This window comes from Podarcis melisellensis (genome assembly GCF_964234715.1).
Source record: "Podarcis melisellensis genome assembly, chromosome: 4".
NCBI classification, from domain to species: Eukaryota; Metazoa; Chordata; class Lepidosauria; order Squamata; family Lacertidae; genus Podarcis; species Podarcis melisellensis.
Window position 1 is genome coordinate 63314718 of NC_138531.1, and position 72089 is coordinate 63386806.

The following is a 72089-nucleotide window of genomic DNA, read 5'->3' on the forward strand; positions in this document are numbered from 1 at the left end:
TCAAACCTTTGGTTTTAGAAACATTAAATTATATTCCCCTCCAGACCAGATAATAAAATTTATTTGAATTGCCACAATTTCCCCCCTGATACTGGTTCTCTACCTTTAAAAGCAGCCTAACAAGCTAAAATTCTAACAACAAACTGCAGTGACAGGGGAAAGAGTGACATGTAAAGTCACACCTGTTGAATTTCTGCCCACCTGTTAAAGCCACAGGAGCCTACAAGAAAATAATTTGGACATCTTAATTTCATTATTTAAAAGGTTGTACGCTAGATTTTCAAGTAGTTGAATAGCAACCTCTCCATCGACGCTGAGCTAATCAAGTGTGTTGGCAATGGTTCAAGACTCCAACAGGACATGGGAGAATGTGGTGCTAACACCTAATACCAAGATGAAGGTCTATCAGCCTTATGTGTTGAGCATGCTGCTTTATGGAAATGAGTCATGGGCAAATTTCAGCCACCATGAGCAATGGCTCAATGCCTTCCACATGCAATGCATCAAGACAATTTTGGACATCATGTGGCAGGACAGAGCCTCAAACAAAGATGTGCTCTCCCAAACTCATGTTCTCAGCATGTTCACTGTCCTGTCTCAGCGATGTCTATGCAGGCTTGGCCAAGTCCACAGAGTGGAAGATGACAGGATGTCCAAAACATGCTCTATGGGGAGCTGTGTGTTACAAAGATCTCTTCAAACATGACATGAAGGTTGGCAATCATGTGGGAATCCCTTGCAGACGACCACAGTGCCTGGAGACACGTAGTCAGATCATGTATCCATAGCATTGACCAGAGGAGGAATGACTGCTGGAAGGAACTCATAAAGAAGAAATGCTATGGTACACCTGCATCCACACAATCAGATGCTGTCATCTGCCCCAGCTGCAACAAGACATGTCTCTCCCATGTTGGTTTCTACAGCCACAGCAGGCACTGTATCTGTCAAATGGTTTGCCTTCACCCCTGAAGTCACACCCTTCCATTGTCTTCTGAGACAGACTGATGCCAGCCTCAGTAAGAATGGCTTGGGCAAGAAAGTCAAATTCTGAAAAACAAAACGAAAGGAATTTATTTTAAAAGTGTTAAGAGGTAAATCAGTGAGTTACTATTCTGAGCTATAATGAAATGTATTATATACATATCACTCTTGCACACACTCTGTAGAGAATCTTGAATAATGAGCCTTCATGATATGAGAAGATAAAAGACAAAAGGAAATCTAATTTATCTCTCAATTATTTTTTCTTCCAGTTGTTGACCAATAAAAGTGCAATAAAAATGGCTCTGATGAGATCTGCCTGTGGTTTACAGAAGTGGTTGGCAGCATTCCTTGTGAGTCTGATATATTTTATGACATTTTGAGTTCTTTTGCACTTCACAGAAAGACATAAAAATGAATTGTACACTGCAGAAAGAAACCAAATAAGCAAAGTGAGATTATGGATAGATAGACATATGCGAGCGCACAACATTTCTGCCTCTTTCACAGCCACAATTTTGTTTCATCAAACAAATTATGCTGCCTTTGACTTTCAAGATCTGGATTCCTCTCCACAGAGAAAGATGTGATTTCTTTTTGCAAGTCCTACTGGCCATCCAGAAGGACATATCAAACTAGACTTTCAAGTTCAGTTCAAATTTTACATTGTAGATAGATTTGAAGATGCTTTCATCAAAAAACACAAAAGTTTAACAAGAGAGGCATGTCCCTAAACACAAGGCGACACATGGAGGTTATGAAGGAAGAGAGTGCTGGTCTATGGCAGTGCTTTTTGAATTGTGTGATGTGGTGCACTGGGAATTTATTTCCCATAATGTGCTAGGGATCAGTACCATATTTGGTCACTGAAGTATCCCACCCAACTTGGGCTGTGGACGAGCACTAGAGCTAGAGCCAATGGTTGGATGATCAACATCAATGCACCTGCTTACTATATGTCACCACACTTCATACTTCAGTGGTTGCCTGACATTTGCCTCTGTCCTGAGAACAGATTTAAGAACATAAGGTGAGCCTGGTGGATCAGGCCAATGGCCCATCTAGTCCAGTATCCTGTTTTCTCAGTGGCCAACCAGATTCCTGCGGGATCTGAGCACAAGAACACTCTCCTCACATGTAGTTTCCAGCAACTGGTATTCAAAAGCATTACATGGAGGCAGAGTAGTAGTAGTAGTAGTAGTAGTAGTAGTAGTAGTAGCCTTCTCTGTGAATTAGTCTAATATCTTTGAAAGTCATCAAAGTTGGTGGCTATCACGGCCTTTTGTGGGAGCTGTGATGAGCTGTGTGAATAAGTTCCTCCCCCCCTTCTATGTGTCCTGAATCTTCCAACATTCAGCTTCACTAGATATCCACAAGTTATAGTGTTTGAAAGTCAGAATATGAATTTCTACATCAAAAGAAACGAACTTCCACTTGCCCCTCTCCACAAGTCCACTGTCCTCAGTACACTGACCCCGAAAGGCCTTCAGGAATGAACACCTGAAGTGCAGAGACCATTGCGGGGAACAGATGACCTAGTCCTGCAAGAAAAATGAAGAGAAAGCAATCAGAACATCACAACATTTGGTCATTCACTGCTGTGTCATTCTTTCCCCAGCTTGTGTCATTGTGATAGGGTATCTCCCCACCTACCAGCACAAATTTTGGGTCACTTATCCTTGCCCTACTTCTCGACCAAGCACAGCATCTTTCAGATTAGTACGGCACAGCATGTGCTTTTGACAGGTCTTTGAAACATTGTTTTGGAAACAGATGTCAGGCAAAAAGGACTTTATCTCCTTTACAGGCTAGGTCAGGTTGAAGAAAGAATGAGCAGAACAAGTTCACTCCTTCGTGCTGTTCTGTGAACTGTTACACACACAGACTAGGAGTGGAAGACTTTGCACTGCTAAGTATGTAGAACTTCATCACAGCATGCAAAGGTATCTCAAGCCTGTATGCCTGTTCATAGTTCCTCGCAGGAAAGCAGTCCCTAATGGCTAAAGTGCCAAACCGCTGCCCGCTGCAAGGCAAAGCCTGCTGTGCAGAGGGACTTGAGAATTTCAAATGGCCATACCGGCAAGCTCTTTCCACTGGGAAAGTCTGCATGCTGCCCACAGGGCTTGCATGGCAGCACAGAACTGCATGCACTCCCACCCCCAAATTAAGGCTTGTTTTGTGCACATGGAAGGGACCTCAGGTATAAACAGTTTAAAATATTGAATATTTGTTATGTATTAGGATAAGCTCAGTTGCTGATAAAATCAAGATTGCACGTTCAATCCCCATATAGGACAGCTGCATATTCCTGCATTAAAGGGGGCTGGACTAGATGATACTTAGGGTCCCTTCCAACTTTACAATTCTATAATAAGAATTTTTTTAAATGTCTGCCAGAATAGTCATCCCAAATTCTTTCTTTTCTCAGTGCCAAGTTTAATTAGAATCCACACATCCACAAATGCAGGTTTTCTATGTGTTCCAATGCAACTTCATGTATTGATGGATGTGTGCGTATGTGTGTGTTTATTGTGGGGTAAGGACATCAAAAATGTGTTTTTCTAGGTCTGAAATGAGTTGAAATGCACAGTAATTCAATTCTTTGTGTTCTGGATGACTACCAGAAAAGCACACTATTGATATAGATAAAATTAACACATCCTACTTACACTATAGGTTTTTTTGTCATGTGAAGTTTTGATGTCCTTTCCCCACAGTAAACACACACACACACACAAATTTTAAAGGAAGTTCAGTTAAGAAATAAACTTTAAATATGGAATAAATTAAGAGCTAAATTGTAACAAGCTAAGTCTTCTAAACCAAAGCAAAGTCTTTGGAGAAGAACTCTTCCTAATGGAAATTTGAGATACTTCTCTATCCTCTTTGCAGTTATTAGACAAAGCCAATATAGCTTCACTGAGCTGCAAATTAACTGTGTCAACAAACTATTGCACTTCAAAGAGTTGGAAATTACTTTTCCCCCCTATCAGTCTTTTTGCAAATTGAACCCAGAGATGAATACAAAAAAGAAGAAGCTCACTAAAGAAAAACGAATTGCTGCTATCCTTTTTCTGAGTCCATTTACATGCCTCACTCAACCCGGGCAAACCATGAATTTTGTTAGCCCACTCTGACTTTCAGTTAAGCTGTCACAGAGTGTGGTTGTCCAGTGGGCCGAGGGCCGCTGTGTGAGGTGAGCCAGAAGCTGGGAGATAAGCCAGTAGTCAGGAGCAAGAATAAGTCTTGGTGGCTGAGCAACATGCTTTGCTTGCTGAATCTCCAAGGTCCAATCTCTTGTACCTCCAGATAGGGATGGGGAAAAATCAGAGAACCCAGTGCCAGCCAATACAGGCAGCACTAAGATAGGTGAATCAGTGGTCTGAATCAATGAAAGGCAGTCTCTTATGTTACTAAGTATGCAACAAAGGACAAACCAGAAGGTAGGGCTGAGAAGAAAGCCAGGTCCAAAGATCTCCTTCTTTGGAGTCTCCTTCTTTGGAGGTCTTTAAGCAGAGGCTTGACAACCATATGTCAGGAGTGCTCTGATGGTGTTTCCTGCTTGGCAGGGGTTTGGACTCGATGGCACTTGTGGTCTCTTCCAACTCTATGATTCTATGATTCTATTATCTACTGAAGGCCGAAGGACAAAGTCAAGGGGAGGAAAGATTTGGGAGAATCCAAGAATATAGGAAGACTCTAGGAAAATTCTAGTGGAGGGGGAAATGTTTCTTACTATGGTTATTTTCTTCTTATAGATGCTAGATTAACCTTGTTGCATCATTTAGCTCTGTACACCCATTGCATTACTTACCTGCACTGGATAGCTGTGTCTTACCTGTACACATCATATGGGAAAGAAATTAAAAGGTTTCAAAACAATTGAAACAGTAAGCTCTTTGTGAAGTATTATGAGGAATTGTGTTTTTAATCCCACCAGGCCTTTCAACCAGGCTCATTAAACAATCTATGGCTTCTTATTTATTTTATTTTATTTATTTTATTATTTATTTATTTTATTTTAAAAATGTGAGGGTGATCTGGCTGCAACATCTGCCACCCCATTGATCGCCAGGGTTGATTTGGCTGATGTGGCTGGATAGGAAGGTGTCCTCTTCCTCCCTTAAGCTCCATGTGCTTCCCTCCTGAAGTTGCGAGCTCGGTGGAAGAGGACGACTATCCCAGGTAAAAAGAGTGTACCATTCTGCTTCGGTCAAGGATATACGATAGCTGTGCTCCTCTGCTAGAACCTTCAAACAAGCTCAAGGTCCATTTGTAGGAGAATGTAGGGTAGTCAAGCTTCCAAGACTCCAGATGTAGCACCCTGCTTGTGGTTAACGCTTAGCTGGAATGAAATATTCAACGCAGCAATAGAGAAATTAAAATAATAATTTATTTGTCAGACAAATAAATGAGAGGCACAGTGGTATATGGTTACCAAGCTCTGGCCTGCCTCCTGCCATTCTGGCCAGCACTTATATTTCCTTAATCCAGCCCCCTTGCTCCTCCTGTGGCTGCCTCTGTCCAATCAGCCTGGTTGAAATTCCTATTGGCTGTTTGCTAGAACCAATCACAAAAGATACACCCATTTCCTTTTGCCCTTTTATGGGACACAAAGAGCTATATATTCTTATATCTATAAATGACAAATAAGTAGTAATATATCTTACATGTGTCTCAACAAGGAATCTTAATTACCAGCTCACCTCTTGCCCTCCTTGCCCTATTGCCTTCCAAAACAGATGGTTAATCTTAAATTTTTATCTTAAACATATGTCAAGGATCTTGAGTTCACATCCTCATGCATCATCAATGAAAGTAAGGTTCTGAATGTAGCGATTTGCCATTTTTAAAAAATAAAAATATATTTTGTGGTTTAATTTGTGTTTTTATGTTGTAAACTGCCTGGCGGTCTTCAGATGAAGAGTGGTATATGCATTTAATAAATAATAATGGTAATAGTAATAACCAATCCAAACTTCTTGGAATTTTACTCAACCAATGCCTTAATTATGCTATCAATTCTACATTAGCTGCTTTTTTAATGGACACTTGGAGGGCTTAAATTTCCCAAGCCAAAGAGGAGATAAGACGGCATGATCAGCAGAAGCTTAATCTTCTTGCATAGCTTTGAAAATCTTATACTTATTTTTCCATGCAAAATGTTTTTAAATGTATGCATTACTACAAAGCAGACCCTGAACGTTGCCCATCACTAAAAATCTCCCACCCTAACCTGCCCCATGACCCAGAAAAATAAAGTAATTGCCAATTAAAAAGGGAATGCATCTCATTAAAAACACTTTGGTTATGTTAACTGGTCTCCCATGAGAACCTTTGTTTAAATTAACACTTTTTTTCTGTTTCATCTTATGAGGATGCAAGTTTAAAAAATAACAGCTTTAGACTTTAGAATCACAGTGTTATTAATAGTTTTTTTTTCAATTTTAGGTCAATTTTTTATTTGTCCAAACAAACCCTTTATGGTTTTGCACAAAAAGTGGGAAATCTAAGGCCATATCCTAATGGGGAACCTAATGCTTTATGCATATAGACTCTATACAAACACACAATTAGGTTTGACTTTATAATAAAAGTAGTGGAAATCTATTTTTTCACCTGCAGATGGCATCATAAACAAGGAACACAGATTTTAAACCAGCAAAATCATGAATAAACCATGAGTTATCTTGGAAAGTTTAAAAATGCTATTTGTATTTTATTTTAAAAAACTGTATTCTCCCCCCCAAAAATACCACAATTGTATTTACACACACACACACACACACACACACACACACACACACAAACTATGAGCATCAATACATCTCCAGAGGGGATTCTTTGCCTCAACCTCAAAAACCATTTAGCCCTATGCATATCCACTCTTTTCACCCCATCCCTGACACCTTGTTTACTTCCTCTTTCAACCATACTTTTTTATAAGGGGACTCCATCACAGAGGTCAGCAAGGTTTATCTTGCCTGAGCCAGATCGCACATGCACAGACCCAATTTCCGGCGCTGTGGAAGCAAGTCCCTGTACCGCGCTGCGCCAGTTTAGCGCAGCGCGCGAGTGGGCAACTTGGTTCAGGGGCAGCTCGGTGGCTGGTCAAATGACCTCTGTGGGCTGCTTCCAGCCCATGAGCCTTAGGTTGCTGACCCCTGCTCCATCACATGAGCTCCTGCTTGCATGTAGGGGCTCTGAGCAACTGAGGTATATGGGTGCCCTGACACATGGATTTTCTTTACAGATCACCCATGTGCAATGTGTGGTTGGAAGAGGAAGCAGATGTGATGTCGTGGGCAGGAAAATGCAAATTGTCCTGCAAATTGTCCAATTTCTTTGTCCCAGGACAGAAAAGAAGGCCATGGGTTTGTTGGCAACCCATGTGATAATCATGAAGATCTTTAGAAGTCTATGCTCCTAGATGAAGATGGGAGATGCAGGGCTGCAGTTTGCAAGCGAGAGCAGCAAGGGGGGTTCCTCCACTTTGCTGCTTTCGCTTGCAAAACAGAGCTTTGTGTCACCTCTCCCCAATGCTTGATGGGGATGAGAGAAACAAGACAATTGGTTTTGGGTGTAGCAGAGAGCTACCAAACCCTCCTGCTTAGTTTGGCTGCACCACAGGGCCCCCTGCAGGAGTGCAAAATCAATGTGTAAAAATTATGGGATAGGGTGCGGAATCAATTGCTATTTCAAGCTTTTAATTTGCTAACTGCCTCAGTTTCCTCATCTCTTGACAGGAGGACAGAGAGGTACTCCAGGTTTTTATCTGAGTTCAGCGATAAGCAGGGAAATATATATTTCTGCTGCTTCTCCCACATCCCTGAATGCCAGCTTCACTGTATGTAAGGTGATTCCTTATCAAGATTCCTGGGTTACGCTATAATTAAATGTATAAATTTCAGAATCAATCGTATCTTCGCTATCAGAAGTCACACTTTATCTGTCCTGGGAGCCCTTGGGAACAGAAGGGTGGCAAAGATCAATAATCAGTCCTGTGTAGGATTAAAAGCAATAGGAAGCCTGTGTTTTAGTGCCAGTGGCAAAGACTCCAACGTCAAACAGACATTGCCTCTACATCTGCCTGGCGACCACTCAAAAGATAAGTGGGTGCTCCTAACCAAATGTGTGCGAACAGATGTGCTTCTGATCTGATAGAATACATGGGAAGTTTTCAAAGCCACTTTAATTGCACACTTCCAAGGACCACAAGCGGAATCATGTATGGAAATCTCATTGCTCTGTGCTATAAATGTACCGCTGAACAGAAGCTCTATTAAAATCCTGCATTTTCTCTGCTGTAATATGGAGCTTTGCTGATATAGCGGTTGCTATTTCCATTCCACTCTTTCTAAAGGAAAACAGCTTAAAAAAAATATGTTGGCATTTCAAAATTCCAGCAGCTGAAAAGAAATGAGCACCTGTCAGGAGCAGGAACATTTCATAATTGTTTAGAAGAAGCTCTCATACATCTATATGAAATAATCTTAAATCATTTTCTTTTAACGTACCGCTAGCCATTTAAAACCAACCACTACTAATTCTTGCAAAAACCCTATAAACAGGACAGTATGTGAGAGCAGACAAGTCACAGGAAGAATGAATTGGCAGCTTTTAATTATAACATCAATATTTTCTTTTTAAGATTGATGTATATGATGCTTTGAAATGGATGGAGAGATTGTTTTTTTAAAAAAAAACACATTTGTAATTATTTCCTTTGTTCTACAATCCTGTTAAATGGTGCCTTCCGTTGCTCTGTGCTAGTTCAGTTATTTAATTCTTGTGTTCTTAATTTTGAAATATAATTGGAATTATCTTTGGCAATTTGTATCTCATATTGCCGTCAGTGCTGATTCAGCTCTGTGGTTAGACATAGCTACCTGCTGCTAGCTGCTTAAGGCTGCACTCCTATGTACCTGGGGTAGCACACCTGGTGATCTCCAGTTGTTGCTAGGCAATGACTTCCCTCATTCTATCCATTGGTTATGCTGACCAAGGCTGATGGGAACTGGATAGGGATGGAAAATCTGTCAATTCTGGTTTCTCTCCATTTTTCATTTTCCAATCTTAAATTCAGTCCTCCACATTTCTGTATCAGTTTGGGGATTTTTTTTTAAAAAAGTCTTCATGGAAATTCTTAAGAATTTCTCCTAATATTTATTTATCCATTTTCTGTTTTACAGATTACATCCATTCATGTCTTATATAGACTTCCTGGCTTATCTTCCATTGGCATCTATTTCATATTCTTAGTTTGCTACATCTCCTTATGTTTCCTCCCCCACCCCTTTATTATTTCCCTTTTCCATTCCTTTGTCTTGTCTTTTGCTGCTCACAGGCTTATCCCACTTGCCAGTTAACCTTAATACCACTCTTTTCAAAGCATTCTTCAAAATGCTCCCACTCGCCTCTTGTTTTCTTTTCATCATAATTTCTTATTTTGGCTGTCAGGCTCACTAACTCAACAAACTCTATTAACTTGTATGCGAGTTTGTTTAATATACACATTTTTTGCAAAGCAGCTCTGTCTAATATAACACATCTTTGCATGCTGCGTCCATGAGTATATGCATGATTGTGCACACTTCAGCCTAGCATTTGCATTTTCGTATACACTACTTGGCTAGTGAACTGTACCTCAAAATTCAGAGACGTGCGAATTTTGAAAGACAGATGTGTTTTTCATTTGTGCATTGCTTTCAAAAGTGTGAATTAGGGTGCTTCCCCTTTAAATGCAAACTGACTATAATTTCTTTCCGATCCTTAGAGTTAGAGAACAACACTATCTGGCTACCCCTGCTTTGCATTCTTTCCCCGGGAGAAAGTCCCCATTAGCACAGTTAGTGTTGGCAAGCAGCCATTAAGTGAGGAAAAAGACAGAGGTCTCCATGTTCCTCAACTCCTTAGCACCTGAGTACAGTAGCATTTCATATCTGTAGATGTGAAATGTCAACATTGTTTTGGTTATGCCCCAGGAAAGATAGGTGACTCTTGCATTTTATGCCTTTTCATGGGACAGTGCTATCAAGTTGGTCCCCCTTGGTGGAATGGATCCTTACTCATTTGTGGAATGCCCTCCCTGGTAAAATGAGTCTATATCCTTCATTCTGCCTGTGGAATTTAAAACCTTCCTAGCTGAAAGATACTAGCTGTGAGGATATGTGACTGCTTTTAGATGTTTCCTCTTGGTTGTTTCACTACCCTCAGAAGCTCAGTGGGGTGACCTAGACAACATCCTCCCTGGTAACCCTTAGGCTGTAGATTTTCCTCCTCACAGAGGTGCACCTGACACCTTCATGACGCCACTTTCAGTCAATGCTGAAGACACACATCTCTGTCTTGGCTTTTGGTGCTTCAGATGTATATTTTTAGGACTGCCTCCCATTTCTATTATTTAAGATTATTTGTTTTTCATATTGTGTTTTAATTGCTGTAACCAACTCTTGGACCTTATGGTGCAGGAAGGGATAATATAATATAATATAATATAATATAATATAATATAATATAATATAATATAATATAATATAATATAATATAATATAATATAATATAATATTATAACATAACATAACATAACTAACATAACATAACATAACATAACATAACATAACATAACATAACATAACATAACATAACATAATATAATATAATATAATATAATATATAATAGCTTTGTGGTTTGCCTTCCTGGGATACTTTGGGAGGAACAGCAGGATATAAATTTAAATAGCAGACTGTATTGGTTTTAGATATGTTAGGCTTAGGCCTGGTCTCCTTATCTAGCAGAATCCTGAGATATTACCACAGACTACACCACCTCAACCTACAGGTAGGAAATTCCATCTTGGCATTCTCCCCAAATTTGATTTGATCTGCCATCAAAAAGAACCAATCACCTGCATTTAAATTGTTGCTACAAATTTGTCATAATGACCATTTGTGAGCTACTGTATTTCATCTCTAGTTTAAATCGTTAACACCTGCAGCTGTTCTAAATAAGACCTATTGGAGCGTGGCCTTCTTCGAGGATGACTGCTGACCATCCAACAATGAAAATAGGGACATCCCATTCCATCACGATAATTTTACTCTTTATACCCCACACATCTTACTGCGTTGCCCCAACCACTCTGGGCAGCTTCCAACATATATAAAAACATAATAAAACATTAAACATTGTTTTAAAAAAACTTCCCTATACAGGATTGCCTTCAGAGAGCTCGGGTGTTGGATAACTCCTAAGGAAAAGTGGGACATTCCACAATCAAATCAGAAACCAGGATGACTTCTCTAAATCAGGGATGGAAAATAGGGACACTTAGAGGGTCTGTGACTGCTGGGTCTTTTTCTTGTTGTTTTGCTGAGTGTGGAAAATAATTAAATCTCTTAATGACGTAAAACATGCAGCAAGAAAGGGGTTACGGCTGAGGCTACAGAGAAGCAATAAGAAGACAGAGCAGCTCCCAGGATAGAAGGGACCATAGACAGTGGGAGAGAAGAGGCTGCCTGGTAGCTGCCTGTCAGCTCCTACTAGAATATCTAAATGGCCAAGTATTAAAGTTGACGGGGAGGTCACATAAATTCAGAAATATTGTCTCACCTCTGCCAAATGCCACAAGGAAGTCATCCAAAATGTTGGCTACAGCTGTCTTAGTTTCGCGGCTGGCTCATAGCCAGACTGAAGCAAGCAAGAAGCCAGATGCTACTGGGAACACCTTTCAGTCTTTTAAAGTTTTTGCTCAATTTACACCTGCTTAGTTAATTTTCCACAGTGAAGAATTCTTGAACCATAAAACAATTTAATCTTCAGAGAGAAAGGATGGGGAGAATGAGGCTAAGACAATTAGAGACGCAGGTTCATTTAGAACATAAATCATAGAAGTGGAGCATTTCCAAGCAGTTCTCAGCCATGCAGGTCCCCAGGATTACAGTTTCTAAAGTGCAAAAGGTCTATCATTGAACTGAAAATGCTTCCTCTCACAGCTCCATTCACAAGTGGCAAAAGCGGAGAAGCATCTTAAGCCATTTTGGGGTGGGGAGGGAAATTCATAAAATTTGCAGGAATCAAGGAACTTACCTAGTGAAAAGCAGCAGTTCCTCTTCCACTTACATTTTTAAATTTAATTGCTCTGTTGCTGCTTGAAATGACAGAACAATGAAGTTTATAATTAGAAGGAAAAAATCAAAAAGTTGCTGCCGCCACATCTTGTCTTGCCTCTCTTATGATAAACACACATATAAAAGCTCCCAGTACAGGGAATTATTATGCAGAGATAAAGGAATTGAGGTATCACTTGTTCAGCTTGGGGGACTGTCTCTGCCAAGGAAAGACTAAGAAACCCTGTGGTCATGAGTAGCCTATTGTCCTGGACGCACCCAGCCAAGGAAAGCAAATGGCAGGTAGCTAATCCTTTACTTTCTGAAAGGTACAGCTTTGTCCTGGATCTTAGGCAGGCCAATCAAAAAATCATGTTTTTTTGGTGTTTTATTTTAAAAAAGCTCAAGAACTTTGGGATTTGAAATATGGCAACCCCAGTGCTTTTTTCAGGGGTGGTACGCAGGAGTACACATACCCCTAAACATTTTGTGAATCTTTGTATTTTGTCCATTTACTGTATTTATTTTCCCTGATTTGAACTATAAAAAGGTGATTTTCTGGGGTCAAAATGAGAGTACCACTAAACATTTTTTTAAGAAAAAAAAAGCACTGGGCAACCCTATCCTAAGGTGCACATCACACACCCACACCCACACCCACACCCCTACTTAGTTGGCACAAACATTTCCAGGTTTGTGCTCAGCAGAGCTGTTGTAGCAAAAGCCGTACAGTGCCCACCAGACTTACGTACCATCATCCGATGGAGTGTGTGCACGCAACCTGAGACTTCTCCTGCACTGAAGTTAACATTGTGCTTCCATCTTCAAGCCCCTCCTGGTTCTAAGAACCAGTAGGTAAGGTGATGGTAGGGATTTGACCAGCCTGGCCCTTGCCTGAACAGCCTCTTCCTCCACATCTGACCTGTCCTGCACCCTCACCTCCATCTTTCACTGCTGAGACCTTCCCCCCCCAACTCCTCCCTTGCGGGTGGCACTAAACCCCATAAATTGGTGGCTCTCTCTCAAGGCCCACCACCATCTCCCCTGCCTCTATCACACACTCGCCATAGCCCTGCCAGAGCCCATGCACCCTAGGGTGCTCAGTATGGAGAGAGGGAGGTCCAGAAGTGCAACAGTATCATGATGCATACATTCACTTTGCATGTGCAACTTAGTGTACAAGGGAGATTTGGGTGGGATCCTATTGCATCCAGCAGGCAAAAGGACAGGATTCTATGGAAGCCCTTCATGTAGATTATCCTTCAGATTTCAGTTATATTTTTCTATGGATTCTGAACTTAGTTGACAACTTCCAGAGTTCACAGATTTCACTGGGGGTCTCCCCCCACCCAGACAATAAGAGCAGCAAAAGGGGGGGGAAGGGTAAATTCAGCTTCCTGTCATCCCTATCTGATTTTTATTTGCCAATGTTACTCTTTAAAGAGGAAATGATTCGTGAAAACTGTTTGTGCACGCACACCTGTGTCTGCGTAGACATGGAGATGTCTACTTCCTAATGTTTATTTCCTATTTAGAAGTGCACTGGAGCATAATTTGTGTTGCTAATGACATCTGTAGATGTCTTGGGTACTGTTGGGGGACAAAGCCATAGGAGCCCCTGAGAAAGATTCTGTGATTCTTGCAAGCTCATAAAAATCCAAGACTGAGCCACTGAAAGTTTTGCTTTTGACACCAACAGAATTGGAAGCTGTTATTTTACTAAGTAGAGGGAGATTTTATATGGGTTTATGGGAGCTGCATGTGTACAAGGTGATTATCTTAGAGGCATAATGCAAAGTAATCCCCAAGGAAGAGATTAATTTCAATATATTCATACCATGGAATTTATTCAAAGCCTTTTCTTTCAACCTGTTTGAGGTCAACATTAAGTAATTAATTCCAACTACCTCTGCTGAAGTGTTAATACGTTTGTTTGCCTTTATTCAAATGTTTCACAGTCCTGTGTCACTGTGGCTAGAAAACATGGAGGTAAATAATGAAATACAATAGTTTAACTTCCATTCATAATCAATGTATGATAAAGATAATTGGTGCACACAGTTCAGGAATTTCACAGCTTTCTCTCTGCATAGCTCCACGTGGACAAGGAGTATCGTCCATTGAGTAGTCTATGTGTTCCTTGGATGGAACCAGAAAACAAGTAGCACCTCTACCATTAGGAAACATGAGGCTAGTCATTCCTCATGGAAGCAGTTTTTGTGTTAAAGAACAGCAAATTGTCAATTTCTTTCACTTAGTGATGTGAAAGATTCCTCCAGCTTGCCCTGAAATTCCATTGCGGTTTTCAAGCATTCCTGAGGAAAAGCAGCAAGGGTCCCCACCCCACCCAATAATCCAGTAGGAATGCTTACAAAAAAAGGGGGGGTTGTGAGCATGGTTTCTGTCTCCTCTCTGCCAGTTAGTTACCTAAGCAATATTTTCAAGTTGATGATTTGGGGGGAGGGGAAAGGAGCAGTGCTTTTTTTTCCCTAATAAAAAATGTTTAGGGGTACTTTCATTTTGACTTAAGAAAACCACCATTTTATAGTTCAAATCTGGAAAAATAAATACAGTAAATGGACAAAAGTACAGAGATTCACAACATGGTTAGGGGTATTTGTACCCCTGCATTGAATGGTTGGCATCCATCTGTCTCAGGAGATAATGGAAGAGTAAGCCTTTGGAGATAAAGTCAAACCATTGGAGAGTGACAGTACCTGCTGTGGTTGTGGAGACCGATACAGGAGAAACATGTTTTGTTGCAGCTGGGGCAGATGACAGCATCCAATTGTGCTGATGCAGGTTGTACCATGGCATTGCTAATTTTACCATGTTTTTTACCACCAGCACTGTGTGATTTGGACAGTCTGCTTCAGACACTAAATATCTTATTGGGACTATATTATTTTATTTTTCTCTTAATGACAAGCAGATAAATGTCTTAACAATTTAAGAAATTAAACTTTTTTGTTAGAGGATCAATTAATTATCTTTTTAAACCACATTTGCTTCACTCCTCCATGCCAGCATCCATTATAACTTTGTCCTTGTTTTTTATGTAGCAATGATCTAGCTCAACTTTCTACAACTCTAGCTGATGCCCTCCAGATGTTTGGTGCTAAAATAGTACTGGTACTGACAGAAGTACCATGCTAGCTGGGGCTAATAAAGTTCTAATTCAAAACATCTGAAGGGCACCAGTTTAGAAAATGCCAGTCCAAATCTGAATATTCAGGGTGCCTTATCGCAAATGTATCAACAAAAATAATTCACATGCATGATTTACAAACAATTGCTCATAGGAAAATCCATTGTTCCTCTGTCTGTTTGAAGTTCCTACTTAAATGTTCATTGGAACGAAAGTGGGTGGCTGACTAACAGTGCATTTAATCACTTCTTTCTTTCTATCGGCCCAATTTAAATCTTCAAAGACTTAGGCACATTCATCTTCCCCCTGACATTTAACATTCTATAACAGCATAATTTCTTCCTCCAGGCCACTGTCACCATCATTCAAAAATTTCACTTTCTCAGAAATGTATTCCTTCATTGTTTATGCAGGCAGCAAGCTTAAAACAACTGCTGGAGATAACCCAAGGAACACTGTGAAACAGTTTGCATTTTATTATTTGCAGTGTGAATCCTGTTGCAGTCAAGGTTCTGATGATCTGAAACACGCGTGACTAGCAAAAATGGTCTAATTTGTGACATTATTGGAAAATAGTTATAATCACCCGCCATGTTGTTGTCATGTAACTTGTATCTTGATCCAACATGGAAAATATGGGAAGGCAGTTGATGAATTTCTTATTAGCATCTGTAAACATTTGGAAATGTATCTGTAAGGATATCAGGGGGTTCCTCGAGAGCAATCAGGCAAATGCCTCCCTGGTCAGCTGTAAAGCCTCATTATTGGTGCCAAAAACCTTTCACCATGCAGAGCGCCACTATTCCGTGGCTCGCTCATTCACTGGCAGAATCTGTGAGTGGGCGGTCCTTAAACCTTCCCCAGCAGAGAAGTTTCTTGACGCCCAATCTGTGTCTCCCCTCTTGGCGCGGAAGCCTACTGCGCAGGGAGGGCGTGGGTAACGGAAGACCTCCTTCCTCCCTGCTTTGCTCAGGCAAGGTGTCCTGGCACCGCCTCGCCTCCTTCTGAGCCCTGAAGCTCCTCTCCACTGGAGGCGTGGTTACTCTCCTCCGCTGAGGAGGTTCTGCTTCCCACGATCTTTGGGGGCTCTCTGTAATCCATCCGGCTTTTCCCCTCTTGCCCCTGAGCCGATGGCAGTTCCCTGACAGTATCAATAAAGAAAACTTCCACAATTGAATGGGATCTATATCCTCAATACACAAGTTTCCTACACGGTGAATGAAACTGCTAAGCAACCAGTATTTAATTTCTGACACGTGTGTCTCTACCATATTGCTGTTAATATGCCAAACAGTAGCAGATTTCCACGGCCTTCAAGGACAACTTTACAGCTAAGGAGAAATCTGTGATGCAGAACCTATGCATAATTACTATGCCATTTAAAAAAATAAAAAATACAGACAAACACTAATTGGCCTGTAATCAACATTCAGGAGTCCCTTCATTCAGGAGTATTGGCCCATTATCAAAGCTTTCCTTGCATGGAAGTCTTTTATCTGAACCATCAGTGTTGCACATAAACTAAAGTAATGCAAGCTTGTATGTATGTGGTCAGCTCAATCTATAACTCTTGTCACCGCAGTGTAGCAGCAGATCTCATGGGCACTGCCTTGGTTATCCCACAGTCAAATCCTGCAGTATTCACAAGCACGAATGGGAAATATATGTGCACAGAAAAGTTCAAGAGCAGAAGAAGAAAGTAGAAGGATGGAAAGGTAGCAGGAGAGGAAGAAGAGTCATATATCAGCAGGAGATCCAAGAAGATGCTGCAGGATAAGTTATAAACTGATACAACAGTTGACTAAGCTGCAGGATGGCATTCTGGGCTCATTGAGGCATTTTGGTACCACAAATGGAGTTCTCAAGCTAGATGTTGAAGATAATGCAATCCTCATCTGGCCCTAGAGCTCACAGCCAGTGCAAGCAGACCAAGCCACCAATGCTGACCATGCCACTCTTCCAATTTTCCTCTTAGCAGAGCCCTATTCTGCAACTGAAGGTTAGATGGATGGGGGCCTTCCCAGTCACTGCATTCCCATCTATGGAGTTCTCATCCCATGAAGGAAAAAAAAAACCTTTCACCTGTCTCCTACTCTGGTGACTTTAAGGCAGCAGGAAATTCTTTTTTTAAAAATCTCAGCCCCGCTTTAAATTATTTCAATAGATTTCACTGTTCTGCTGTTTTAATGACTGTAAATTGTCTTATTATGTACTTTGGTTTTTTTTATTTTATTGTTTTAATGCAAGTGAGCCTGGCAACACTAAAGGGCAGAGCACAAGTAATTCAAATGAATAGCTGGTATGTACCTAACATCCAAAAATCTACTTCATTGTGGTAGGTGGGGATGGATGACAATGAATTATGTGGTGTGAAACCAAACAGAAGAACAAAGGTGACTGTGGTACCTTAAGTTCTTAACCCGAGGTACCACTGTAACTAAAACGTAGAATTTGTTTAATCTCATCCTACAACCTCTCTCTCCTGTTTCTATAGTCCATTGCTCCCCTCATGCTTCTCCTTTTTCCCCCTTCAATAACTTACAGAAGGAAAGATCACATACCCAGGAACTAAACATTCTTATACAGTGGTACCTCAGGTTACATACGCTTCAGGTTACATATGCTTCAGGTTACAGACTCCACTAACCCAGAAATAGTGCTTCAGGTTAAGAACTTTGCTTCAGGATAAGAACAGAAATTGTGCTCTGGCGGCATGGCGGCAGCAGGAGGCCCCATTGGCTAAAGTGGCGCTTCAGGTTAAGAACAATTTCAGGTTACGTATGGACCTCCGGAACGAAATAAGTACTTAACCTGAGGTACCACCGTAATCCCATTCTTACAGAGACAGTTAGTATATACAGTCCTAACAGAAAATCTAATCAATAACTGAATGGTAATATTTCATTTCTGCACTCATAAACGGCCTAAACAAAACCCACACAATTACCAGAAATCTTAATTAACTTAGTCAAATGCTACTTAAAATGCCACAACATATGTATAATCAGGCAATTAAGCTGTCAAAAACAATAATTGTTTCAGAGCTACGAAATGGTGGCAGCGGTGAATTAAGCAGCTACCCAGATTACAATCAGCCACATTTAATTCCATGAGATGAGGCATGGAAGAATTAAAATATTAGCGAGACATTGTAGCCAATCAGCTGGGGGCAGGAAAGCTAACAGTGCATTATTGAATATGCAGGTGATTTATCTGTGTGTCTTTGGGTAGAACACTACTTTCAAGAACTGGAAGGTGAGAGTCTAAGTAATGAAGACTCTGTGTGTTTTAAAAAGGAAGCTTTGAGACTCAAGAAGAAATTCTTATTAGTAAGTATACCTAATAATTCATATCGCATGATGAAAAAAATAGGTTCTAATTTTTTAAAAAATGGCTGTACACGTATGGAATTAAAATTAGGCCACAACTTTATTAAACTTCCAAATGTAGGAAGACCTTGGCTTAGGCCTTGGGCATGTATCATTCCCAGCCCTCAGCCAGGGGAACTGTGGCACATCAGGGTAAACGGGATATGGGGGTGCTCTGTGAGATGTAAGTGTAGCAGGTAGCCCAGTCCATATTCCCACACTCAGGGTAGTTCACTGACAACCTTTCGGTGTATGGCCAGAGACACCCATATGTATAACCCTTTTAGGAGGGGACCCTGGAATCACCACTGCAGGGGGGTGAGTCACTACTTCACGCCCCTTCCCCTTATAGGGAAGAAAAGATTAAAGGATTTCACCCAAGGCCATAACCACCAAGGTTGTGAGGAATTGCTATGGGGAAGTCAAAGCCTGCCAATGCAGGAAAATTTCTTCTCAGTCCTTCAACAGCAACCAGTCATAGACCATAGCAGCGTCTGCTAAACAGAAAGAAAAAAGTTAACCTACAAACAAGAAAACATTAAACTAAGGGAGGGGAGGGTGGGTGAATCTCCTAAGCTGACTGCCTGGCTACTGTCGGCTCCACCCCCTTATATATATGGGACCGGCCCACCTTCCAGCAATGAAACTTGACTACTGAGGCTGGGTGTGAACCTCCAAAAATTAACACTGAGAGGCAGGCCAGTCCCTGTTTGCCAGTAAGTTCCCTGGGAACTGTAGCACCGTGCAATCCTGCAAAGGGCACCCACAATGTAAAGTGTTGTCTAAACTGGTATTGTTTCCCATTCATCCAGTTGCACACTAAGGCACCGTTACAGGTATTTTATCCCATCTCAGCATTTGCTACTAGGTGCAAGGGTTGCATTACTCATCAACATGAACATACTCTGACACTGACTGTAAGCAAGAACAGCCATGTGTTATAAATTTGCTGCTTAATCTTTTGTATTGAGGAATGCATAGATCATGTAGCTGTGAGTTTGCTTTGAAACGAGGACCACTGAAATCAATGGGACATTATTATTAATATTAGGAGGAATGACAGCAAAGTGCACATATCCTTTTCTTGCTTCTTTGAGCATGTTCAGCACTTTCTTGGGTGGGGGGACTCCATGGGCTGTATCAAATGCTACTCCTTGTTAATGAACATGACTAACCCTGACTGAGTCCAGCTATGAAGGTTAAGGCTGCTGAAGAGGCCAGAGGCCATCTTGGCTGTGAATCCTAGAAGAACTGCTCCCTGCTTTGCAGGCCTTTCTCCACCTGGCCTGGTAGGGCAGGGCCCTGACTGACTCCAGCTACAAAAGCTGAGGCTACTGAACAGAAAGCTGGGCTGGAGTGTTGTGTAGGGGCTTAACTCTTTTTAGTTTGTGTGGGTTTTGTTGTTGTCATCATTTTATTGAGGGAAGGGAGAACATGTTTGGGAGGAGAGGAGCTGGGGGCAGCACCGGGTTGTGGGGGAGACAATCACAGTGGTTTGGGGTAGGAGGAGCTTTGGTACAGGGGATGGAGCAGGCTGGGTAAGGGGAACACGACACAGGCAGTTGCCTTTTATTGTTATATGATATGGTGAGCTTTATTGGTTTTTTATGTTAAAATTGTCACTGAAGGTACAGCATATAACATTTAGAAATGCATACACAAAGGAAAGAAGCATGACCTCAAAGGCCATAAGGAGAATTCCTCCCTGCTTAGCACTAGAAGCAGCAATGTTGGGTTTGTGTTTTTTAAAAAGCAACTTGGGTTATTCCTTGTTTAGCAAAGAATCATAACACTGTAGAGTTGGAAGGGACCCCGAGGATCATCTAGTCCAACCCTCTGCAATGCAGAAGAATCCTGCCCTTGGGTGGGTTCGAAACATCAACCTTCTGGTTAACAGCCGAATGCACCGACCCATTGCACCACCTGGAGACATCTGCTGTTTCCTTAATGGCACAGCCACGTCTTTGCTCGATTGCAGCTTTGCATCAGGCTGCAAAAAGCCTTTTGCTCAAACCACAACAGAGACTAGTTACTTGCTTTTATCATTTTTAAATACTGCCACACACACACGTTCAATTTTCTCTGTACAAGAATGCAAAAGGAAGCAGGTGCCTTTGTGTTCTTCCTTTGCCGAGTAGAAAAATCAAATGCAGAATCTCATTTTTAAGAAAGGGAGAGATTGATCTATCCTGTGCCTTTACAAAAAGAGTTAAGGTTTCCAGCTGGGTTGGCGGCATTTTTTTTATAGATCCACCTTTTCATTAGAACGGTATTTGTAATAGTAGGTGGTTCCCCACCGCAAAGTATTGTTTCTTTAATGACCTCTGCTGCAAGTAGACTAGTCGGACCATTTCATGCTGCCTGGGAGATGTTGGCAGGCTTTTATGGAAGTTAGACCATTTTGGAGGTTGAATATAGATAATCACTCCTTTCCTTGGGGGGGGGGGGCCTAAAAAATAGTAGCCTGAGCCACCACAGTTCAAGCAGCATCTCATCCCTGGCCAAGCAATCCCCACCTATTTTTAACTTTACCTTTTATCACAAGTGGTGCAACAACACCAGCCTTCCTGGAGCAAGCAGGACCAACTGGCAACAAGTCCTCCTTGAAGCGTCATATGATGGAATGGTACAATTAAGCACCCAGCCACATTTATGCATATGGGATATGGAATCCCCAGTTACTAAAGGCCAACTCTGATAAGGAACCTGTAGCCCTCCCTTCTGGCAGGGGTAGATGGGAGTTGAAATCCAACAACACCTGGGGGGAGAGACAAGTTCACCATTCCTGTCATGTGGTAATGGAAAATTGAGGTGAGCTACTCAAGCCTCGGGACGCAGGTGGCGCTGTGGGTTAAAGCCTCAGCGCCTAGGACTTGCCGATCGAAAGGTCGGCGGTTCGAATCCCTGCGGCGGGGTGCGCTCCCGCTGCTCGGTCCCAGCGCCTGCCAACCTAGCAGTTCGAAAGCACCTCCGGGTGCAAGTAGATAAATAGGGACCGCTTACCAGCGGGAAGGTAAATGGCGTTTCCGTGTGCGGCTCTGGCTCGCCAGAGCAGCGATGTCACGCTGGCCACGTGACCCGGAAGTGTCTCCGGACAGCGCTGGCCCCTGGCCTCTTAAGTGAGATGGGCGCACAACCCCAGAGTCTGTCAAGACTGGCCCGTACGGGCAGGGGTACCTTTACCTTTACCTTACTCAAGCCTCACTGGAGTTCATGCTGGTTACTTAACATCCAAACTGCTGAAATGCACTCCTTACTTTGCAGCTGCATAACCCTCATTAGCACTGTTGTCTATGCTTCAGAAATCCATTTCCCCCCTTCTCTTCTGGTTCTTGTGTTGCATATATCATACTGGTGTATCGTACTGGAAGTCTCTTAATTCTGAATCTGTACCTCCTAGTCATGGGAGAAATGGCTAAGTTGCCTCCCTCCAGCTGTGCCTTCTCACCTGCATATATTTTCAAGCCTGAGATTCTCTATTTTAAAAAAGAATAGAGAAAGAGAAGGGGAAACCACCCCCACCAACTCATGACAACAGGGGCAGACCGTGCAGGTCTCGAGGGTGCCACCGATTGTCTCCACATGGTGCCACTGCCTTGCCAGGTGATGCCCTGGGAACATGTGTAATAAGCTGCTGCAATGTCAAATGGATGGGAAAATGCTCACTGCCTGCAGGGTTTCAAAATGTTAACCGAGGTGTCTAGAATGTGGGAAACACTGCATTCAAATTCCATATACAGTGTAAGCTGCACTTAAAAGTTACTTGCTTTTAAGTATGATTTAATGACATGATAAGCGTCACAAAAGCTCTTTTGCCTCCCATGGAGCACACCAACTGCAACGTATTTTGGAGGGCATCACATGGGGGAACCAGGAGCATAGTATTTTAAGAAGATGACTAGCTGTCAACCGCAAACTATTTAATACTTCTGATTCTGCTTATTAGTGGATTTTATGTGTGGGTAGGGGAGGGGGTTGCGATGTGATTATATGACCACAATCTAATTGTGTTGGCCTGAAGCCAGTGCTTTCAAGGTTTCAGTGAAAATTAAAGGAAGGCATGCAAGTCTGATCTTATACATGCCTTTTGAGAAATAAGCCTGTTGAATGTGGTATGGCTTGCTTGTGAGTAATGGATGGTCTGTTAATGGAAGAGGACTTAGAGTTTTCTGCATGATTCAGCTGCACTTTATCAAGTAATTATTTGTTTCAAACCATAGTATACGGACTAGAAATTCTCCTGAGGTTGTTGGGCTCCAGCTCTCATCTGCCCCACCCAGCATGCTTTAAGGTCATGAGTGGTGGGATTTTGAACCCAGCAATGTCTGGAGGTCCACAGGTTCCCCATTCCTGATGTAGATTTTATACATGCATGTTGTTGTTGTTTGGTCGTTTAGTCGTGTCCGACTCTTCGTGACCCCATGGACCAGAGCACGCCAGGCACTGCTGTCTTCCACTGCCTCCCACAGTTTGGTCAAATTCATGCTGGTAGCTTCGAGAACACTATCCAACCATCTCATCCTCTGTCATCCCCTTCTCCTTGTGCCCTCCATCTTTCCCAGCATCAGGGTCTTTTCCAGGGAGTCTTCTCTTCTCATGAGGTGGTCAAAGTATTGGAGCCTCAGCTTCAGGATCTGTCCTTCCAGTGAGCACTCAGGTTTGATTTCTTCAGAATGGATAGGTTTGATATTCTTGCAGTCCATGGGACTCTCAAGAATCTCCTTCAGCATCATAATTCAAAAGCATCAATTTGTCAGCCTTCTTTATGGTCCAGCTTTCATTCCTTACATCACTACTGGGAAAAGCATAGTTTTAACTACATGGACCTTTGTTGACAAGGTGATGTCTCTACTTTTTAAGATGCTGTTTGGGTTTGTCATTGCTTTTCTCCCAAGAAGCAGGCGCCTTTTAATTTCATGACTGCTGTCACCATCTGCATTGATCATGGAGCCCAAGAAAGTAAAATCTTTCACTGCCTCCATTTCTTCCCCTTCTATTTGCCAGGAGGTGATGGGCCCAGGGGCCATGATCTTCATTTCTTTGATGTTGAGCTTCAGACCATATTTTGTGCTCTTCTCTTTCATCCTCATTAAAAGGTTCTTTAATTCCTCCAATAATAATAATAATAATAATAATAATAATAATAATAATAATAATTTATTATTTGTACCCCGCCCATCTGGCTGGGTTTCCCCAGCCACTCTGGGCGGCTTCCAACAAAGATGAAAAATACACTCCTCACTTTCTACCATCAAGGTTATGTTATCTGCATATTTGAGGTTGTTGATATTTCTTCCGGCAATCTTAATTCCGGTTTGGGATTCATCCAGCCCAGCTTTTGCATGATGAATTCTGCATATAATTTAAATAAGCAGGGAGACAATATACAGCCTTGCCGTACTCTATACATGCATATAAGGCCTATTATTACACTCAAATTTATTATTATTATTATTATTAAAATCCATTTTGTTTGTGATGCAAGTAATATGTTAGATGCACTGTAAATGGGCAGTGCTTTTCTCCAGCTCCCTTGCCATGGCTATGCCTTCAGATTCTAAGAGCTAAATGCATTTCTTTTCAAAGCTGTGCTTTAAAATAAATGCTTCCATGGTCACCCCATTGTGCTCCCCTCTCCTTCATTCTGTAGAACATGCTTTTATGCCAAGGCTGCCTATTATTCTTTTGTCCTTGTTTGAGACATCTGTATACAATCCTGAGGCACAATTGGAAAGTGTACTTCAAAAAACCCAAGATCTTTGGACACTTACAGTTGTCAAATTATTTCTTTCTAATTATGAATTTGGTTTGTTGCTTGTTTTTAAAATGAAATGAGTTGTAGCTTAACTTTATCATGGTTTACTAAGAACGCTTGCCAGCAATACCATTTCCCCACCAACACTTCCTTTGGCATTTTGAGGATAAAACTGCTTGCATCCACCAGAACTTGGTCTTCACTATTACAGGAGTTGACTCCACTGCGGAGTCTATTGTGCAGTCTTGCCCAGTGTTGTTGGATGAATTTCAACTGATGCAGCCTGAGGATGTGGACAAGGTTCCCGGCCAGATTTGTGCAACAACCTCTGTGTGGGATCCTTGCTCATCCTGGCTGATCAAAACAGGTTCTATAATTTATATGCTGAGGTTGCTTTCTCAGTAACTATTGTAATTTACTGTTCCTTTTAGAGGTTGGTTTTGTTTGGTTTTTGTTATGCTTATTTCTATCTTCCCTTTTTTTGGGGAGGGGGGGAGATACATTTCTTTTGCATGTTTTAAAATTTGTAGTAAGTTGATGAAAGACTGACTGAAAAATAAGTTCATAATTATTAAAGCAGTAAGGAACAGTAAAACACTGCAAATAAAAAGTCTTTGATATGAACAATGCATGTTTAACCTTATAGGTGCAATTGATATTGAAATTTCACATGGTTTCCTTTTTGGCCCAGTGGGTTTAACCTTTATGGAATGGGAAACCCACCAGATGGACGGGGTATAAATTCTTCTTCTTCTTCTTCTTCTTCTTCTTCTTCTTCTTCTTCTTCTTCTTCTTCTTCTTCTTCTTGGCATTTGATTTTATCCACTCTGCATTCCTTGCATTTCCTCGTTTATATGGAAATTATCTTAACACACGGGGGACTTTGTGGTCATGTTTAATAAACTGATGGCATTTTTTTTAATTTAATGAAGTCATTTACAGTGCAATTAACAGTACATCTCCACACTGTTTGAGGGTGGCAAAATGGGGCTGATAAGAATTTTTCTGAATATTCTCAAGGACTGGGGGTGGGGTAGGGTGGGGTGGTCAAATGATCTAACAGTTTGAGTGATGGTGGGAAAGAAAATTTCTCAGAAAACTCCCTTCTGAGAAATGTTGGCTCACTTAACATCAAATGAAACTTTCTTGTCCATTCATCTTTGGTGGTGAAGGAGGTACACGGCTAGGAAAGAAGGATTGGTAGTAGTAGGGAACAAGCCAGTTACTTCACTCAACAATATTAAAGTACATTGGGTTGGATCTACAGTTTCACTCAATGGTGGAGGGGCTGGAAGAATCATTCCCCCAAGTGTAGGGCTTAGCCATTTACCTGTGTGTGTAAATTGTGGATGGCCATTCCAATAATTATCCGCGTGTTTATCAGAATAGTCTTTCCTGAGAATTTTTGGCTCAGCCCTAAAAGTCTCCACAAAGCAGGAAGTCCAAATTCATCTCTCCACATGACAATTACGGTTTCCCAGTAGACCACTCTGGTTTTACTGGTATTTTCATTGAGGGTGAGGCTATCAATGTCTGCCAGCAATGATGGCTATGCTCTGCCTCCATGGTTGGAGACAGGAGACTGCAGGAGGCAAGAGCGTGCTTGCCCTTGTGTCTTGCTTGTTGGTTTCTCATAGATGAGCCATTGTCCTGATCCAGCAGTTTTATGGTCTTATAAGTACTGTAGACAAATTCATCCATGCCTTAGCTGTGCTTAATACCATAGTCTCGTTGCCGAGCAACAACGTTCAGAGCTCAGTGGAGTGGGAGACCAGCCAACTAGAAGAATCTGAGGTGTACTTGCCTGGAGGAGGAATGCCTGCTGAGGGCCTGAAGGGCCCCACCCTTGCCTCTTTCCACCTGGCTTGGAGTGGGGTTTGACAGGCTTCACAAGGACTGTGACTGCTGCTTAATTTTTATCTGTGTTGTTTTAAATGAGACCAACTTGGCTGTGAGCCTTGGAAGACCTGCACCCTGCCTTACTGGCCTTTTCCCATCTGGCCTGGGAGAGTGGAGGGCTGATTGACTCCAGCTACAAAAGCTGAGGCTGTTGAACAGATTCTTGGGCTTGAGTATTGAGAGAGCTGTTGCTGTTATTGATATTATTGTTGTATCTTTAGTTTTAGATCTTATGATTTATGTGGAAATTGTTTCCGTTAGGTTGTGTACTTTTTGATGTGTTTTATTTATTGTTTATGACTTCTGTTATGTTTGTAAATCTTGTCATGTTGTAAGCCGCCTTGAGCATAGTTTCAACTATTTCAACTAAATAAAATGGTGGTGATGATGATGATGATGGAGGCAGAGTCAGCATCCGAAGTCAGGTCAAGTCCTAGGGTGAGGTGAACAGCAATCCATGTGGTCAGATGGTCCAGGGATCTGGGAATCCTAATATCATGGGGTCAAGGGTCGAGACAAGCAGGAAGCAGCAAGGAAGGGCCAGGAAATACTAGTGTTGTTACCAGCATCTGACTGCTGCTTGAAGCTCTGCCTAAGAAGGCTGAAGCCAGCTGGTTCTCATCAGTGCCTTCTTCTCTGTCTCCTTGAAGGCTGATAGGCTGCAGGGGGAGTTACTCTCCCTTCTCCCCCTTCAGGCTGCTGTTCAGCTGGTGAAGCTGACTCCTGACCCATAACACTTAATAATAAATGGTCTCTTTTTAGGGAATCCAGAGAACAATTAAAATAGCCCCTGGATCCTTGCAGGAAGGCAACTGAATCCATTATTATTATTATTTATTGAATAATTGAATTTATTGAATACCACAATGCACCCAGAGGTCTCAGGGTGGTTCACAGAAAATAACTTAAGGATAAACTGTTCAAGTGCAGTGGTGGATTTTCAGTCTGCCGTAAAGAGATAGGAGACATGTTAGAAGATTAATAAATTACGAATGGTACAGATTGTTGGAAGAGACAGAAATTGTCACTTCCAAGAACACTAAAGCTTGGGGGTGTTCAAAAGACTGACAAGGTAAACAAAAGGAAGTATTCCATCAGGCAAAACACACTTAGGGAATTCATTACTGGAGACTGCGAGGGCCACTGGCTTAGAGAAGAAGGCTATGCATATTTATGAAGGATCTGTCTGTTCACTCTGGCTCACATGCAAGGCCAGGGTTAGTGCAGTGTAAAATGCTGACTTGGCCCATGGTACTGGGGGAAAAGGGGGGTATTTGTCTGATCCTGGAAGTATTTTTGTAAGTCTTTGAACAAATAGATGTTAGGATGCCAAAAACAGGAGCAAGCTAGCTTCCTCTATCCAGAGGTTTATAGATACAACCCTCCTGCATGGTTGAAGCATCGCCTATCCCTGGTCCAAAGTCTGGAACTTGAAAGAGAGGAGTCAAGCTGACTTCTCTAAAGCTCCTAGGCAAGCGAACCCTGCAAGGGCAATATTACTGTCCTACTGTGAGTACATGGAAATGTTTTTGTCTGCTGCTCTGATAATGAGGCCTTTCTCCCTTCCTGGGGCCATACAGAGGAGGGGCACAATTGGGTTAAGGTGGGGTATTGTTTTGTTGCTCTTATTGATATTATTATTTTGTATTTGTATTTTTAGATCTTATAATTCTTGTTAAAATTGTTCATTTATACTTATATACTTTTTGATGTGTTTTATTTATTTACTGCTACTTTTGTTATGTTTATAATTATGTAAATCCTTTCATGTTGTAAGACACCTTGAGCTTCCAACTCTGGAAAGGCAGCATGCGAATTAAATGATGAGGATGAGTCCACCTCAGGGTGTCACTGGGACATCACTAGAAGTAAATTTGTCCATCCCTAGTATGAAATTACCGCTGGACAGTCATGCCCTTAAATGAGTCTGCTTCAACATTTCATCCATGGATTATTTCAGTATGACAACAGACTGTGGATGACTCTAAAATTCTGGCAGTAAGTGCTTGTGTGCCTTCAAGGGAAACAGAGATTATTTTGCCTGTGGTGGGGAGCCCCTTCTATAAGTAGTTAAGTCCAAGGAACTATCTTTCCTAAAATATCACAAGAAATGAACACAAATTAGCATTTAGTTAAGCTTCAAACTTTCTGCCAGTGTAATCGCTGGCTTTGTAGGCTACCAAAGGAATGCAAGCGATCTCTAAAACGTGGAGGCAATAACTCAACCATTTCTTTTTCTCTGCTTCCCCTCATCTGCTGCTTCCCCTCATCAATTCCAGTGAAACTTGCATGGAAGAAATGCTAAGCAAACTGAAGCATCCAGCAACTTCCCAACTTGCTCTTACAATTAACAGAGGCATGTTGTATATATTGTAAGCCTGTTATTTTATACAGTGCTAAAATAACAGAGGAAGTGGCAGAACTCACCATAAACGCTTTCCTTTTTCTCTTATAATGGCAACAGCGCCAACCTGAGAGGCGACAGAACTGCGTTCCAGCTGAAAATAAGCCCTGATTTAATGACAGATGATGATTACTTGTTGCTAGCACAGAGCATCTGAATAACATTCCAATAATAAAGACATCTAAATCAGGGCTTACTTGCTAAACAGTTAGCAAACAAGGCTACCTATATTTCTGGCAATTCAAATAAGGATGGATTTAACTTCTTGAATTAGAGAAGCGGCATTTTCCCCTCCATTTGAGATGTCTTCATGCCAAGACAAGCTATTATTACTACTACTGAACACTGTATGTTTAAGGAAGTTGTAAGTGGCTTCCTCTGGTTATAAAAAAGAGGGGAGTAGCTATGTAAATTAAGCCAAGTTGAAGAGTTTACAGAAACTGACTTCCACATGGTCTAGCCAAAATCTGCTCCATAAGCTCTGGAGTAAATCAGAGAGGCAATAATGGCATATGAAAAAATCCACAATCAGGTTACCTTAACATTATGATTTTATTTTAACAGTTATGATTGTAATCACCAAATTCTACAGTCCTGTGCACACTTACTTCGGAGTAAGTACCACTGAAATATAGCAAGTAAATATTGTTGTTGTTGTTGTTGTTTTGTCGTTTAGTCATGTCCGACTCTTCGTGACCCCATGGAGCATGCCAGGCACTTCTGTCTTCCACTGCCTCCCGCAGTTTAGTCAAACTCATGCTGGTAGCTTCGAGAACACTATCCAACCATCTTGTCCTCTGTCATCCCCTTCTCCTTGTGCCCTCCATCTTTCCCAATATCAGGGTCTTTTCCAGGGAGTCTTCTCTTCTCATGAGGTGGCCAAAGTATTGGAGCCTCAGCTTCAGGATCTGTCCTTCCAGTGAGCACTCAGGGCTTATTTCCTTCAGAATGGATAGGTTTGATCTTCTTGCAGTCCATGGGACTCAAGAGTCTCCTCCAGCACCATAATTCAAAAGCATCAATTCTTTGGCGTTCAGCCTTCTTTATGGTCCAGCTCTCACTTCCATACATCACTACTGGGAAAACCATGGCTTTAACTATACGAACCTTTGTTGGCAAGGTGATGTCTCTGCTTTTTTAAAAAAAAGCAGAGACATTTTTGCTACTAGCCAATAACTATCATTAATATCCTTGTTCTCTAACCTTATGCCTACGCAGGACTTGTATTTCATCTCAGTTGATGATCTTTATTTGGGAAGCAAGTAAATCACCTGACCTTCCTCAGAACAAAGCTGTGAAGGAAATTATTTCCATTCGAAAGCAAATTATTAGTTTGAGAAGAAACACACATCCAAGTTACCTTCTGTGCACAATTTCATCAAGTAAATTAGGAAAATAACTCCCTTTGAATGCAGGAATGAGAGCAATAAAGTTATCTATGGAGATATTTGATAACTCAAAATAAGTGTGCATCTCTATAGATAGTTCTGCCTAGTGATAACTCCTGGTCCTTTCCTAAACAACCAAACCCTGTGCAACAAGGGATATTTTATTATTTACTAATTACAGCACAAAATATGACATTCCAAGGTTATCTCTTCTACCTGTGACGATAGCCTTAACCAACCCAGAGAAGAAATTCTGGCTGCTATAGTAACGGGTAATGGTCCAATTTAACCCAGTTACCAGAATGCTGCTAATTCTGGGAGATAATGATGGGGTAGGTATAAGACAGATTGAAAATCCTGGAGTTTTTAATAGAACTGTGAGCAGTACTGTTATAAATAAGGGCTAGACTGGGCCATGTACACACAAAAAGAAAAATGGAACCAGCAGAGCTAAAAAATCTTCATACTGCTAAAGTAATACATTGACTGCATTAGAGCAGTAAGAAAATGCCACTTGTATTGACTGGGTAGAGGTGGTTGTCTAATTCTAAATGCAATCACCTCTTTCTTCCTTTGAAGAGACTTTACCAAATTTACTTCACAAGGCTGTTACTTAAAGCTTGTCCACATCAGAGACCAGGTGCGCAGCCCGGTCTGGACTCACAGCTGTCCATGGAGGCACAGGTCAATTCTGTGTCCAGGGCAGATGTTTACCAGCTCCATCTGGTACACAGGCTGAGACCCTACCTGCCCACAGACTGTCTCACCAGAGTGGTGCATGCGCTAGTTATCTCTTGCTTGCACTACTGCAATGTGCTCTACGTGGGGCTACCTTTGAAGGTGACCTGGAAATTACAACTAATCCAGAATGCGGCAGCTAGACTGGTGACTGGGAGTGGCTGCCGAGACCATATAACACCGGTCTTGAAAGACCTACATTGGCTCCCAGTACGTTTCTGAGCACAATTCAAAGTGTTGGTGCTGACTTTTAAAGCCCTAAACGGCCTCGGTCCAGTGTACCTGAAGAAGTGTCTCCACCTCCATCGTTCTGCCCGAACACTGAGGTCCAGTGCCAAGGACCTTCTGGCGGTTCCCTCACTACAAGAAGCCAAGTTACAGGGAACCAGGCAGAGGGCCTTCTCGGTAGTGGCGCCCGCCCTGTGGTATGCCCTCCCATCAGATGTCAAAGAGAAAAACAACTACCAGACTTTTAGAAGACATCTGAAGGCAGCCCTGTTTAGGGAAGCTTTTAATGTTTAATAGGTTATTGTATTTAAGTGTTCTGTTGGAAACCGCCCTGAGTGGATGGGGAAACCCAGCCAGATGGGCGGGGTATAAATAATAAATTATTATTATTATTATTATTATTATTATTATTATTATTATTATTACTACTGTGTGTTTGCAGTCCCTTGTAATTTGCATAGTCCATGTGACACCTACAAACAACACCAATCTCAACAGTAAATTCAGGCTGACCCGATCAGGGGCTAATCCAATAAGCTGGGACAGCAGAGTCAGGCTCCAAACTGCTCTACTTGGAGTCATAGACAAATTGTTTGGGTGTTTAGGGGTGTGTGGATCACGTGTCACTTTCTGCTAGTCTCCTTTCCATGTTCACTACTTATAAATACTTGTATGTACTGCTGGGTGTGGAGTCATGTCCTGCAGAATATCCGCTCAGTTGGGACTCTGGGTGGGCAGCTGTTGCCGCATGACATGGCCATGATGGGTCCAGGGTGGCCGCCATCTTTCAGCATGGCTGGATGAGGCAATGGTCACCTGTTGCTGCCCACCTCCAGTCACGTCATGCTCTCAGGTATGGGCGGGCAGTGCCCGCCTACCCAATCAGAGGCAGGGGCTTGGGGCTGCAACCAACCTGCCCCTAGCCTATTAAGGGGGTGGCCAGGAACAGGCTGCCTTCTTGGCTGATGGTTGTGAGATTTTCCACCCACCCACCCAGTCTTTAGGGGCTGTCTGGGGTTTGTGTGGAGTGGACATGAAGTGTGTGGAGCCTATGGACCTTGCTATGATTTATTTAGTCACCATATTTGGGGCTAGGGAGGCATTTTCTCCTGCAAGCAAATTGGCCAGCCTGCAGGTTTTCGCCTACCTCATAGCAACCGTCACAGCTTTGGCAGATAAAGCATTGGATGGATTCTTAGTCACTGGGGTACCCTATTAGAGGAGTCCAGGAGTGGTAACTCTCTCTGGGAGTCCACTGGGGGACAGATGGGCCAATACACCTCTCCCAGTCGTGACCTGTGCGGGGTCGTGTCACCCAGTCTATGATGGGGGCAACTCCCCAGCACAAGTTCAACCCAACCAGGTTCCTATCAGGTAGCAGGTGGGCTGCCTGATGCAGGATACATGCCCAATACCTTAGCCAAACCTAGACTTTCCTGTAGTCAATAAAGTTGTGGCCTAATTGAACCCAATACCAGTCTCCTGTTTCATTCTGGTGGCCTCTCATCACCTGCCACAGTCATTATGCCTCTGTGTCTTGAGTTCCTTCCAACTCTTCAACTCCAGGATGACTTAGAAGAAGTGAAGTTTCTTGTGAATATGTTGGACCCCTGCATGCTGTTATATCCTAAAAGCTGCAGTTATTTCTCTTGGATTTAGAAGTTTGCCTTCCAGAATCTCTGAGGTCTTGCCATAAAACCAGAAATTCAAAGATGCCCAGAAAGGAAACATAAGGAAAGGCTAAGGGGGGAGAAAGACTTTGTGCTGGCCAGTGACTAGTGTTTTATGGATTGTAATTATTCTAATGACAATTTGTTAATTGTTATAGATATAGTGCTGCGTTTCTGATTCATTTGAATTGAAAGCGGCCTAGAAATATAATAAAAACAGGACAAAAGCAAGGAGAAAGACAGAGAAAGAACAGAAGGCGCTGTCAAAATATAATGTTTTAAAGTTTTAAAGGCTGCCTGGTGTGCCCTCCTTTGCCTGGAAATAGCTGTAAAATTAATTGGCAATGAAAGTGAAAAACCATGAAGAAGCTACTGTCAGATGCTCATGCATCTTGCACAGCTTTCTTTGAACTTTCTACTGTAGACAGCCATCCCATTATTACCAGCTAGCATCGCCTAGCTACCAACATGGTCAATGTTTTGGACATACCCTACTGGTGTCAGTGCTGCATATGAACTGATTCTTTTGCCATGCTGGCAGGCTGCAATGCCACAATCAGGGAGAGCTTTTTGGCAGTGCCATGCATAAAAGGCATTGTGTTTAAATTGGCCCTCTCTGAAAAGATTTGCAAAAAACAACAGGAGTGGAATTATGCCGAGGAGTAGGCAAGTTGGCATCATGTGTATGAATGATGCATAAGTCACGCTTCTGCTTTTTTAAAAAAATGCACATGGCTCAACATCACACAAATATTAGTTGGTGTGCTTCTCTCTCCTTTGCTATTATGGATCTGAGGTTTGAAAGCTAATCCATTTACATGCATCAGCCTTTAGCTCTAACTCCATTTTGAGTTTCTTCCTATCAATTAATTACAGTTGCTTTTGCTTTTGGAGATAATCTTCTCTTCTTGGACTGTAGAGCTATTCCAAATACTGTTTGTTGTAAGAATGCAGTTGGAGAGAAATAGTCTCCCAGCATTTCAAGTTCTGCTCCTGAATGTAAATGCCTGCTGATCATAAAATTATAGTATTTAAAATCCAGAAAGGGATTGCCAACATAGAATTAACAATGAGGGACATGATCCAGTGAAAAGTAAACACACTTACGACTCTTGGATGTCAGTGGAAGTTGTAAACTGAAACTTTGATCATTTCCATTTGAAGGTATGGGTATATGTGTTTGACACAATCCAGATAACCAGTTTCTCAAAATGAAGCAACAGTCTAGGCTACAGTATTTACATCCATTCAGTTGCTTGCAGATCACAGCTACAATAAGCAGCTACAATAAATGGATAACAGTAGCATAGACTAACCTTACACATAAAAAACACTTCTGTCTATCATACCACATCTTTTAATGAAAGCACTCGGGCAGATCCAGATAACCCTATGGATATTGACATTCATTATAAAATACTGCCAGTGGGTTATGAATTATGAATTGTCCTATTATTGCCTTACTGCAGTCAAGCACTTTTCTTTTTTGCTTTACATTAATGTTAATGCATTCTCCCACATCATACTTTCTTTTAGGGTATTGTTAAATATTTGCCTACCCCAAGCAAAATGGCAGTGCCATGTGACAGATGGCATGTAAAGCTAATAACATGGACTATCAACTCTCATCTGCACTTCAAAGTTTTAGAAAACCAATTATACCAAAAATTGAAAGTCAAGGAGCTCTGGAATTCAAATTATGCCCAGGACAGCAAATGCCAGACAGAATTCCAAACAAACTGTGTGTGTGATTTGGTTAATGTAAAGCAACTATAAAATTCATCTTGATACTTTTTGGCCTTTGTGCAAATATTTTCATATACAGGAGCAAAAGCAGCACCAGGCAAGCTGCAGGGCTTGAGAATTGTATACTCCTGAAGACCAGTTACTAGTAAGGTCAAAGGAAAAAAGAATCCAAGCACAACCCTCTTAATGGATGTAGGATCTTATTTCCCATACAACATTCTTTCATGTAAGTGGGTCTTAGCCAAGAATGGACTCTCCTTCACATGACCAAAGCTAGAAGATACAATCTACCAGTAAGTTACTTTTCCCCAGTCTCACTGAAATGCACACAACTAGTAAGATGTTGCCTAGTAGGATGCTGCCAGCTCAGAAAATATTCCAAGTTCTAGTGATTCATACATACATACCCACCCACCCACTCACACCCACAGAGAGAGAGAGAGAGAGAGAGAGAGAGAGTAATTAATGCTCAGAAGTAAGTCCCATTGAGTTCAATGGATATCACTCACAAACAAGGAGCTATAGTATTTCAGCCTTAATTCCCATAATACTTCAGACAAATACATAGTTTGCTGTAGGTAGTGTATTGATGATGATAAAATAAAAATCAGGTCTATAAATTACACGTTGTACATCAATTTTATTTGCATATTTTCCTACCAGCTTTGCCACCTTTATTCTAGCAGGGTGCTTCAATCTTCAGCAGCTGCATTACAGGCTCAATTTCCCCCAACATGGAGATGCGATGATAGGAAGAAATTCAACCGATGAAGCTTTCCTATCATATTTAACAGTCCTGCCAGGAAAGAAAATAGAAACTCTTAATAAGAAAGTACAATTTTCATCACTACGATTTTACTGACAAGTACTTAAGGATATTAATAGCATCACAGGTACTTCATGTTAAAGAGAGCACCATAACTTCCTTATTCATTATCATTGGCAAAGAGCCATTGTGTAATTTCAAGCATTTCCAAGAATCCATGTTGTAATGTCTTAGCTCTTCATATACATGCTGGAATTGAAAACGGCACTGACCAGCAAAGTGGAGATTTTCACTAGAAGAATATCCTTCAGGGCCCTCCGGGGCCACTTTTTACAGCACTGAATACCCATTTACCAGGATGTAATGATGGTTTTCCTTAGGAACTTACCAAAGCAATGTCTAAAGGTTTTGGTGGTTGTGTGAATTACCCATCCATATGAAACCCATTTAAGTAACACATCAAGTTGAGGCAGCCATGCTGGCCTGTAAGGGGGGAAAAATACAAAATCCATAGTAGGGCAATACAAAAATGTCACAAAAAGTGTGTGAGCTTTTCAATTATCCACAGTTCTTCATCCAGCTAGATTATTGGTGGGGAATCTGTGGCCACCTAGATGCTGTTAGACTCCCACCAGCCTCCCACCAGCCTCTCTTCAGGCTCTCCATCCCTAGGCTAGATGACAAACAAAGGAGGTAGGGAGCTGAAAATGGCTTGATAGGAGTTATAAAGGTAAAGGGACCCCTGACCATTCGGTCCAGTCATGGTCAACTCGGGTTGCGGTGCTCATCTCACTTTATTGGCTGAGGGAGCCGGAGTATAGCTTCCGGGTCATGTGACCAGCATGACTAAGTCACTTCTGGCAAACCAGAGCAGTGCATGGAAACACCGTTTACCTTCCCACCAGAGTGGTACCTATTTATCTACTTGCACTTTGACGTGCTTTTGAACTGCTAGGTTGGCAGGAGCAGGGACCGAGCAGTGGGAGCTCACCCGTTGCGGGGATTCGAACCGCCGACCTTCTGATCAGCAAGTCCTAGGCTCTGTGGTTTAACCCACAGCGCCACCACTTAACATTCTTCAAAAGATGCTGAGAGGACAGCTTTAATGTGGTCCAAGAAGAGATTCCAGGAGGTGGACCCCCAAAATCCCTGGAGAAAGGAAAGCCATGAGGGCCCAAGTCTTCTCTCTCTTCCACCTCTCCTGCTTACTCTCCCCATCCCCTCTTTCTGTAATATTGCCAATTGGCAGCACAGGCTCCAATCCCCTACCCTGTACCACAACATGATATCATTGTTGTGCTGGTGCAGACTATCACATCTCCCAGTGATGGAGTAACACAGGATGGTCCCTTCTTCATCATGATATTAAGACATTGTCGGTGGCCCAAGGGGAAGGTGCCCAGCCTCTGTATCAAAGGAATCATTGAAAAATCAACAACACGATAAGCAGTATGCTTGAGAGAATGAGGCAGAAAGGTAAATCTCTGTGCTTCTTCTCAAGAATCCCTGGTGTTCAAAATCACATATCTCCTTTTCTCTTTTACCCACACCAATTTGCTGCCTGTAGAATGGTGCAGGTTTAGCACAAACACACCATCATTACCTTCCTGGCTTTGAGAGTTGGGCAGCAGATGGGCTGCTGCTGCAGCGCCTGCACTTGTAGCTTCCCAGCCTTGCTAAATACAAAAGATTACATATTCAGTAAACTAAAAGCAGCAAATCCATTTCTACAATTGTACCATTAAGTTCCTTAGACGTAAATCCCATGGATCATAGAAAATGGAGCTAAGTATTGATGAAAAATGATATATGATTAAGGAAATCATAATATTTGGATGAAGGACCAGTGGAAGCAAGCATGGAAATGGTACTGGGATTGTGGCTTTTTGAAAGTAGGAAACATTCTTTTGTTTTGCTACAAGAATGGAGATTGCTGTTGTCTAAATCTTTTATTTGTTGAGGGCTGTGTTCCCTCATCTCATGGGCCACAAGCTGCCTAAGCCAGTGGGTAGGTGGGGCCATGCCTTCTCTTTCTTTCTTTCTTTCTTTCTTTCTTTCTTTCTTTCTTTCTTTCTTTCTTTCTTTCTTTCTTTCTTTCTCTCTCTCTCTCTCTCTCTCTCTCTCTCTCTTTCTCTCGCAAGATATTTTGCAAATATCTTGTTATAAGGAAGCTCATTCCAGTATGTAACTTTTCCACCAAAGTTTTTAAACTTAGAGCTTTTTTGTCACAGGAGCAGAAGCAACTGAAATTGGACTAGTGATGAAGACAAGTCAGAGAATACCTATATAGCGATGTATTTTTAATAATACATTTTATTAAGGTTTATAGAGAAAAATACAAAACTTAATATCTTTTACCTTTTTTAAACCAAAGTGAGACTTTTATCTAGGTGCAATAAAAACACAAAAGGGGAGGGATTGAGAAATGTCAAGCTAGATGAATTATTCATTTGGAATACTCTGGGCAAACAAATTCTCCTTTTGCTCTCATGAATCATTCTGCTGGCCAATCACAGAGATTGTCTCTCTAGTCACTCATTGCAAGATAGGAGGTATGGACATTTTTCAGTCTGAAGGCAGTTCATGTACTGCTCATAGACTACTTCCTATTCATTATTCATATTTTGTTGCATGTGATCAATCAGTGCCAATAGACAAGAGTTAACACAGGATTACAAAATGGCCCCTGCATTAACTGTTCTCACTTGAAGATAGTTTCACATCCAAATTCCAAACCATGGAAAAGAGAACTCTCTCGCTCTCCTTGTCTACTAAAGTTGTAATCTCATAAATACTTACTTGGGAGTAGGGTGCCATGGAGCTCAGTGGGATTGACTTCTGAGTAAAAATGCCTAGGATTGTGATGCATGTAGATTGGGATAGAGGGGAATTCCATTCTGCCTGCATTCTGAATTTTAGAGTTTCTGGACTTAAATGCAGATAAGCATAAAAACATCAGAAGAGCCTTTTGCGTCAGGCCACTGGCCCATCTAGTCAAGATTACCAGCTTTTTTTCAATGAATCCGGGGATACTTCATTGAAATGCGTCGGAAAGATAGGATTTTGTCAGGGGACTGATTTGTAAATCTGGGGACTGTCCCCAGGAAATGGGGACGTCTGGTAACCTTAATCTAGTCCAGTATTGGTTCATCATTTGAAACATTCCCTGAATCCAAAGCAATTACAGTGGTACCTCGGGTTAAGAACTTAATTTGTTCTGGAGGTTCGTTCTTAACCTGAAACTGTTCTTAACCTGAGGTACCACTTTAGCTAATGGGGCCTCCCACTGCTGCTGCCACGTGATTTCTGTTCTCTTCCTGAAGCAAAGTTCTTAACCCGAGGTACTATTTATGGGTTAGCGGAGTCTGTAACCTGAAGCTTTACAGGTATCACTGTAACTTGCGGATTGTGAGGTGCACTTTCTTTCAAATATTTGCACCTGGGTGCTTGGTAGTTATTACATTTCATAGACAATCTTGCATTGGTGAGACGAACTGCAGTATGTACTCTGGTTATCAAAACAAAGGTTAACTCTTGACTTTTGCTGCCATCAGCGAACACGAGATGGCAGCATTTGCTATTCATGATATTCCACAGACTTTAGCATTCTCAGTACAAAGCTAGATGAATTCGTTCTCTCTCTCCCCCCCCCCCCCCGTTTACAGTTTACACTATGGCTGATCCAGTGTTTTATTCCAACCAATTTCCTTTTTACTGCCCTTTGTAACAGGCTCTATTCCAGCAAATATTTAGAGTAGAAATACCTTGCCCATAAACTCTGCCTTTTTTCATGAGTTTAGAGTGGTTTGCTATAAAGTCAACCGACCAGAAATTACCAATTTAGCATTGTGAGCACGGTGTTTTACTGGGTAACGTGAAAAAGTTCACAGTGCTTTGTAAGTGCTAACATTATGCTAGCATGCAGTCGCACACACAGTGTTCCATCTTTCAACGTTCCATAACAAAACAGCTCTTGGCAAAGGCACTGATAACACTTCACTTTCTTCCTACTTTACCCCTTTACCCTATGAAACTGGTTTAGCCACAGTAGCCAGTGCCTCTCATTATCCCTGACCACTGGCCATATCGACTAAGGCTACTGAGAGTTGTAGTCCAACTATATCTGGAGGGCACCACATTGGCTATGGGTTAAATTGTAACAGCCGTCCCCCTAAGAATACACACACGCTTCCCAAGAAAGCCCTGTATTATTTCACCCTTAATACATCTTGGCAAGCATAGCAATTTAACTCCTTGTTTAGAAAAAAAGCATTGTGCACGAACTTTAGGTAGTCATGAAAATCTGTTGCAGCAAAAGCTACAAAGAGTCTTGTGGCACCTTTAAAGAAGCTGGAAGTGTAAAAGCAGAGATCATTCTGTGTACAAGTAAAGGGTTAATCCTTTCCGTGTTAAAATCAGCTAGCCAAGAGGAAGATTCTGCTTACCAAGCAGGCAGAGTGGTATGATATTGGTTGAGTCCTGATTGGCTGTGTAGTTCGTAGGGAGCTTTCCTCTCTATGTTCAGTTGAATGTCTTCCTGGTATGTACAGGGCCTGAAGTAAGAAAAACAAGACCTCACTGTTTTTTGTTCTGTTTGGCTCAGGAAAATACCATCAGGATTTCCTTTCTCTCTAAACTCTGTATAATTTAAGTGACTTTGCTAACAAAATACTAACACAAACATTCATGGATTACAGCCCGCTTCATCAGATTTGTGAAATGTTACAGGTATGTATACATAGCTGGGGTAAGGTCAGAGGGAAATAAAATTATGATTATGTTATTTAACCCCTCAATCTCTGAGTGGTGCAAGATTCCAGTGGTTCCAAGGCACTTACCCAGGGTTCAGTTTCCTTGGAATGAGGGATAGAAGAGACTGTGGTGTTTTTATGAAATATGGAAATGTGAAATATTTACACATATGTGTAAAAATGTGAAATATTTACACATATATACAACCTGAGCCTACAATTCACAGTATTAACACTCCAAGAAGGATCCCTTGGATCCCAGAATAAGTTGGGCATGGCTCTGTCTCTCAGCTGCCTAGCCTACTTCTAGCCTCTAGTTCACACACACACCTCAACTCTGGATTTTGTACTTCTAACTAACCACGAATTGAGGGGGGAGGCATCCATTTGATCTCTGGCACAGAGCCACTTCCTTTGCTACCTTAACAACCCATGTTTAGACAGCCATTACCAAGCAGCTGACTATTCCAACAACTGAATCTTTGCTAGATCTAGGAATTAAAAGAGACTCAGGCATACATCTTAACCCCCACCCCTTCCAGACTCACAACAATACAGCTATTGATTATGACTCATGGTGTGAATATCATTCTTCTCTAAGGACTATTTCTAAAGCCAAAATTTAGAGGCATTCCCTGGTTTATTGTTTTGCAGCTCTTTACTCTATGCACTTGCAAAGCAGTTTAATTAATTCTTCTTACTGAATTTCTCTTAAATCAACATTTATTGCCCCTTCCTGCTTATTATATCTGAAAGATTTCAAGGTGAGCAAAAGAGAGACTATCAGTAAGACTAGCATAATTTCTCAGGGGCATCTGCAGTTCTTTATCTGAACCCCAGGTGGAGGAATTAATCTAAACCTCTTACCAGCAAAATAATAATAATAATAATAATAATAAATTCCTTCCAGTAGCACCTTAGAGACCAACTAAGTTTGTTATTGCTTTGAGCTTTCATGTGCATGCACACTTCTTCAGGTACACTGAAACAGAAGTCACCAGACCCTTATATATAGTGAGAGGTGGGGAGGGGTATTACTCAGAAAGGTGGTGGGAATGGGTGATTGGCTGATAGGTGTGGTAAACCTGTTGACGACTGTTATCAACTGCAATTGGTCTTAAAGAAAAAGCAAGGGGTATGGCTAAAAATAGCTTTATCATGTATAATGAGATAAGAGTCCAATGTCTCTGTTTAAACCAGGTCTCTCCATGGTTTTAAGTTTGGTAAAGATAAAGGGACCCCTGACCTTTAGGTCCAGTTGCGGATGACTCTGATGTTGCAGCGTTCATCTCACTTTACTAGCCGAAGGAGCCGACGTACAGCTTCCGGGTCATGTGGCCAGCATGACTAAGCCGCTTCTGGTGAACCAGAGCAGCACTTGGAAACACCATTTACCTTCCTGCCAGAGTGGTACCTATTTATCTACTTGCACTTTGACATGCTATCGAACTGCTAGGTTGGCAGGAGCAGGGACCGAGCAACAGGAGTTCACCCTGTCGCGGGGATTCGAACCACCAACCTTCTGATTGGCAAGCCCTAGCTTCTGTGGTTTAGACCACAGTGCCACCAACATCCTATTTAAGTTTGGTAATAAGTTGCAATTCAGCAACTTCTCTTTCCAGTCTATTTCTGAAATTCTTTTGTAATAAGACAGCTACTTTGAGATCTTGTATCAAATGTCCTGGGAGATAGAAGTGTTCTCCAGTGGTTTCTCTGTCTTGTGATTTCTGATGTCAGATTTATGTCCATTTATCCTCTTAGCAGCAGTAGATGTGAAGAGCTGCTGTAGAAATTCACCACCCAGCAGGCCATAGACCTGACACCAATTTTAGCTTAAGTGACTCTTCAATACAGCTTGCAAAGTTTCTGCTCAGGAGAAACATACTGGGAATTTCAAAAGCAGCAAACATTTTATTTGCGAAGATCACCAAAGAATTTTCAGGGGATTCTACCTATCTCTAGCTCTTGGTATTTTATTATTTCTTTATTTATGTACTATATATTTATACAAAGCTATTCAATAGCATCATTCCTCAGTGGCTGTGGAGAATCAAGAAGCCTTGGGTAAAAATGTGTGTGTGTGTGTTAGAATTAATAATGGTTATTAATGCTGTGGGGACGCAGGTGGCACTGTGGGTTAAAGCCTCAGCGCCTAGGACTTGCCGAACAAAAGGTCGGCGGTTCGAATCCCTGCGGCGGGGTGTGCTCCCGCTGCTCGGTCCCAGCGCCTGCCAACCTAGCAGTTCGAAAGCACCTCCGGGTGCAAGTAGATAAATAGGGACCGCTTACCAGCGGGAAGGTAAATGGCGTTTCCGTGTGCGGCTCTGGCTCGCCAGAGCAGCGATGTCACGCTGGCCATGTGACCCGGAAGTGTCTCCGGACAGCGCTGGCCCCTGGCCTCTTGAGTGAGATGGGCGCACAACCCCAGAGTCTGTCAAGACTGGCCCGTACGGGCAGGGGTACCTTTACCTTTACCTTACTATTAATGCTGTGTCCTTTATAAGTGGGAAAGAGGTGAAAAAACGTATCTAAGTCTATGACTTTGCATGCAGCCTGTTAACTGTCAGTTGCCACAGTTACAAATAAGCTGTTATACTCCTCCTATCAGTTTTTTATTTTAGACAAAAAGATTCCAAAGGTCATGGTTTGAGAGACCTAGGTAATGAGCATTCTGTTGTTTCTCATTGGCTTCTAGTTATTGGCCAGTGGGATGGCAGGTACCTCAGTAACCAAAAACTATTGGTCAGAGGGTCCCAGCTGAAATTATGTAAGAGGGCAGTCACAGTGTTGTCTTCAGTCAGAAGGTCTTTGTGGCCGGCGTGTGCAGGTCAGGTAGAGAAGTGTCTGCAGCAGCAGTGGAGCTGATACCACGAAAGGCTGAAGCTGGGAAAGTTAGGGAGGACAGGAAAGCTCCAATGTCACTTTTCTAAGATAGCTTCTGGGTAGATTGCCAACAGATGCAGGCTGGCCTCAGGAAGAATGAGGACTTTAAAGAAGACATCAATGTGGCATCCTAAAGCAAGTCTGACTATCTCCCCCAGAACAGGGAAACATCTTAAGCTATTTCCAAACAAGTCCACGTTGCCAAGTTCCCTGGGTTCAGCCTTGGGAAGCCTTGGATGGAGACAGAACTCCTGCTGATAAGGGTATGGGGAAAACCCTTGAAGGGGGGACTCTTGAAGGAACAGGACCACTCATCCAAGGAAACGCTCAAGATAATGGGATGTACAAGAGGACAACAAAATCACTGATCCTGTAATTCCTAAGAGAATTATTCCTGGGAACTCCCCCCCCCCCCGTTCATCCTTCTTCAAGATGTTGGGCAAAATTGCATCTTAGATACTGGAAATTGATGTTAGTTTAAGAAAATCCTCCCAGGGTAGATAATCCAAAGGTTTATGGGTTGTGGTTCTCAAGAAACTATAACTAGGTATTTGGGGAACATGGAGAGAAAGGGGGCTGAAAACTCAAACTGTGTCTTCAGTTTTGGAGACGGTTATTCTGATTATCTAGGTGATTTTTCTCCAATATGTTCATACATGTACTTCTGTGTGTGACTGAACCTATGAAAAAAAATTGCCCCCACAGAAATTGAAACCAATCACATCCTAAATAGACATCTGAGTGGGGAAAGGCAGCCACTGAAAAGGATTATCCTGCAGTGCACGGTGTTGTGTGGGCAGAACAGGCTTCTTACCATGTTGCCGATTCAAATCAAGCAAGAATGAATTGATGAAATTTGAATTGCAAATAAGTTGTGCTCTCAGGCTGCCTTTTCATAAATCAAATTGCAGGCAAAATGGCCCAAGCTAAGAAGTGGTGCAAGCAAAGAAAAGCTATTTGGATTGCATCTGAGCCAGAAGACAGTTTGGCCCAAGCTCTTAATTTTCTCTAAACTTCTCTACTTACTGTACCTTCCTTTTCATAGGCACCAGAGATACATGCCAGTGTTGCTGGTGGTATTCAGAGAAATGTAATTATGAACCTGGCACTCCTCAAGGTTGAGTGGTGGTAATACAGAATGACTGAAAATGAAAGGGAAATAACTTTTGGCTGTTGCATTTTATTATGTTCACAACCCACTCTTTTAGGCATTATAGCCAATTGAGCTATCAGCTCATTGCAGATTCCAATGGGAGGTGACTTAGAAGCAGATTAGAGACAGGCAGATGTTGTCTTCACCATCTTCAAAAAGGGAGAAAACTACTCAGGTAACTACCAACTGGTCAGCTTGACGTTGATACCAGGAAAGGTCCTAGAACAGATAACTGAATAATCAGTCTGTGGGCATTTATAAAAGGATACTATATGTACGAAGATGCAGCATAGGTTTCTCAAAAACAAGTCATGCCAGATGAATATCATTTCTTTTTTTGATAGAGTTACAAGTTTGGTGGATTAGGGGAATAGTGTGGATGTAATATATCTTGATTTTGGTAAAGCTTTTGACAAAACTCCTTGATACTCTTGTGGAGAAGCTCTATTTACTTTATTGTTAAGAAGGCTTTTGTATGGTGCTTTTTTAGTGTGAACTATTAAAAAAATTAGCATTACTAGATTAGTCCAAAGGCACATCTAGTCCTAGGCTTATGTAAATTGGAAGGGACACCCAAGGCTAATCCAATCCAACCCCCTGCAATGCAGGAATCTCAACTAAAGCATACCTGAAGATGGCTATCCAACCTTTGCTTAAAAACCACCAATGAAGGAGATCCCACCACCTTCTGAGGGAGTCTGTTCCATGGTTGAACAGCAGTTAATGCCAGAAAGTTCTTCCTAATGTTTTGTTGGATTCATAGTGGCCAGCTTGATGCTTATGGGAAGCCCACAAGCAGGACATGAGCAAAACAGTGTTCTTCCCGTTTGTGACACCCAGCATCTGGTGCTCAGAGTCATACTGTCTCCAATACTGCAGCCATTGAAAGCCATTGTCTTCCATTAACACCTTTCTAAAGCCAACCTAGTTGCTGGCTGTTACTACGTCTTGTAGTAGTGAATCCCATCATTTATGTGCTGTGTGAAATGCTAGCCAGCACTTCTGTGCTCTGCACAACTAGTGTGAGATTCTTAAAACTATTTCTTGTGCCTGCTTACCCACAAGTGTGATAGATTTGATTGTATCTCTGGCATCAACTTTCCAGCCAGATCTTCAACAAGTTATTCTGCTCCCATAGAAGGCTTATTTTGCAGCCCACAGAGATTTTAGGTCAAAACTAATATAACTCTAATATAGTTTGAGCCCTGGTGTAGGCAAGCCAGAAAACTCCTTTAAAATGGAGTTTACAAAAGGATATAGAGAGTAATTTTAAAGAAGGCTTCTCCCTGATCCATTTATTTCCTTCTGAAAGCACTTCAGAATCTGAAGGAATTTATTTCCTTCAGAAAGCACTGACAATCGGATATGTATCTTCTTTTTAAAAATCTCACCACAATTGGAACATGGGATATTGAGGGGACGTGTCCAGTTTCAAGTGATTCATGATAAGATACCCATGAGAAGGAAACAGTATATAGTGGTAGCTCGGGTTACATACGCTTCAGGTTACATATGCTTCAGGTTACAGACTCCGCTAACTAGAAATAATACCTCGGGTTCAGAACTTTGCTTCAGGATGAGAACAGAAATTGGGCTCCGGCGGCACAGCAGCAGCAGGAGGCCCCATTAGCTAAAGTGGTGCTTCAGGTTAAGAACAGTTTCAGGTTAAGAATGGACGTCTGTAATGAATTAAGTACTTAACCCGAGGTACCACTGTAGATAGTATAGAATAGGGTAAATATATATTTTTGACTGGAATGGGAGGTATTCTACTATAATTTTTTCCATAGCTTCACAGTAAAATCCTGGTTTATTTCCCGTTCTAATAGCATCTTCCCAATGAAGAGGGGGCGGGTCTCTCCCTATCTCACTTGGCTGGATGCCAAATCCTCCTAGGAAGGAGAAAAATAAACCGTTTGTATGAGAGAGAGAGTGTGAGAGTTAGTTGGGTTGGAGGTTGGACAGAGAAGCTTGATTTTTCTATGCAGGCTAACCAAAACTATAGCTTTGGGTTGGGGTGGGGATCTTCCCTGGAATATATATATCCCTCCTCCTCTTTGTGGGTCCTATTGTTGATCATTTTCTCCTGCATCTTTTATAATAATCCAGATCTTTTAACTCTCCATTGTCTCCAAAATTCAACATTAAACTACAAGTGTTATTCTAATCCTACTAACAATTTTAACTGTTTACAATGGTTTTTAAGATAAGTTATAAATTTTCCCAATTCCTTATTAAAATTTTGGTCTTACTGATTTCTGATTCTTCCAGTCATTTTAGCCATTTCATCGTAATCTATCAATTTGATCTGCCATTCTTCTCTGGTAGTGACTTTATCATCTTTCCATCTTAGGTGATCTTCCCTGGAAACCTAATAAGGAAGCAAGCTCTGTTGGGGTGTTAATTCTTTGAGCTCTTCCACCCTACATTCAGGTTGTATATAAAACTATATATCCTAAAGGCACCACAGTCTCTGTTCATCTTTGTTTCAAGGAAACCCAACTGTGTAAGCGCAAACACCCCTGGGGTCTCCCACTTCTTGGAGATTGGGGTATGTACAACACTATATATAAAGGTGAGGTGGCTGATTGCATATTAATTAGAAAGGGCTTTCTTAAACATCGTATTGAGAAACCATTGCCAAGAGCTTCTTGCAGCATGACAGGCAATGTTACAGTCCCAACAAAATCAATATAGAACCATTCACCTCCTTCCTTTTCCTTGTTTGCATCACTGTAGCAGCACAGTTTCTTACAGAAGCAGTGCTGCCTCCATGTCCTGCAATCTCTATATTGCATACATATCCAGTAATGGGTGTTATTACACTATCTCATTAGAGTGCATAATGGCGTGAAGCCAAGCAGAGAGTTACAGAGGCTAAGGCCAGCACGAAGTGTCGCCTTTGTACTTGCACTTCCAAAAAAAGTGTCCTTTATAGTCTAACATACTTGCCATATGGCTTCTCCAGGATGTTGATGGAGTCTTTGGAGCTCTGAAGTAATCTCATTTGCCATTAAAAGTCAAGGTTAATTTTATTTTGACATATAATTGTTAAAGCAAATAGAGCCTTTACAAGACCAAATTACCTCTAACTTGATTTGTAAGCCAGTCCCATTTGCCAGACCCCTTGCCGCTGCGGCTGCCGTCAATCCCCTCCTCATTTCACAGGGAACATGGATTATTTTGTGATCTTGTGTTTGTGTGAAGTTGTGCTTGGCTGTAATTTGTACCACAACAAATGGCCATAGTGCTAAAAGTAGTTATTCATTCCCTTCTCAAAAGCAATCATCTTAAAAGCAGCCTCTTGCTTAAGCATTCCATGCTGTTAATGGAGGTGTACCATTGAACAGCTTCCCAATTATCTTGGAACCTGAATGCACGCACATTAAAAGGTTCCATAAATCCACTTCTCATCTGGATCAACTTGGGAATAATAATAATACACCCACTTGTGCTTATCATTGATCACCTTTACATGAACTTAAGGCACTTGACAGCAAGAGTGAGCCCGTTGCTAGCAAGCGAGGGGTGAAAATAGATACATGGGTTGCAGCACTATGAATCTGCAGCGCTCAAATCCTTTTAATGCATTGTTTATTTGTAGTGTAATCTGAATTTCACTTTCATCTTAGTGCTCATTAGTGTCAAACAGACAGGATGCGATAAAAAGGGATCAAAACCAGAAAGCTGTCAAAGCCAAAGCCACTCAGTTGAAAGCAGTGTTCATGTCGAGTCATATAACAGAAACTGAAGGAGTGGACTGTCATTGGCGATATGCAGGGGTGAGTGGAATGTCACTAAGGCAACATATCTGTCCAAAAAAGAAGCTCTACTAAATATATAATTTACAGATTACTTCAATACTGGAACAATTTCTGTAACTTTGTTGGGCATGCAGTTAAGTTTTGTAATGTTATCAAGGAGGGTCACTTTTTCACCTCCAAATAGATATAAAGGCGACGCCTAATTTTGCACAACTCATTATAGCATAACCTTGTTAGGTTGCATTTGTTCTCTTTGTCAACATCTGTTGAAACTGTGGGCCACTTTATTAGAATTTCATTGCCTATATTCTCTGCTAACATGTGACTCCAGCTGAGAAGGAAGAAATATAGTATTAATTTATCCAAATGATGGCAAATCATATTGAGATAAACATTTCCTAACTGTGAGGCCATTAGGATCATTTGATTAGTTTGGCAGTCAATCAGGTTCCATACAGAGTTGATGCGTCTGACAGATATCAGTAAATTTTATTTCATTTCCTGTAACTCTGTCCCATTAATTTATCAGCGTTTATTCTTTTTAAAGCAGCGTGTACCCTTGACAATGCCATTTGAAAAATAATAATTTATGGTTATGCAAATTAATGTGTGTGACAGAGAAAACCACAGAACACAATTTCATCAAAGTTATAAAGTTTTCAAAGGGGAAATTCAGTTTTGACTTAGTTTGGGAAGAGCTCCAATGAATTCAGTGGGACTTAATTCCAAATAAATAAACAAGCATAGCATAGGCTGCAAGTTTCTTCTTTTACATAGGCTCTTTGAATAAGTTCAGTGAGCTTGAGCAATGGAACTGGATTAAATCCACTGTCCAATGCCTAACCTCCACATGTTGATCCAGAGATCTAAACACAATTCCACCACATCTACAACAGCGGTGGAGCATATGCCTGTGCTGTCCAGGGCGAGGGGTGCACTCCTGAGGGGGGGGCATGCTCCCAAGGGTGCCTTCCCATGTGTGACAGTTCAGGGTATGAGAGAGGCAGGGAAGCTGCTGCTCACTCTCCTCCTGCTGCTGCCGGGCGTGAGGTGTGGCACCCACACACCTGCCATTTTGTCAAGCCCCTCAGTCATGACACTCAGGGAGGACCGCACCCACCACACACCCCTTCCTACACCTTTGAGCTTGCGTAGAGGCTCTGCATGCAGAAGTGAGGACTCTCCCTTTTGCAGGGTTTCCGGTAATGGAGTGAAAGGCTACATGGTCAGGTTCTAGTAAGAACTCCATTTGAGTACATTGTGTTTAACTTATTTGTTCAATTTATATCCCTTTAAATCCCTTTCCTTCCACCAAGGATGATGCACATCAGACATCATAAATCTTTTCACACCAAGAACCCACTTTTAACCCGTACATTTGGGGACTTCTTTCTTAATCTTTTACTGTATACAATACAATGGTACCTTGGTTCTCAAACGTAATCCATTCTGGGAGTCCATTCGACTCCCAAAACCATTTGAAAACCAAGGAGCGGCTTCCAATTGGCTGCAGGAGCGAGCTTTGTGCACTCAAGCGGAAGCTGCGTCAGACGTTCAGCTTCCAAAAAGCATTGGCAAACCGGAATACTTACTTCTGGGTTTGTGGCATTTGGGAGCCAATTTGTTCGGGAGTCAAGCCCTTCAAGTACCAAGGTACCACTGTATTTTCATGGTGACAGTGCTCCTTCCTGTGGTGTATGGGGTGTTAGGAGAGGGATAGTACCTCTGGTGGGAGACACATCATGCTCCTTCTGGGGTAGTTTGTCCACCTTGGGTCTCCACCCTGCACTCACCTCTCACCCATGGCTCTGAAATATACTCAGAGTCGCAAAGTGATTTCATGCTCTTTATTCAGCTCATAGTGGTGAGGAGGAATGAATGAAAGTCCCCTCAAAGTATCTGCTTTATATACATTATTTACACAATGGGCTGCACATGATTGGCTAATTCTGGAATTCTACTGTAAGCCAATCAGGTTGTGGATTCACTTATATCTGGAGCATGATTGGGTGGTTCCTGCCAACCAATCATACTGCTGCATTGTTCTAGGACCAATCAGACTGCTGCGTTCTGAATCCTATTGTTCTAGGACCAATCAGACTGCTGCAATTTGGATCCTATTGTTCTAGGACCAATCAGACTGCTGCGGATTGGATCCTATTCAACTCAGTACATAACAGGCTCATAGAAGCTGTCAGCATGTGACAGCCGTCACGCCCCAGGAATGGCATCCAACTGTCCAGCTAACTCAGGTAAGTGCAGCCGATGGGTCTCAAACCCTCGGTGAGTTAGGGACTTCCCCTACATGTGAAGTCAGGCTATGACAGTAAGAGGTGGTATGGGAACATCTAGCTACTTTAAATGAATTCAAGTCTCCAGGGCCTGTTGGAGCAGCATCCAAGGGTACTAAAGGAGCTTGCAGGTGTAATCTCAGAGCCTCTATCATCTTTGAGCTGTTCAACTGTGGAATGGACTCCCTCAGAAGGCGCTGGGCTCTCCTTCCTTGGAGGCTTTTAAATGGAGTTTGGACGGCTACCCACCATGGATGCTTTAATTGAGATTCCTGCATTGCAGGGGGTTGGACTAGATGACCCTCGAGGTACCTTCTAGCGCTACAATTCTATGATTCTGTGACTTCAAATCTATAGCTGCTTTAACACACCATTGCTCTCTCTCTTTTCTTGGAGCCTCTTTCCATTTTTCACCCTGCTTTTTAACTTCAATACCTCATTTCTGTCTTTTATTGCCTTTCTCTCACACTGAAGGTTCATTGCCCAGCCACACTATCTTTTCTCCTCAGTCGTTCCTTGCTCTCTCATCTCTCCTGGGGAGAGGGAGACAGTTGATTTTCTGATTCGTGTTCTTTCATCCTCTTCCTCCTCTAATTTCTCTGCACTTACCACTGGGTCTCCTCTCCTGCCTGCTCTGCCAAAGGGCCTGCTTCTTCTGTTGTTTGAACCCAATTGCTGCTCATCTAACAGGAATGCACCACATGCAGCAAGCCTGCATCTATTTTGGTATTTCAGCCATCTTATACTCTGGTTTGGGGCTTCTTGCTCATTGCGTCCTTCTAGAAACATCCTTCTTACTGTGACACACGATGACTGTAAGTAACAGATCTCAACACATGTTCCTTGCTTGTAGATAAGCATGTATGTACAAGGGCATATGGCAACACCCAATCTGCCCATGCAATCCTCCTGACCTCAGTATCCCACCAGCAGCACATAATCTTTGAAGTCCTGCAACATGGTTGCTTCAGGTGACTCAAGCAAATGAGCCTAGCCTAATGCTCTGAGAATGCAAGAATACCCTTCGGGGTTGTGCTTCGGATGTAGGAACCCCAAGTTCAAACCTCTGTGGAGTCCACAGGATGTCTGCGAGGCTCAAATAATTATTTCAGCTCCTTGGGTAAGGAGATGGGGATAATAACAAAGCGAATACAATCTGTGCAGCCAGTCCGAGAAGGCTAGGGGTTTGTTTTTGTTTCTCCTTTTTAATGGAAGCTGGGCTTCTGAGAACAGAATGTGCGAGGGACAATTTACTGTCTGAGTGGCCTAATGGCAAGAGAGCTGTAATCTACCTGAATGCGGCTGCACTAGACATTATTGGTTTCCAGCAAATGGATTACCATTTGTGTGATGAAATAATAATTCTCTTTTGTGGAAGAGAGCTCTAGATACATTCATGAAGAACTCGCAGCGTCAAAAAGAGAGCAGAGCGCTAACGAAAGAACCAGAGGGTCACCACAACTTGGAAAGGAGGGAGGGAGAGATCTAGCTGATACCTTTTTATCAGGTGAACTGCGAGTGAAAGCTGAGCCAGCATTAAGCAGACTTCTCTGCAAAAGCGTGGCCTATTCATGCCCACACCTGTCATGTCAAAATCACTCACTTTAAGAGGGCTGGAAAAGAGAGCTCTCTATTAATTCGAGGCCAGGCCTGCTTTTTACAACAGCAGATGCCAGCCCAAAAAACAGGTTAGCTTTATTCACTTATTATATTTTTATCCTGCTTTTCAGACTATTTGTGTTAAATATTATTTATGAAATCACATACAACACAGTAATAAACCATAAAAATTAATTGTAAATAATGAAGAGCAACTAAAACCACATAGCAGTGCCACTGCTGAAGTAAGTGTGGAATGTCCTCCCCTTCAAAATGTGTTGGCGTCAATATATTGCTCATTTCTTAAGGTTTACCTGTTTGTCCTGGCATTTTTAGGGCTTAAGACTGAAATCCTAAACCCACGTACCTGGTGGTAAGCCCCACTGAAATCCAATCAGACATCCTTTTGTGTCAGCTGCAATATTGATATTCTGCAAAATTATGTAATGGTGTATATTTTATATTTATTAATTATTCATACAAATGTGCTTTTCTTTTCTTCAAGTTTATACATGCATGAATATTAGCAAACTCTTCAATGCTGAATTGTACTAGTCTGTAATTTATGCTTTGTAAATATTTCACTTTAGTTTTTTGAAGAATACTATGTACAACAAATCAATCTGCATTTTTTTAAAAAAGTTTGAAAGTGTGTAAATTAGCTGAACAAAATATTTAACAACAACTATTCCCCACAATATCAACTCAGCAACAAAAATTCAATGCACAATGCTGGTAGCTGGCATTGTATGAATGTGATTTTTGTTATTCAAAAATATTTCTTTATTATTTATTAAATATCCTTCTTTAGATCTCAGGGCAGTTCACAAGATAAAAACACAAAATACACAATAAAAACAAGACCAAAACAGACCAATAACCCCCCCTCTCCCATACACTTTAATAGGCTCATAAAATAGACTCATAAAATAATAACACAGGGTTATACATGAATGCAAGAAAAGACCCAAGAGAAATTGAATGGACAGAAAAGGCAGAGGAAGGAAATTGTGTTGACCCAATGTGCAAAATTAAGGCATTTGTATCCGGATGGCGAGGGCTGTGTTTCTCAAAAACAACACACTGGCCTTGGACCTTCTGGGTTTTGCTAGTGTCCAGATTGCAGCTTTGCTGAAGAGAAAAGCTCACGGGGAAGGCTGACTTTGAAATGCTTCAGGCATGGCAAGGGTTCTGTATTCCTCACTAATGAAGCCATTTTGCTATTCAAAACAGCTGCCCGCATCCTCTCTCAATGTGATAAGGGCCAATCTGTGCTTAAGCCCATCGATGTGTTGCTGTCACATCTAGTGTGGTCCTAGCAGGCAGTCCTGCTGCACTCATTCATCTATTATGAAACTAGAAAACATGAGGAGGCTGTTTCAATGGAACAAATTTTATTAATCTGCCAGCCTCTTCATTTCTGCTCGCTAAGTTATGCTAATAGCTGAAGATGCATATATTAAAAATAGGAAGGGAGAACACATTGTATGTTCTTCTTTCAGACAGCGAGCAGTAGCAAAGGTCAAACCCCTGCGAGCTATGAGGAATAATAATTAAAATATCATCCGAACAATAATTAAAATAGAATCCATTCAGCTCTGAAATAGTGCATGGAAGATGCTACATTTTTTGCATGAATCAGGGTTTCAAAATGGATTTTTAATGTAATGTCTCAATTCATTAATTCAATATAGTTTTCATACACTTAAGGGGGAGGCTTAATTATGCTTTAAAAACACATCAGACTTGTGGATTTTGGTCACTGGTTACATGGAGGGAAACCTTTTTTTGTTCTCTTTCTGCATGAATTTATGTAGAGAGATAACACTGAGAGCTAATAAGCTGCTGCTAGGTATTTTGGTTAAATAATGGCATAGAACTGAAACCTATTAAGACCAGGCTCATTTATGCCTGCAAAAATAAACACTGTGCAAACAAATCAGGGCTTTGATGCCTTCTGTCATCTAAACGCAGCAGTGTAGGATTTGTCAGCTTTTTTCTCTTTTTGACAGAGGCTCCTGTTCCTTTTATGCACCAAAGGGCAGACAGAAATTCAACAGGTGCAGTTTTCTCTAGGCTGGCCAAGGAAGAAGAAACCCAGCTGGCAAAGTCTTCTTCTACAGAAGATGATGAAATTCAGTTACTAGGCTACTACAGGTCTGATGCAAGACACAGTGTTTCTTAAAGTGGGCCACAAAATCCCCCTGTACCACTTTAACTGCACTTCCCATCTCCTGCCTCAACACACACGGACTGACCTGCCGGTTTGAACATTTAACAAATCTTTATCGGTGGTGGCAGTACAAATGCTCCCATGATTTGCACGCCCATCATGTAATTTGAAGCCAAATTCTGGAAACCCATCTTCTCGGACACCCTCTTAAACATTAAAGAACTTCCCTATACAGGACTGCCTTCAGAACTCTAAAGGTTGTATAGTTACCTATCTCCTTGGCTCGGGGGTACATAACTCCATACCCTCAAACATTTATCAGATGAAAATAAGGATTTCCTACCATATCCTCCAACATTTCTCCAATGAAAATAGGGATGTCCTAAGTAAAAGTGAGACATTTCGGGATCAAATCAGAAACCTGGACAATTACTATAAATCTGGGACTGTCCCTGGAAAATAGGGACGCTTGGAGGGTCTGCTATTAGAAGAAGGTGATTCAACATGAATCTTGAGCTTTTCTGTTCTTTTAAAATGTACTTTTGTCATCTCAGTACTCCAATCCAAATAACTTTATTGTATTAGCAATTGGCCATGACAAATCTGAATCAAAAATAAATACAAGCAAAAGGGGTGTCGCGCCACAAATAATGGTCTCTGTTTAGATCTCTGCATCTCCCTTACACTTAGAATGTCCCCCCTCCCCACCAGAGCCAATGAATGCTTCTGGAGAGATAGTGGGTGCAAAAGGACTAAAGTGGCCATTGAGACTAAGTGACAACATCCAAAGGACCCTAGCCTCTGAGTAGCTGATGCGTCTACACAAATCCCTTGAAAGCAACTTGTCTAACCAGGTGGAGATTTACCAACAAATAACAGCAGAAATCAAACTCTACTTGATTAACACCAAAGAACCTAAAAATTCTCTGGTAGAACAGCAGAACGGGTTCGACACAGAGTAGAGAAATGCAAAGAAAAGGTTGGCAGGGTATTTTGAAAGAACCCCAGTGCTCTAGCTCTTGGGATACTCAGTAAAGAGAGAACAGCATATAAGAACCTACAAAAAAGAAAAAAGAAAAAGAAAAAAGACAGCAGTGGCAAGACCTGGCTCAAGTGACAGCTGACCGAAGGGAGGAGAAATTTTGGGAATTGGTGTCCAGAGGAATGAAAGATGTGAAATCAACACATGATGCCATAATCCCAGCCTGGAAATGGGTTGAATACTACAGCAAGCTTTTCAGTGATCATTCAAGGCTCCCAAATAAGATGGGTATGAACACCGACCCATCAGATTTACCCAAATGGTAAGAGGTGTCCCCAAATGAAACAAAACATATCATTGAAAGCTTAAAAGCAAACCAAGCCCCAGGAGAAGACATGATGGCACCAGAGCTCTTCAAGACTCGGTTGGGCTGGTGGTTACTTATTTTGGCAGGCTATTTGCGCATAAAGTAACACAGCCCAAATTCCATTAAACTTCATTGTTCCAGTTTTCAAGAAAGGAGACAGATCTTTGCCACAAAATTACTGCCCCATCAGCCAGCTAGATATCCATTCAAGTTTATACACTCAGCATTTACAAATAAAGTTATCTGACTGGCTACATACAAATAACATTCTTCTCTAAGCAGGGGTTAGAGAAGGCTTCAGCACCATGGACAGTACTGCTTTTTTCTCTTCTTTCTTCCTCCTGCAGAGATTCTGTAGCATAAACATTGTATTCCATAACATAGTATTTTAATGAATTCTCAAAAGATGGTGAAAATAAAAAAAGTGTAGCGCTACGCTTTATCTCAATCATCCCCAGTACATTTTGCTTCACTAAAGACCAGCTTGTGGCAGGGAAGAATGTACTTCAAAGCAAAGGATGTTGCCTGAAAATCAGATCTAAGAGTCACATTCAAGGCTAATAAGCCAGCAACAGGCTAGTACTTGTGAATCTTCACCTTGACACGCTCTTACAGACAAAAAACAAACAAACAAACAACCCAAATACGTATTTTGTCAGTATCCCAAATGAATCCCCATATAGTAAATGTCAACCAAATTTCTTGGCTTAGAATTTACAGCAGCCCTTCCCTTTCTTTTTCCTGAAGCCTTCCTCCTGCTGCCCTGTGGAAAGCCACACACATTAAATGGTGCATTTTAAAATGGCTGTTTGTCAAGCAACATGCTACTGCTTTCACTCTATTTATATTCCCCTAGTGGTGCACTGCTTGGTGGCTGCACAATGAGAGCTGTGATTAGAGGAAAAATACCCAATTAAGAAAGAAGGTTAAAGTAGGGCAGAAACCAATAAACAAAGAAGAGAACATAGGATCATCAAGGTCACTCATAAAAGGAATCCTGGAGAGGCCAATGACAAAAGACACTTTCTCAGCCTAATGAAAATGCCTGTGAATAAACAGGGGGAGATGGCTATCATGAGCCAGTGAAAGGGAAGAGAAAACAGAATGTGTGTCTGCATCTAAAAACTGTGCTGTGCCACACTGCATCGAAATATACCGGCTGTGAGATTTGGAAGGCAAGCCATTTTCATTTTGTAGGAGTCTTTAATGTGATTGCTTTATGATGGGGGAAATGTTCCCTGGGATAAAAATTAAGCTTTAGTTCTTTCTCTGCCTACCAATTTATTTAAAAGCATTGTGGTGCACATCCATGCAAATGCATAACAAGTTTCATATGTATGAATGACGTTTGGACATTTCCTGAACAGTGTCCCCACAAGCCACAGGGAATATTGAAGGAATATCATAAGCACTTTATGATGTGGGATGGGGAAAAGCTATTCAAAGGAAAGGAAGTTCAACACAGGAAGTGACCTACTACTGAGTCAAGCAACTGGCCCATCTAGCTTAACAGATCCTGCTTGGACTACTGCAATGCGCTGTACATGGAGCTATCTTTGAAGGTGACTCGGAAACTGCAACTAATACAGAATGTGGCAGCTAGACTGGTGACTGGGAGCAGCTGCCAGGACCATATAACACCAGTCCTAAAGGATCTTCACTAGATCCCAGTACATTTCCAAGCACCATTCAAAGTGTTGGTACTCACCTTTAAAGCCCTAAATGACTGTGGCCCAGTATACTGAAGGAGCGTCTCCACTCCCATTGCTCAGCCCAGACCCTGAGGATTTTCTGGCAATTCCCCCACTGTGAGAAGTGAAGTTACAGGGAACCAGGTAGAGGGCGGCCTTCTCAGCAGTGGCGCCCTCCATGTGGAATGCCCTCCCATCAGATGTCAAGGAGATAAAGAACTACACAACTTTTAGAAAACAACTGAAGCTGTGTATTGGGAAGTTTTTAATGTTTGATGTTTTACTAAGTTTTTATATGTGCCATAAGCTGCCCAGAGTGGCTGGGGAAACCAGATGGGCGGGGTATAAATAATAATTATTAACATTCACACTGACTAACAGCAGCTCTACAGGATTTCAGGCAGTGGACATTTCTAGCCCCTCCAGCAAATGTCTTGTGAGGGAATTCTACAACCTTGGTGCAAACACTGATGAAGCCCTCTCACACATTCCATCCAGGCACATCTCAGAGTGCAGTGAAACTGACAACAGGACCTTGGAAGATGAATGCAAATAGTTGCTAATATGTATGCAATTCTGAAGGTTTGTCTTTACTCAAAAGGAAAGCAATGCCCAACCTGGTGATAACAGAACACATGATGCAAGGAGGGAGCTGCAGCCCAAGACAGAAAAAGAGGTAGGAAGGAAACACCTAACTACTTTAAATGAGTTCAATTCTCTGGGGCCTGATGAGCTGCACCCAAGGGTACCAAAGGACCTTGCAGATGTGATCTCAGAGCCTCTGACCATAATCTTTAAGAATTCTTGGAGAATAGGTGAGGTCTCTGAAGACTGGAGGTGGACAGATGTTGTCCACCTCTTCAAAAGGTGGAGAAGACTCAGGTCACTACAGATCAATCACCTTGACATCAGTATCAGGAAAGGTCCTAGAACAGATTATTAAATGTTTGTCTTCCAGAAAGGTGGCAAATAACTTATTTGGGGTTCTAGTGCAGACTAACCAGGCCACTCACCAGTTTCACTGAATTGTCTCTCAGGTGCATTGATTTGACTGCACGTTTGGTCCAGTTATTGGTCATCACAATACAAGGTTCATACAAGGTTTTCAAGACTATTATGTAAATAGATCTGAATTGGATTCAATCAAAAGGCTTGTGCTCTTGAGTATTTTATATTTCCTTTTTTCTTTCTTTCTTTTTTTGGATGAAATCTAAAAGAATGGAAAATGGTATGGAATACAGCGTTCATTTCTGTTAGGTCTTTCTAAGGTCTGTGTTTGAAAGGACTGTCTCACAATAGGATTTCTTCTTCCTCTTCTTCTGTAGCAGTTCCAAGAACTGTATAGGAAGTTCAAAGTAAATATTAAATGTGCTATTGTAGAGGGGGAAATCAAAGTGCTGATAAATGTTCCCTACTGATTACAATAAAATTTAAAAATGCTTTTAGGATTGGAGCCTAATACACTGAGAGTGGAACTACTGCAAAGCCCACAGGAGATCAAAAACCCTACAAAGTTGTTTTAGGTTATTAGACACTAATGAAATATAATTAAATTTGACTTGTTATTCATTTTTATTATGATTTACCACTGTGTCAGCAATGCAAAAAGAGTTTGAAGAATAGCATAAATAAAGAGCCAGCAGAGGGATATTCTGGGTTCTACAAGGAGGGCTTTCACAAAAATTGAACAAGGAGATGTAAAATACCACTTCATCAATCTTCGACTATACTTGATCAGAGATATAATTATGGAAGGCTTCTCAGCAATATTGAGAAAAACTAAATTTTGACAAACTAAATTTACAGTGATCAAAACCAGTTGTCTCCTGCTGTGTGAAGTATAGACACTTCAGCATTTCTCTGTCAACTGCCAAGAAGCTCACAACCCCCCTACAGCTAGCATAGAATTTATAAAGGAGTCCATTCAAATCTAGCATGCTCATTATCAAATACAGCAACCCTTTTGCATTCAACCATTGGGCCCTGGTGCAATTAACAGAAACTAAGGTACATTGATGTTACCTAGTGTAATGCCACTGTCTTGAGGGGAGTCCATTACATGTATCTGCTTCTTTTAATAAACAAAGGCACAAGTCTTTTTTTTTTTAAAGGCATCTATGAAATGCATGCATTACTTAGCTGGATAACTGCATCACAAAATTCAGAGAAGTGTGAATTTCAAAGGATGGCTGTGCTTGGTTCTCTTATTGTTTCAGAAAGTGAAAATTGTGTAGGTTCACTTTTAAATAAGACTGAATCAAAGTTCTTCCTCATCCCTACAAGCCAAGTCAAAGGTATGGCAGGAGGCTGCCAATGTAGCACTCGACTATATTGATGTTCTTGGACAGGGGCCAAACTGTGAGCTTTCATTTTTTAAAAAAATTAAGTCTCTAGCCCCCCTGGAAAGGAACTTGGGAAGCAAAAACCACTTTGAGGTTACTTAAGGTCAAGCAATGTCTAAATTTTATGAACTAAATAAAACAAGTGATTTCTGTGGAATGAGCTAAACTGGCTGCTCCCACCTATCAGTTTTTTAGCCAATGATTAGAGTGAAAGCTACAGCTGATAGGTGAAATGTTTAGACACTAGCTTTACCATTTCATTTATTGCAGGCATAGGCAAACCCAGTCTTCCAGATGTTTTGAAACTACAATTCCCATCATCGCTGACCACTGGTCCTGTTTGCTAGGGATGATGGGAGTTGTAGTCCCAAAACATCTGGAGGGCCGAGTTTGCCTATGCCTGATTTATTGTACTTTTCTTGCTTATGCCTTATTTCCTAGTCCTTGAAATCTCTGAAGTTTCCCTTCCTTTCTCCCAAAAACCAGGACGCATTTTTCCTGTGGTGGATTCATCTGAGATAAGGTATGTAGCCCCTAGAAGTTATTTTTTTGCAAATACTACTGTACAATAAGCATGAGCAGATGTTAAAGAATCCCACCTTTCCACAAAAGGGATAAATGAAAACTTTGCAGAGTGGCTTAGGCATGTCTCAAGCTATACAGGAGCTATAGACTACTAGACGCTTATTAGACATTCACTGAATAGTTAACATACAGTGCAACAGTATACACACCTACTCATAAGTGCTTGTGTTTTATGGGGCTTACTCTGGGGTAAGTGAGCACTACAGAATGACATCCTAGGCTTTGGTTTAGGGTTCATGATGGAAGAAAACAAGGTTCTATGGCAGGCAGAAATTCAACAAGTTAAGCCCTTTCCAGTATGTAAATATATTTATGGGAAAAGTTTCACCCTGACTGTACTCTCTGTCATTTTTATTATGCCATGCTGCCAGTGAGACCAAAGATACATCCATCACTCGCAGAAGGACTTACAACACTGATTTTGATGTGTGCAGCAGCACAAGCCCCGCTAGCTGCTCATAGGCAGCTGAAACTGCTTTGTAAAGAAGACAGACAGGTAGCACTCTGACCAAATCACTAAGAGAGTGTGAATCTGGAAATTTACAGATTCCAGAGAAAACTGATGGTCCAGGCATATTGGACCATGAAACCACATTTCTCCAGATGCATCTCTTCCCCCTAGTGGAGCTTTTCTGAGTGCCTGTAGTTTGTTTGTTTGTTTGTTTGTTTTTCTTTTCTGGAAGCTAAGGAGTTTTTGCCATCATCATCTTTTTGCTTTGTTCTGTTTTTCACTTTTCCCTGCCTGTTTCCTCTCTATCTGGTGTCTTTCTGTATCTGTATAGTCTTCTTTGAGCTTTTCACTTTTTTATCCATTGATGTATTTGTGTGTGTGCTATCAGTTTAAGTAAAAACCTTTTAGGTGTTAGCGCTCCTTTTGAAAAGGATTGTATTCCACAAAGCACAGAAAGATAGTAGATCATCCATCATCAAAACCTCTGGTATAAACCTATGTAATCACACACACACACACACACACACACACACACACACACACACTTTCACTAGACTTCTGATGATGGGAATAAGGATAAATGAGAAAGTACAGGGCCTGATGCCCCTAAGTGAATTTCAAAAAATAAAAATAAAAAAATCCCTTCCTTTCATCCTGATGGAAAATAAAGAGAATCTCTAAAGCATTCTGGATTCCCCTGTCAGAGAATGTTGCAATACTTTCAGCAAAAAGTAACAGAAAATAATTTTTGAAATATATTAGTTTCACCATGGCCATGTTATTTCATGCTTCATACAATTCTGCACCATCCAATTCCAGCAGCAATTTACTGTATTTGGGTTTATGCAGTTGTTTGAAATGGAGCAACTAAGCGAAAATCAATACAAGCTATGCCTTCCAGATGTTTTAAAAAGCGCAAAAGAGTTCTGCAGTTGCTGACTTCGGTGGTTAAATTAACCAAGTCATCAAAAGAGTCTCTGCTTCTCCTGTCAGAAAACATTGATTGCTTTCTCTTCTATGTCCCAGAACTAGGTACCAGAACAAGCAGGAACCTAAGCAGAAAATAGATAATGGGTGAAATGGCTGGCTGTGCTCTAGCTAAGGCCTGGCTTTATCTTATTCCATATGAACGTCTTTAATTCCCTTTCTCCCGCACAACCCCTTTATTGTCTCCCAGACTTTTCCTTTATTTCTCCTGCCTGGAATGAACTATAAATAAGTTTAAACAATTTTCAAGACAGTAGCAAGAATAACTATTTACAACTTCTTTTGACAACTACCTCATCTATTGAGTGCTGGGTCCACCGGGGGCAGAGGGGGTCACCTTGAGGATTTCCCTGGGCCCTGGTAAGCCCCTGAGTGTCTACGCTCATTAACCCCCTTCATCATGACATAGTATGTATGGTTAAGGCCTCCCCCTTTGGAAAGACATAGAGCTGAAGGAGAAAGTTGGAAGAGCGATGCTCATTCCACTTCCCTTTTAGCTCTTTGTGGTTTTCAGAGCTGAACTTGGCACCTGAACAGCTGAACAAAAAGTGGAGCAACTGAAAGAGAAACAGGCTAGGAGGAGGAAGTGATCAATCTGGGCCACTGTCGGGAGAGAAATGAAGTGTCACAGGAGTCAGGGCAGAGAGAGAGAAGGTACACACACACACACACACACACACACACACACACACATTTTACCCTTTATTATGCCTTTTTGAACACAATACATGGCTGGAGAACTGCATTGCAAAATTCTAATAATAATAATAATAACAACAACAAATTTATTTATATCCCGCCCTCCCCAGCTGAAGCCGGGCTCAGAGTGGCTAACAACAATGTGAATTTCAAAGGATATCTATGTTTTGGTTGACCTTTCCTTTTGGAAAGTGTAAATTGGATTAAGTTTGCCTTTAAATGCAAGCTAAATTGAATTTCTTCCCTCAAGGGCTCATCTTCAAAATTCCAAGTAGATTGGTCAGCTGCCTTGACCGACCAATTTTTGCCCCTGCTTTAGTTCAGCATATACCAGTTGATAAAACTGATAAAAGTTGTTGGAAGTATTAAGTTGTTAAATTAGCATACATGCTACCGATCTAATTAACCAAGAGTAAATCAACTATTTCTTTCGCACAATGGCCTCTTCTCTGCTGGCCCATTCTTATACATTTCAAGTAGCTCAGAAGTAGGCCACAGGCATTGCATGCAGAAGGTCCCAAGTGGCATCCTTGGCAGAAACAGGAAAGACCTCAGTCTGAAAACCCTGAAGACAACAACCCTGGTGGCCTTACTAGGCAGCTTCCGAGAGATTTTAGGTTCTTGGTGTGTTTGACCTTAAGTTACAAAAGTTTGTGCCATTTGCACAAAGTAGCTAAATTCTGATACTGCCATTCGCTCTTCGTTCCATTAACACAGTTCAGCACTGCAGCTGTTGAATTTGCCTTTTGGAGCTCAGTCACTGGTGGATGTGTCCAATTAGCAAAGTGCCCATCTGCTGTCTAGACACACTTGTGTTCCTCCTGCTTATGTGTGGGTACATAAATCATTCATATATATATATATATATGCGCGCGCACACACACACATATATATACATACACACACTTACTCTCTTTAATGGATAGGGTTTTTTCAACCTTACATTTCACATAGTTAGTAACAGCATAATATCTGTTTATACATCATCGTTAAGTGGCTTGGAGGACTTTTTACATTAGCTATTGGAAACGCAGGCATTATATATTATCCTATCAAACTAGCATGCACCACTCCATCTGTGGCAGCCAGTGAGGAAGCCCAGCTGAGTCAGCTGAAGCAAGCAGAGGGAAGCCTTCACTCAATCAAAACTCCCTACCCTAGAGGTAAACTTGGCAGAAGGCCTCCTCCAGGTCATGCAAGCGGAGGAAAGGTAAGCATAAATTTGATTCCGGCTTGCACATGTAGCATGAAACCATCAGCTAGCATGGATCAGACCAATGGGAACAACACAGAAAGTTCATTTTGGTCCACTCAATAGCACATTGTCTGCCTCAAAAATGCTTGAAGGCAAACATTTGCTGCAGTTTTACTCTTAGCTATCCCCATCCCAAGAAGCATCAAATAACCCCATGGCACTTCTATATAACATTCAACATGACAGCTGCATACTTGATTGATTTTTTCAAAACCTCTATAACCACTTTTCTGCCATGATTGGCATTCAGGACACCCTAAGAAAACTCATAAAAACACTAGCATAATAAAAACATAAGCCAGCAAATAAAACCACGCAGTAGGCCATTATAACATAAATAACAACAATAAAAGCAGCAGCAGCTGACAAACTGGTCTGAGATCAAAATAATCCCCCCAAAATAAATGAACTAACAAAGACTGAAATCCTAACCCCATGTACCTGGGAATAAGCCTCATTGGAGAGGACTTATCTGTCAACACAGGCTGGTGCTACAAAACAGCAATAGCCAAAGGCACTACCAAAATATCTGCTAGGATGGGTTAGTCAACATAGTGCCCTGTAGATGTAATTAGACTACAACTCCCATCACCATTGGTTATTGGTCATGCCAGCTGGGGCTGATGGGATTTGTAGTCTGGCAACATCAAAAGGACACCACAGATTTTCTTCAACACCAAGAAAGTAGGATCTGTACAAGTAAGATCTGCAACAAAATTCCTGGAAATTCCTAGCATGTGCCCAGGTAGAAGAGGACTCCATGGGTGTAGCATATTTGTCTATGTGTCACTTTCCACCACAAGAACTCCAGCATTTGCCAGAGCCCCTTGAAGTGCCCAGGTGGAGGAGGTCTGCTCAGATTCCTGGAACTACCTGAGGGTACCTGCTTCCGACAGTATGGCCCTCACCTACCTTCTTACTCCTAATCTCATTCCCATTGGTTGCCTCCCCTTCCCTGCTTCCCTCCTCTTGCTCCCTCTTAAACTGCAACTGCCCTATCCAGAAAGCAGTCACATACTGTTTTCACTGTTCATAGAAAGGGTGATGGCTTGTGGTGGTTGAGAGAAAATGGCAGGGTTTTGGCTAGATAATTTAGGCAGCAGTGTGAATTTAGCATGGGGTTGCATATCCTGGGTGGGGGAGAAGCAGAATACTAGCTGTAAAAAATAGGGAAGGAATACTTTGCGCAAAGGACAGTCCATCTGAAAGGAATTTTTGTAATTCCTCAGTTCAAAAGTTCTAAGCCTTAAGATGATAATATGATAATATGTAAAAACCATTGGCTTTGACATAATTTCCAGGGACTATCATAAAGTTTCTGTTTTGACCTGGTTTTATTCACAATTTGCCTTTCAGCTGAACTTGTCCTGGTTTAGGGTTTTAAAAAATGTCATATGAATTTTTATTGAATGTTTCAACATGGCTTTTTTAAAGCCTGCAACAGCTAATTATATTTAGGCGAGGCCTGCACAGTTTGTGAACCATCATGCCAAACAGAGACCATCAGTCAGACATGAGTTGGATGTTTGCAACTCTAGCCCCAACTCCAGTTTTTGCAGTGGGAAACAAAACAGGAGATTTTGGCTGGAATCTCATATATATCTGGGAATGAGCCCCGTTAGATCCAAGTGGATTGGTTTCTGTATAGACACACAAAGGATCACAAGATATGGCAATAAATGTGTGACTACACTTCTGCCTTTTGAATTTTCTTTTTAAAATAGCAGCTGTAGGGCAGGGGACATCTATATCAGAACCATTACATGTGGAGTGAATTGTTAGCCATTTCCCAATGAGCTCCCCTCCTCTTGGAGCTGCTATTTGCCTCAGGAGCTCAATCATAGGTGTCATTTATTTCTGAAGAAACTGAAAATGAGTCTGAAATTTTCACAGCATTCCTGTTATATTACTTGTATTGTGGAGAGAGTGTGGTATGTGAGACCATTAACATTTCACAGCAAACTGATGTACTGATGGCTACCTATGTGGATGGCTTTAAAACAGGATGGAGGATAAGACTAGCAATGGATACAAGTCATAGTGGCAATGTTCTACCTCCATTGTGGGCAGCAAATGGGTACCAGTTGCTGGGAATCACAAGTGTTGCTGCCATCATGTCCTGCCCATGGGCTTCCCATAGGTATCTGGTTCAGCACTATGAAAACAGGATGCTGGACTAGATGGACCTTTGGTCTGAACCAGAAGGGCTCTTCTTAGTTTTGTATGCCCAAATGAGTGTTGCAGACATGCAAGAATTTATGTACATGTACACACAGATCAAAGGCTTCTATATGAGGCATTAGAACTTTTGCACTCCACTATGGGCTAAAAATACAATAGCTCAAGCTCAGTGAGTATGATAACCTGGTGGAACTTCATAATGTGTCCAGCAGCAAGCCTTAAGAAAGTGAATGAGTGTCAGGGACTGGGCAGAGGAGGAAAGGTGGAGGTTGTCTCCCCAGGCTGACCCTTCCAGAGAAGAAGAAGACAGTTCAGAATTACAACAGGGGTTTGAGGGAGGTCACAGCTCAGAGGAAGATGAGGGGGGAAGTTGGGGAATAATGGGGGAGAAGGAGGAGGCAGCGCCAGAGTAGCTGGCTAACACGTTATCACTAGAAAGCATTCCAGGCCCATCATCTCCCAGAACCAAAGTAGGAGAGCAAAGAGCTTGAAGACAGATGGCCCTAAGCAGCAACCATAAGGTGGTGGTGCTGTTGACGAATGAGGGAGAGAAGAGGAGTGGAGATTTACTTGGGGCAACGCGATTATTCCAAGAGGCTGCCTCTCTCTATAAATATTGAATAAAAAGCAGATAGTAAGGACTTTTCCTTGTCTTATCCGTTCCTGGCAACCTGCCACGGGGGTTGGTTCTTCTGCAGCCTGACAATGAGTGAGAGTCCTGGAAAGAAGGAAGTTTTCCACTATCATTACCCTCTTCAGTGGTAATTTGCAATGCAAAGGAACATTCTGGTTAATGAGGTACATCGTTAATGTAAATGTGCTATCCTAGATTCCAATTACGTTGATTTCTTTGACTAACACTCAAGAAAGAGTGCTGACTGGACCATTAGCTTATCACACATCAGGTAGGGATGAGGACCCTTTGGCTTTGCTGATGTTGTTGGAGTATCACCTCTGACTAGTGGCCATGCTGGCTGGGGCTGATGGAATCCAACAACAACTGGAGACCCACAGGTTCTCCATCCTTGGCTTAGGATGGAGAGACCCAGAAGACAACAATTTAAAAGCGAGTCTGAATGAATGTTCAGTTTTTGCGAAACCCTAGGATTGGAATAGAACACCTGAGCAAAGCTACAAAGGGATTCTTACCTAAGTGTTTCTGTAGTGTCCATATGTGGCTCCTTGTCAGTTTTCCGATTGGAACAGGTAGGGGCACTGACCTTACTATAACTAATGAGACGCTCAGTGTGATAACTTCAAAGTCTGCAGACCTGTACAGCTTGTGACCCATCAAGTTGACTACAGCTCTGCAGCTATGTATAGTTCAATAAACCTTCTGTTTTTGTTTCCTCTCTGGGACTAAAAAATAGGGAGCTTGTCAAGTATCTGGCAGGCCACAGTACATGATTGATAAGTTAAAAATTGTGCTCGCCTGCACTACTTTTGTGTTTTTGATTGTTTTTTCTCAAGTCTCGGTTTGTCTTGTTCATTTCTAGCAAGTCCTCTCTCCTTTAAACCCAGTTTTCCTTTTTGTCACTATTCTCCATTCTGATTAAAAGCATGCCAGTCCAGTATATTTGTTTTTCAAGGAAATGGCCTACTAGATGGCTTACTAGTCAACATTTAGCTTACAGGCTGCAGGTAGTATTCAAAGCACGGATGTGTTCATGTGTTAGAATACAAACAATCCCCAAAATTATTAAGAAAGAAAGCAGTTTCAAAAAAAACAAAAAACCCACAACCCTGCAGAGTAAGTGTGCTGCATTTACCAGCTGTATATTTATATTTGCAATGCTGATAAAAATGATATGCATATTATTTTAATGGCATGCATGTGAAAGCATACAGATCAGCCTGCAGCCCTGGTGTTTGATTTCAGTGATGAACAAGCTGATGGTTCCTGTTACACAAGTCTCCATATACACTAAGAATGATTCTGGCTGCCATATGGATAGCATACAGAAGTGCTGGATTTAGAGTGGTGCAGGCAGTTCCTCTGCACAGGGTGCCAAGCCAAGGGGGCACAAAGTTGAGATGATCCATAATGGAGGTTTCATTTGAGGGCAGCAAATTTTGGCTTTGCACGGGGCACCATATTACAAAATATTGCCAAAGTCCGCTCCCTCCCCATGTGCAAGATCATCCTTTAAGCTTCCCATTGCTATATTCATCTTCCGAACTTAAAAAGTGATATAAGAGAGACTAGAGACTATATATATATATATATGGAAGGAAAGATAAACAAAGTAGTGTATAATGAGATTTGGAGAATTTAGGTTTCTTTTTGTGCTCTGGAGTCATTGCAACCCCCCTCCATTTTGTAGTCAGCCCCACCCAGTTTTGTAGAACTTCCAACCTGGCCCTTCTGCATGACCAAGTCTCTTACCCCACACACCAGGGATGGAGAACCTGTGAGCTACCAATTGTTGCTGGGCTCCAACTCCCATCAGACCCAGCCAGCATGAATGATCGTCAGGGATGATGGGATCTGTAGTTCTACAACAACCAGTGGGGCCTCATGTTCCCTGATTCTTGTCCTACACCTTGCTGGAGATAAATACTTTTCACTGTCTTTTAACTAATGCCTCACTTCCCCCCACCACTCAAGTCCTATCTATCCAGCATTCATAAACCCACCAGGGTGCAGGCCCAACTATGGTTGAGAATTTCCTGATCAAAGACCAAAAAAAAATTCTCTACTATTTTTGTCTCTCTTGCCCTGCAAACTGATGTTACAGAAACCCTACAGAGGACTCGTGGAAAAGCTTCCCTCTGACTTTCCAGGTGAAAATAAACTATGATGACACAGTTACAATGTTTTGCAAGGAACAACCAAGCCCTGCTCAAGTCGCACCATTTGAAATGTGGCCAAATGAGGATAGCTTATGCATAATTGCACTTGCTAAATAACTCCATTCTCTCAGCCAACAACAGACCAATAATTTACTGTGCAAGGTAAACGGTGCCCACCACCACAAATCTGAATGGCAAGGAACCATTTTATGAAGGAGAACTACTCTTTTTCAAACTGTTTTTTTTATTTAAAAAAAACTTCCAGGCTTAAAGCTCAAGAACATTAGTATTCCAGGAGCAAGGATATATCAAGCTATAACTATTTTGCCCAGCAGCTACATGTGCTAAACGTTTTTCAGACCTTAATCAGTTGGGGGGGGAAACCTTTTGGCCAAAAAGAGAGACTATAATCCTCCCTGGAATCACTATAAGGGGAAAACTAGCATGAAAGGAGAAATCCTGACCAGACACTCGATCAAAATTCATGCCTGCTATCACGAAAGATGACCAGTTCCCACAGTTCGTTCCCTCAAAAGAACAGCAGTCAGCTTACAAGTGAAAATGGCAATGAAACAAAAACCCCTGAGTTCATTAAAAACATCCAACCAAGAGAAAATGCTTCACTATAAGAGCGAATTTACTGCTGAGCCACAGTTTGAGCAAGAGCAAATATTCAAAAATAGATATATCATCTTCCTCTCTACAAAAAAAAACAACAACCAGCAATGTTGCTATAAAAGTAGTTTCAGAACAAAGTGACAGAATAAAATGAAAACACTGCACTACTTTTCTTATGTCGTTGCTCCAAGGGCAGTAAATAAGACATTTAACCAGAAGATGCATGTGATTTTGTATAAGATGCTTCCTAAATAGGAGTGTCTGCAGTCATGTAATGCCATTTCCCCCCTGATAAATACTTACAATCCTAATGAAGGTTTTATTTAAACTTCTGGGATGTAAAGGAATCATTATTCTTCCGGGTGTTTAGTCTGCATCTAAGTTAGCAATGTTGGTTTCTCAGTGCCCAAAACATTTATTTAGAAGTAGAGTAGTGGTTGCCAACCTTATTGGACCAGTGGGCACATTTGGAATTTTGAGGCCACCACTAATGAAATGGCTGCCGTGAGGGGCATGACCTAATACAAAATGGAAAGAGAACACACACAAACCATGCCCACCTTGCAAAGATGAAATAACCTCAACTCTACACCCACTAAAACCCAGACAGGATTGGAATAAGCCCTGCAGGCTCCTTGAGAATGAAGGCAAAAGAATAAGCTGCTTCTTTTGCAAAAGAAGACACCCTTTGAGAAACTAGAGGGGAGGTTTTGATGTAGAAAGAAACCCTTGCCTACTCTTCCCGAAGCAATTTCTCACCTTGAAGGAGACTCTGGCTAGAGCTACACACACAAAAAAAATCCAACCACATTCTCTTTGCAACTCAAAAGAAGGGAGAAAGGGAAGCCATGATATTTGGAACCAGACTTTTAGAAGACATCTGAAGGCAGCCCTGTTTAGGGAAGCTTTTAATGTTTGATGCATTACTGTATTTTAATATTTTGTTGGATGCTGCCCAGAGTGGCTGGGGAAGCCGAGCCAGATGGGCAGGGTATAAATAAAATTATTATTATTATTATTATTATTATTATTATTATTATTATTATTAGAACGGCTTCTTGTCCCTTTGTTGCCAGTAAATGGCTCTGTCCCCTGTAAATGGCTCTTGGACTGTTTGTAATCAGCTTTAAACTCAGCAGTCAGAAAACTAACATAAGAGCATAAGAAGATCAGGCCAATGGCCCATCTAGCCCAGCATCTTGTTCTCAGGGGAGCCAACCAGATGCCTATGGGAAGCCTGCAAGTAGGGCCTGGGTCCTGCAGCATTCTCCCTTCCAGTGGTTTCCAGCAGCTAGCATTCAGAAGTATACTGCCTCTCACAGTGGAGGTCGGGCATGACCATTGTGGCTAGTAGCCACCCTATCATCTGTGAATTTATATAGCCTTATGCTCTTTAAAAGGGACGTGGATGGCACTGTAGTCTAAACCACTGAGCCTAGGACTTGCCGATCAGAAGGTTGGCGGTTCGAATCCCCGTGACAGGGTGAGCTCCTGTTGCTCAGTCCCTGCTCCTGCCAACCTAGCAGTTCGAAAGCACGTCAAAGTGCAAGTAGATAAATAGTTACCTCTCCGGCAGGAAGGCAAACGGCGTTTCCGTGTGCTGCTCTGGTTCATCAGAAGCAGCTAAGTCATGCTGGCCACATGACCCAGAAGCTGTACTCCGGCTCCCTCGGCCAATAAAGTGAGATGAGCGCCACAACCCCAGAGTTGGTGGCCTGCCCAATTAAGGCAAATCAAGCACCCTTTTCTCTTTCCTTTTTGCAAGTGTTTCCCCCCACACCTCAACAATTCATATTCTCTCAGCAAACACAAGTTTAGGAATGTGCCTTTGCCAAGTTAAGATACAGTTCTGTTCTCACAAGAGGACTGCAGGGCCCAGGATCTTACCCTTTGTGAGCAATCCCTTTTATCTTCTGGGGAAAGGGAGGGTGTGGCCAGGGATTCTTTCTCAGATTTGTGCAGGTCCATTACAGAAGCTCTGCTTTGAACTTCCTTTTTCACTGCACATTCTGCGCGTCAGGCTTGAAAATATTTCTAATGAATTTTTGAATCCTATTATACACCAAATCAAGAAGGCTACGAGCATTAGAGGATGAAGGGATTTATAAAGAAGTGAAGGATGAATACTATCACCTTTGTTCCTCTTTGTGCTTTTAAAAAACGTCTTTGGAGGTTAGGAAACATTCAGCAGCTTTGAACAAACAAACAAATGTACAAAAATGTGAAGTGGAGACTTCAGCAGCATTGGCATACCGGTATCCTTTTTTGGTTTTTCTTGCAGCTGGAGATTTTTCTGCAATATGGTTCAAGTTCTGCAACAACAGCGCTTGCCTTTCTTATGGACTGCATCACATAGGTGCTGTTTCAAGGGTATGGGAACATCTGACTTTCGAGAAACACTATGTTCCAGTTGTCAACGAAAGGTTTCAAAAAAGTGTCTCCTTCATTTGATTGGTTATCTCAATCAAATGCACATGAGCTTGACAACAGTACATGTGGAAAGGATCTAGGGAGTCTCAGGAGACTACACGCTTAACATGAGTCAACAGTGTGATGCAGCAGCAAAAAATGGGGAAAAGAAAGAAAGCCAATGAAATTCTAGGATGTATCAACAAATGAAGAGAAGTAACAGTGCCATTTTATTCTGCATTGGCCAGGCCCTTCCTGGAATACTGTTCTGGGCACCACAGTTTAAGGGTATTGGAAAGCTTCAACTTTGAAAGTGACCTCTGACCTCATGAAACAGTTACAGGTACAATGAAAATAAAGTACTGCACATACATTAGGGTGCATGAATTGAATATTGCACTTAGGAATAAATTGAATGGCTGCCAAAGCTGTCCACTTTTCTTGAAGCTGATTATATAATCTAAAAAAACCTCTTGATCTCTGTCAGAAGCTCTTGCTCAGGGGTCAGGAAACTTTTTCAGTAGTGGGCCGGTCCACTGTCCCTCAGACCTTGTGGGGAACCAGACTATATTTTGAAGAGGGGAAAAAATGAACGAATTCCTATGCCCCACAAATAACCCAGAGATGCATTTTAAATAAAAGGACACATTCTACTCATGTAAAAACACGCAGATTCCTGGACCATCTGCAGACCGGATTTAGAAGGCGATTGGGCTGGATTTTGCTTCACCAGTGCCTCCCTCAATGATTCAATGTAAATTCGTACTTGTCCTTAAACTGCACCAGTTGCTGAAACCTGTTATCTACAATACAGGGCAGACTGGGACTGAGAGATTATAAAGGAGGCAGGAAGAATTTTGTACAATATTTTGGGCTCCCCTAAAATGTGGGCCTCTGTGTGTTGCCCAGACT